Source organism: Paramisgurnus dabryanus, chromosome 1 (assembly GCF_030506205.2).
Source record: "Paramisgurnus dabryanus chromosome 1, PD_genome_1.1, whole genome shotgun sequence".
NCBI lineage: Eukaryota > Metazoa > Chordata > Actinopteri > Cypriniformes > Cobitidae > Paramisgurnus > Paramisgurnus dabryanus.
In genome coordinates, this window is record NC_133337.1 from 37219964 (window position 1) to 37292052 (window position 72089).

A 72089-nucleotide genomic window follows, 5' to 3' on the forward strand; every position below is an offset into this window, starting at 1 on the left:
AGGGGTGTATAAAGACCTTTTTATAATGAACCATTATGTTTTTATTACATTAGAATGAGACGTTTTTATCTACATACACAGAGGGTCCCCTTACGTGGAGGTCGCCATTTTGTGCCACCATGTTTCTACAGAAACCTTTAACAGACAAACTTTTTTTACTAAGTTGTCTCTGACGATGACATGTTTTACCGGTGACGGCTACTGTAGCTTCTCTATGTGTTTCAAAAGCGAGGGGTGAGCAGTGTATTGAGCCGTTAGTTGCAATTTGCAACCTCACCTCTAGATGCTTCTAAAATTTACACACTGCACCTTTAAATGTAGTACACTGAAAAAAATATTAATTGAATTTAATCAATTTATTTAAGCTACATTTAAACAAAAAAAGATTAGTAAAGTAAAATAAAATATAAAACTTTTGTTTTACATGTAGCTTAAATAAATTGATTGCAACCACTTACCTTAAAAAATGATTAAATTCAATTAATAATTTTTTTCAGTGTACTGACACTGTATACTGACACAAAATATCATATAATCACGTATGAATTATGAACAGATTATTGGAAATATCAGTAAAACAACTTCATCTTATATTATGCCGTGTTTGGACTAAAAATTGAATAAATATTACTCCTCTCTTTAGAAATTTGAAGTAAACATATAAACTCAATCAATATTTCTCCAAACATGCACGCCTTTGAACCAAAAGCCCAGAGGGATATTATTTTGTAAAGAGCTTTCATGATGAGCATTCATTACATTTTTCTCAATGAATGCGACTGAGGGTAGAGCCCTGCATTTCAGCCCAAGCCCGACCCGACCTTTTTACACCCCTCAGGTCGGGTTTCGGTCAATTTTAAAGGCGGAGTCCACGATGTTTGAAAAACGCGTTGGAAAAGGAGACGGGCGGACTACCAAAACACACTTATAGCCAATCAAATCAAATGCCGGGTTGCGTATGTGTGGGGCGGGTCTATCAACAGAAGGTCCAGATTCTATTGGGGTAGGGGCGTGTTTGTTTGGGTGATTTCAAATATCAACATTGGCTTTCAAACATCGTGGACTCCGCCTTTAACGTCACAGCTGATACGCGGGCGGACCTCGGGCTTATAGGCTTCTCCATCTTTTTATATTTTTCAATTTAATTAAAATAACCTTTTGACAGACGATGATTGCAAAACAAACGTAGTAAGACTTTTAACCTATAGCACGAGTCCGCTATAAGCACAGCCAGCCACACATTTACAATGCAGCTGTTGCGTATTTAACAGCAGGACCTTCAGCGCACCGGGAAAAAATATTAATGGAGGACTAGATTAAAACCTTGGATACTGCGCATAATCTATGCAAACAGCATCCAAGACATAATCTATAATATGCATAGCGAAGTTGTAAGATAAGGCAGGTTGCATGTTTATTCGGTTTCATGTTTATTTCGTTTCGTTTTGTAGCTATAGCCCTTTTCATTTTTTTATTTCTGCACCCGTTGCAGCTGCGAGCAGCAGAGCAATCTGCCTCCGCTTTTTAAAAATAGTGTGTGTAGATAATAAACGTTTAAACTAACACTGTGATATGCTGAAAATATATATTTTATATAGTTGTTCTTGTAGCCTTATAGACAAGTGAAGTGTTGATTTGAGAGTTAAATTCATCAAACTTACTGTCGGCTGCTATAACCGCTTGTTGGTTATAATAAAAAAACTTTAACAAACAAAATACTCTAAAATGTAAATAAAAAAAGAAATATAACTATTTTGCCATTTAAAACAAATCTGAACTGCTTTAAATGCTGCAAGAGTAGTACAGCTTCGAAGGAATCTGTGTAAGGAGTTATTTTTTGCTATTTCTGCAGATTTCTTTTGCAAAATCTATGCGGAATTTTGCAGAATAATTAAAAATGTTTTAAAACGATCTGAGAGAATGTGCGCTGTGAATATTACAAAACAATAAAATATTTTATAATTACATTTTATTAAAGGATTACCCTGAATTAAACTGGACCAACATGAACCAACAGATAATGGACAATGTGCTGTCACGACCATAGAGTTTTATATAAATTACATATATTACTGTCTACAGTGTAACAGTAAAAAGAAAAAGCTTCTCATAATGAATGTAGTCTATATCAAGATAATTTCATCTGTTTAACAACACAATGTATTTTATCTTGTAAACTGATTTGAAATAATAAATAATTGTCACGTCACTTAGCAGACGATAGAGATTTCATTATCTTCTCCGCGGTAAGTTTTATTTTAAATTCAAGTTTTACATATTAAATATTAAATAGTTTGTGCTTTCTCTCATAAAAACCTCACAGCAAACAGCACAGACTTCTAAACACACGCGATGCAGTGACTATATCTGCGGTCACAGATTCCTAATGGGGAGAATTAGGAATTCTATTTTCCTCTATTTTCCTCTATAAGGCCTATATTTTCTTCTTTTATTTTATTTTCTGAGCACCGGACTTGTGCTGAGTCTGACCGGACATTTTGAGCGTACTGAACTTCAAATCAAATGAATCAAATATTTTCTTTATTTTTTAACAATTATTCCATAGGTTCCAGTTCTGGGCCCCCCTCACCCTGGGCCCGGGACAACAGACCCGTTTGTCCCCCCCTGTCGGCGGGCGTGCTTACCTTAACATTTACTTTTGAACCGAATGCTTGTTTAAGATGATACAGGAAGTACAGGATTATTACTGATCTCATATCAGTAACTGTGACAACACACAGCACAGTTTCACTTGGTTTCAAATCATCAGCAGTTGTTGCAGTACAGAATCTACAGGATCCATGAATGAGACATTTTAACAATCTGCTTTCAGCAGAAATATTACACTGGTTACACCAATTTTCTCATTTCTGGTAAGATAGTCAAAGAACGGTTTTGCACTGTTTAACTTTAACTAGTTGACTTGCTGGATGCTCCCGATGTTGTTATGACATTTGTATTTGTTCAGTATAAATTCAAAGTGATGACTTACATTGTGGGGTTTAATATTTGTTAATTTATTGCATATTTACAGGTGTGTGTTTCTCCAAAGGACTGATCTTATTTTAATGAAGAGATGGATAAACTCATTCTTTTTATTTTTTTGTTACAAGGTTTGTTTCTTTATTTTTTTTACTAACAAAAAAGTGTGACATTTTTATTGTGCTGTGGCAATGACATCAGTGAGACGACCGAGCTATATCTGCAAATTCAAGTGCTAAATCTAGCCTATGTTTGGTGTAAAAAAATACATATTAAATATTACAAATACATAAAAATATTTTAACTATGAAACTTGGATATAATTTAGAATTAACAATTTCACAACAATATTTATTACAGCAGTTTAAATTAAAATTCACAAATGTATTTTATGTGAGGTAGATTTGACTGCAATTGAATGTTCTGTAGTTTTTACAAAATGTATAATGCATTATGTTTGTAACATTTATAAAGAAATGCTTAAATAATAAAAATAGATGTTATGTTATGTTATGTTATGTTATGTTATGTTTGTGTGTTTAAATGCTTTACACTATACAGTATGCTAGTTTGTTCGTCTCATCATGTTTGTATTGTAGGTGTTTGGTGTGGAGATTGGCTCATCAGTCTGCCAGAGAAGATTGAAGCTCTGAGTGGATCCTGTGTGATCATAAACTGCACATTTACTATTGATGAAAACAAACATGCCAAAGATCTCACTGACAGTGCTGCAGGAATGTGGTATAAAGATGGGCATCAAGACAACAAAAATATTGTGTTTAACTCCAGAAAGTCCAATCTCTCTTTTAAAGGGAACATAACTGGAAAATTAAAAGACAAGAACTGTACTACCATCTTTTATGATGTTACTTCAAATCATGCAGGTACATTTTACTTCAGGATTGAGGGTAATGGTGAACTGAAATATACCTATGAACAAAAATCTGCTTTAGGTGTGATCGGTAAGTGACAAATCAAAAAATTATTGTTAATATCAAATTGTAATCTAGTACAGTAAAAAAAATCAGTTTTTGCATATGTAGGCAAACAATGCAGAATGCTTAGATGGGGAAATAACAAGCTGGAGTTAGCTTAAGTTTTTTGTGACCTTTTCTAATATGAAATACACATCTGTACTTTTCAGACTCTCCCCCTAAACCCACAGTGCAGATGTTTAAGGATCAGATGGAGGTTGAGGTTCATGAGGAGGTGTTAGAGGGGAGCTCTATGTGTCTGCGCTGCTCTGCTAAGACTCTCTGCTCCTCTTCTCCACCAACTCTCACATGGAGCTCCACTGACAGACTCCACCTCAATGAGAGCAGCAGACTACAGCTGGATCAACAGAAACAAACTGAGATCATCTCTGATCTGAACTTCACTGCTACTCACCTTCAACATGGAGTCACTTTCATCTGCACTATAACCTACCAGCTACAGCAGAGGATCACAACAGCACAGAACAACATCACATTATGTGTTCAGTGTAAGAGGAAATCAATTTGAACTCGCTGAACAAATTATTGTAAATTACAGGACATAGTGATGCTCTAAATTTGTTTTTCCCTCAGATGCTCCTAAAAACACATCAGTGTCTGTGTTTCCATCTAACTCTGTACTGGAGGGCAGTTCAGTGACTTTGATCTGCAGCAGTGATGGAAATCCAGCAATGTTTAACTACACCTGGTACAGGGAGAATGGAAGACAGCTGGAGGAGCTGCAGACTGGATCTAATCTCACCTTCAATGTGACTGACCGTACACACACAGGATGCTACTACTGTCAAACCAGAAACCAACATGGCACCCATAACACATCAGTGTTGCTGGACATTCAGTGTGAGTATTAACTGTCTATTTTACTTCTATTTCCCAGCATGCACTGTGACATGAATGAATTATGCAGCTGCTTTTTTACTGTTTACATTACTGGTTCTCACCTTGTGTTGCTAATGTCACATAAACCATGGACAATACAACTTGGGTGCAATAAGCAACAGCGTGTGTACAACAGGGGTGAGGCCAGAAATTTTAAACTGAAGGGACCTAGGTGAAATAGGGTGGACCTCAATGCCTACTCTTAAAGGTATAGCGGAAGATTTTCGTTTTCCGGGTGGATCACCACTGTTATTGGTCATCCCAGATGTCAATCATTCTGATTATATGTTGACGTATAACGTCGTACGTGCTCGCCTCTAGGTTCGCTTTCTGCACATGCGCACTTTCACGTGTATGTGTGTTGTGCTACGGTTTCAACCATTCATTGAAGGTCGCGTTCTCACTGTGTTTTTTTCAAAATGTCTGAGGGTCGCAAGAGAAAAAGTGTCTATGAATTGTATGACAAGAAGAGAAAGGACTAAAAAGAAAGAAACAAGACCAGAGTGTTTATGGGAGACTATTTCACACGCTGGCGTGAGCTAAAGGACAGGTTGGGCTTCCCACGTGAAGTTTCTACTGGAAAGGTACATTTTGTCATGCTATTTGGAGAAATCCATTTAAAATCACTGCTAGTAAAAAGTTGATGTAAGCTATGATTAGCGATGCTAGCCCTGGCACAAGTCACGAACCGCACAGACACGGTAAACATGCCGACAGCAACTTGTAAACAGAGCGAAGAGAAGAACTGAGCTCCTGCATGCTCTCTCTCTGTCTCTGTCTCGTGCACGCGTTTAACAGACGTTCCCTCTCGGTAGGAGGGAGAGTGTTGCGTGTGCATTTTTTTAAAAATATCGAGGGGCGGTTCTTTTAAATAATTACATAATTTTACAATATAGTGGTTATACAATATAATAAGTATAAACGGATTACATCATGTTTTTTGAGTCATGGATCAAATAAATTCAAATTCAAAAACAAATCAAGAAGTTAGAACTTGAAAAGAAATAGAAAAGAACAAAGTTACAAATACAGTATAACAGTACAGAAATTGAGTCAAATGAATAATAACACTGTCTTCTTGACATTCTTTTCAATATAATTAATCTTTTCAAAGCTACAGAAGTGATTTTCCTTTTGTTGTTTGATTTTTTTGATTTTGTTTCCTTTTGTTGTTCTATGTAACATAATTAAAACAGTTATGATCAGTCTTGAAGGAAAAAATTAATGACTAACTTTTAAGACTAGTAATAAAGGTTTATGGGTAACACTTTATTTCAATAGTCAACTTTGAACATTTTACTAATTATAAGTAACTTTGCAACTACTTATCCACTACCAATCTTTAGAGAATTAGACTGTCTACTTAATATCTACTAACACTTTATTGTGATGATATCTCAACAGATATTCAGCTAACTACTGTATAAGTATCTTTGCAGGTGCATGTCAACTTATTCCACTAACCCAAACCTTTTCCCTAACCCCAACCCTTACGGTCTACTAATACACTAATGACAGTTAGCTGACGTATAGTTGCAAATTATTGAAAGTTAGTTGGCATGTAGTTGCAAAGTTATTTATAGTTAGTAGAATGTCTAAAGTGGACTATCAAAATAAAGTGTAACCCATTTATGCAACTGGCCACTGATTTCTGAACTGTTTGCGTTCATTTGAAGACATAACTGAATGTTTTTATGAGAAACCTTGCCATACCTTGCTTTTTGAAACACGTGTCTCTGTGCATGCATTCATGAGTCATTTATGAATCTGTGTGCGCAGAGCTAAAAGCTTATTTTAACATCTTCTTGGGCTTAAATTGTTTAAAATAGCTTGAATGTTAATATTTGTAAGGTTTAGAAACACATGTTATACAAATTATAAACTTTCTATATAAATAGTTATTTATTTCTGAAAGATGCGTATTTGAGCGATAATCATTAAAGATATTATTATAATTTATGCGTGATTTCTTTTGCTTTAACTTTGTGTCTCTTCTGACTGGGTGGGCCAGCTGTCAATCTGAGTGGGCCAGTGCCACCTTATAGCCCTTATGTAGCCTCACCACTGGTGTACAGTACTATGTATAATAGTAGGGGAGAGCAGGGCACAATGTAACCTTTTAGGCAGTGCTTTTTGACTTTGGCCCAATCATTAAAAAAATATTTAAGTTAGATTAATTATTGCACGTTTTGCAAGCTTCACATTCGTGCCTCCCCAGAAGAGAAGTCACTGCACACCACTGGTTTAAAGGTACACTCTGAGAAAGGGTGTGTTCATTTTTTCTTCACATTTTTTTGTTATGCTTTTAACACATAATAAATTAAAAGTAACACAAAACGTGTTGTTCCAATAATAACACAGATATGTGTGTATTCTGGGACAACACATTTAGTGTGTTGTCTCAAAACTAACACTGATTGTGTTGTTTTTAACTCATCCGATCTAAGATTTTAACGAATTATTAACCACAGGGTGACTTTAAAACTTTTGTTGCATGGCAAAATATCCATTATTTGGTAAGTAATGATCCTATAAACAAAAAACATTTCTTTAAATTCATATTTGTCTTTCACAGACAAAATATTAGTGAACTGATTTTAAACGATCAACGTTTAAACGTGCTGAGCATATGATTGTTAATGACATAGTGATGCTGCGAAATTGTTTTCCCTCAGATGCTCCTGAAAACACATCAGTGTCTGTGTTTCCTAACTCTGTACTGGAGGGCAGTTCAGTGACTTTGATCTGCAGGAGTGATGGAAATCCAGCAGTGTTCAACTACACCTGGTACAGAGAGAATGGAGGACAGCTGGAGGAGCTGCAGACTGGATATAATCTCACCTTCAATGTGACTGATCGTACACACACAGGTCGTTACTACTGTCAAACTAAAAACCAACATGGTGCCCATAACACATCAGTGTTGCTGGACATTCAATGTGAGTATTAACTGTCTATTTTACGTCTATCTCCCAGCATGCACTGTGACATGAATGAATTATGCAGCTGCATTTTTTACTGTTTACATTACTGGTTCCAGGGGCGGAGTGGGACCCAAAAATCTACCGGGAAATTTTATAGACCACCAACCCTCTGTTCGCGGTAAATAAGCAAATGCTGAAATCTAAAATAACAATAAAATGACTGCAAAACAACATGAAATACCAAGTAATAATTATTATTTATCTTAAAGTCAACAGTTCCCTAGTTTTAGGTAAGCTAAAGGTTACTTTGGTTGCAAAGCAGTTGCTTACAAAATTATTAAGCCTGTTTGGAGAGAGATATTTTATGTGACAAAATGTCAGTCATTGTGTGATAACGAAAATATAACGAGGCTTAAACTAACTTACGTGTTCTGAGCAGGTGTTGTCAGTGAACATGCTGTAAACTGTTGGCTAAGTTACAGACACTCATGAAAAACTGATGATGATTATCTGGGAAACATTCTCTAACAGCAGTCAAGTTGTCATTGTTTGTGTCAAAGTTGTGCATTTGTTGTAACATTAAAACAGGAGATCAGACTTACTCTGTGCTGCTCAAAGTGATGCTCGGAGCTCCATTCCTCTGTGGGTGTGCGAGGCTATGCTTTTTTATTGGTTGTTGCGTTAAATCTTACCCAGATACAACAGTCCTATTTTCTGATTGGCTATTGTGTAGCCTCTTTCTTTATATTTTGATTGGCTGATAGAACTCCAGGGGAGACGGGCTTGATAGAGAGAGCGGTGCAGCCAGATACATTTTGAGCGCTGAAGCATATTAAATATATGATAAATAGGTTTTAGTGTGGCCGGAGTGCATGACTAAAGACTGAAAGCACGGCTATTATCAGACCAGCCCTCGCAGCCTTAAAACACTACTGGCCCACCGGGAAAAGTCCCGACTCTCCCGATTGCCACTCCGCCACTGACTGGTTCCCTTTCAGTTGGTCACTACGACGTCACGTCGTGACCGACAAATTAAAAAAACCGCTCCGAGGCGACCTATCTACTTCGAGAAACTTGGCATGCAGGTATTTGCATAATGCAGGCGCCGCCTCACCAGGTGCGTAGTTACGCCGCAGGTGCACAATACCAAATTAGCTTTTATTGCTTCAAAGCCGGCAGACATCTGCTCACGAGAAGCTGTAAACTGATCTTCGTAGTTCCTGTTCTGTGGGAAAGTCATCACTGCTTGCTGAAGTTGGTTGGACCAAGGCACCTCAGCGGAGGCTCACAGTTTTTTCTCCACCCTTTTCTATCTCTCTCTCTCTCTCTCTCAATTTAGGTTTGAGTTCGAGTGAGTGCATTGCCTTGTTTCCTCAACTTGCACAAAAGAGTGATTTCTCTAAAGAGCAGCACGTTTGAGCTTTGTGTCTTTTTAAAGGCTCACTCGTGTCACGGTCGGGTTTGTCTATTTAAAGATGGAATTCCGTCCGTGCTCCGTTTCTGGTTGCGGTGTATTCATCGCCCCCCGGGATGGCCACGAGCGTTGTCTTTCGTGTCTGGGGCTCCAGCATGCTGAGGCAGCGTTCCATGATAGCTCATGCTCCATCTGTGAGGGCATGTCTATGGCGGATTTGCGGAGACGGGTGTCGTTCCTCCGGCAACAGCCCCCGCCTTCCAAGCCTAGTGCTGCTAAGGGCGCAGCTACTAGACTTACTAAGGATGACCTCTGTATAGCGGTGCTGGGTCGGTCCGCTGGTTCATCCAGTGGCTCCCAGCGCCCTGATCCATTGCCAGCGGAGGTCCCGATGGAGACTAGTGGCCCGTGTTCTACGGCATCCTCGCGCTCTGTCGAGCCTCCACCGAAGACGATGTCCAACATTATGTCGGAAGGGGGGCTGCCAGCTTCGCACGGCAATCCAGACACGCTCCCTCCTTCGGGTAGGGTTGCGGGACCTGCGTTCGCCCCCGAGATGGCAGCCATGCTCGCTCGGGCGGCAGTCGGCTTGGAGTGGACTGAACCTCCCCCACCTGAACCGTTCCGCCTCGATGATTGGTACTTGGGGGGTGTGAGAGCTACTCAGTCCTCGCCCCCGGTGCCCTTCTTCCCGAGGTGCATGAAGAGCTGACGCGGTCGTGGAAAACCCTGTTTTCCGTCTGGAACCGGCCGTATCAGCCATCACCTCTCACCTCTCTTGAGGGTAGAGATGCCAGGGGGTATACTGGTATCCCGTCAGTGGAGCGGCCAGTCGCGATGCAATTGTGTCCGGCCGGTGTCGCTTTCTTCTGGCGGGACCAGCATACTCTACCCTCACGGGCCTGTAAGCAGTGTTCCGTGCTAACCGGTGCTGCTTACAAAGCCTGTGGGGAGGCAGCTTCAGCCCTGCATGCCATTGCATTGCTGCAGGCTCACCAGGCTAAGGCTCTGAGGGACCTGCAGGCGGGAGGTCACGACTCGGCAGAGTTGGCCGAGCTCCGTGCGGCTACTGATCTGTGCTGTCGTTCGTGCGATGTCCATGAACGGCATCTCTGGCTGTGCCTGGCGGACATAAAGGATGCTGATAAGACCGGCTCCTGAATGCTCTGGTTTCCCAGGCCGGCCTGTTTGGCGAAACGGTCGAGGAGTTTGCCCTGCAATTCTCCGCGGCCAAGAAGCAGACTGAGGCCATCGCTCAAATCATGCCGCGTCGGAGGAGGGCCGGTTGGGGAATCCTTGGTTTCATTTTGTTTCTGTTCCGCCAACTTTTCAGTCGGCACCCACTCAGTCACAAAAAGAGCGATTATGCACTATTCGTCTCGGCTATGCGATCCAATTTTCCCGGCGCCCCCCAAATTCTCCGGCATTCGTTTAACTACAGTGAGAGCTGCCGATGCGCACGTCCTCCGTGCGGAGATTGCTGTTCTACTGGAGAAGGACGTGATCGAGCCGGTCTTTCCACCTGAGATGAGGTCAGGGTTTTACAGCCCTTACTTTATTGTACCCAAGAAAAGCGGCGGCTTGCGACCGATCCTGGACCTGCGTTCCCTGAACTGTGCACTTCACAGAATGCTGTTCAAGATGCTGACGCCCAAACCAATATTTCCGTGCATTCGTCCAAACGATTGGTTCGCATCTATCAACCTGAAGGACGCGTACTTTCACGTATCGATTCTCCCCCGGCACAGACCGTTTCTCAGCTTTGCATTCGAGGGGCGAGCATATCAGTACAAAGTCCTCCCATTCGGGCTCTCTCTCTCACCCCACGTATTCACCAAAGTAGTGGAGGGGGGTTTAAAACCCCTGAGAGAGAAAGGTGTGTGCATTCTCGCGTATCTAGACGATTGGCTCATAATAGCTCAAACACGTCAGACGCTTTGTGATCACAGTGACTTAACTCTAAAACACCTCGCTCGTTTGGGTCTTCGGATCAACTGGGAAAAGAGCAAGCTTTGCCTCGTGCAGAGAATCTCTTTTCTCGGTATGGAACTAGACTCGGTCGATTTGACAGCTCGTCTTAACTGAAGCACGTGTACAGTTGATTCTGACTTGCCTGCAGGGACGGACTGGTGCCAAAAAACAGCCCTGGACTTTTTCCCAAATAGGCCCATCATCCGGCCTTTCGCAACTGACACAAGGATGTCCTGATACTGCCAAAATACTGTCAGACTATCAGACAAGGTTATTTAATATTTTGTCAATGTCATATTACACTTTGATGTATAATAAGGCTGTGGAATAATGAAAATTCCTAGGCCCTATTAATTTTGTATGTAAAGCTTTCACAAACAACCACCAGGTCTTTGTCAATTCCACAATACTAAAGACAAAAAAAAAGAAAAGGAAAAACTGCACTCAGACAGAAAGTGCAAGCTAGGATTTTTTGATTAAACTAATATTTGGTCAATTATTTAGCCCCCTGTTTTGTATATTAGCACGTTTAGAGTGGTAGCATCCGTTTAGTCTTCATTGTTGCAGAAAATGTGAGCTCACTACAACCTATCATATACAATAAAGTCAATGAAAGAAATGAAAACCAATGCAATACCATGATGTCCACCCACAGACTGTTTTTAAATGGGGTTGGATGAATATTTTTGCTTTGGTGTGTGTGATTTTGTTTAGATGACAGTTGTAAGTTACAGTTTGACAAGAGTTTACAGTTTGACAAAAGCACAAGGTTTTGTTTTATTGCGACTGCACAGAAATATAAGCAAACACTTTGCAGTTTGAATGATGTCCCATATGAACAAAATGACGGATTATGTATTGATTTTACGTTTCCTCTGTTCAATCGTGCCCGCGCCTCTCCCTCTCTCTCTCTCTCTCTCTCCCTCTCCTCTCTCTCTCTCTCTCTCTCTCTCTCTCTCTCTCTCTCTCTCACACACACACACACACATGCGCGCGAGACACACACACATCACGTCTCTCTCTAACAGTAGTTGCGCATTACATTAATTTTCACGCGAGTTTTATTTATATTGTGTACATTATATTATAAAAATGTCACATGTCCTGCTACTACTGGCACTTAGCTCTTGCTGATGTGAAGTTAACTCGGTCTGTCCCTCATCATGACCAGGCTGTGGATACTCAGGGCAGGCTCGTGAACATATAGACCATATAGACGCTCGCGAATTCTGGGAATCCATGGACCAATCACGGCTAGTAGGCCGACTCTTCTTCCTTGTTTTTTTTTACACGTAGCAGCATATAAGTGATTGTATTAGTGCCTCTGCTGTTGGCTGTTCATATTGCATTGTTAGACTTTTTTGCCGTCGGCCGGGTAACGGCCCTCCGTTGAACGGCCGTTCTGGACTTTTCCAGAACGCACAGATTGCCAATCCGTCCCTGCTTGCCTGAATACGTTCAAGAGCAAGAGCGCGGTCCTGCTGAAACAATTTCAGAAGCTCCTGGGACAATGGCAGCAGCTGCAGCTGTGGCACCGCTTGGCCTGCTCCATATGCGACCACTTCAGCATTGGCTTCACGACCGAGTCCCGAGGAGAGCGTGGCTGCGCGGCGTTCACCGTGTTATCATTACACCTGCATGTCATCGCACTTTCGCCCCGTGGTCAGACTGTGCGTTTCTCCGGGCTGGTGTGCCTCTGAGACAGGTCTCCAGGCATGCAATAGTATGCACAGATGCCTCGGACACGGGATGGGGAGCCACGTACGACGGGCTTGTGGCTTCGGGGGTCTGGTCGACACCCCAGCTGCATTGGCACATAAACTGCCGAGAAATGTGGGCTGTATATCTTGCGCTCGTCCGTCACCTCCTCACCTGGTGTCAGAAGAATCTGAGGTCTCTTCGTGCCATTTATATTCCGGACGCACTCAATATAGAGGTGGATGTGCTCTCTCGAGCTGCGCGCCCCGGCGAATGGCGACTCCACCCCATAGCGGTTCAGCAGATTTGGAGACGTTTCGGCAGAGCACAGATAGATCTGTTTGCTTCCCCAGAGACGGCCCTTTGTCGCCTGTTTTATTCACCAGCCTACGACTTGCTCAGCGTGGATGCATTGGCACACAGCTGGCCGCGAAACATGCGCAAATATGCGTTCCCCCCAGTGAGCCTCATTGCACAGACCCTGTGCAAAATCCGGGAGGACGAGGAGAGCGCGGAGTGCTTTTATTTGCGCCATATTGGACAACCATGAGCTGGTTTCCAGATCTCTCTCTCCTTGCGACAGCCCCTCCCTGGAAGATTTCCCTGAGGAAGGATCTTCTTTCTCAACAAGAGGGCACATTATGGCACCCGCGCCCCGATCTCTGGAGCCTCCATGTGTAGTCTCTGGAAGGGGCGCGGAGGTTTTGAGTGATTTACCGCAAGAGGTATCTAACACCATCGCTGCAGCGCGAGCGCCGTCTATGAGACAGGCTTACGCACTTAAATGGACCTGTTTGTTGACTGGTGTTCTTCCCAATGTGGAAACCCCAGAGAATGTCCGATCAGTGTCGTGCTTTCATATCTCCAGCGCCGTTTGGAGAATAGGCTGTCACCATCCACTATCAAAGTCAATATCGCTGCGATATCAGCTCACCATTCACCCGTAAACGGTAGGACAGTGGGTCAGCACGACCTGGTCATTAGATTTCTCAGAGGCCCATGAAGGCTAAATCCTTCGCGTCCTCCCTCTATTCATCCTTTGGACCTATCCTTGGTGCTGAAGTCACTCCAGAAAGCTCCCTTTGAGCCTCTGCACTCTGTGAGTATTAAATTTCTCACTATGAAAACTCTAACTCTACTGGCTTTGGCATCTGTTAAGATGATAGGGGACATTCATGCATTTTTGGTCGACGATTCATGCCTCCAGTTCGGGCCCACAGCATCCAGCGTAACACTGAGACCTCGGCCCGGCTTCGTGCCCAAAGTTCCCACTACTCCTTTCAGAGATCAGGTGGTGAACCTGCAAGCGCTGCCTTTGGAGGAGGCAGACCCAGCCATGGCTTTGTTGTGCCCTGTCCATGCACTACGTGTGTATATAGACAGAACGCAAAGAACCTCAGACCAGCTCTTTGTCACGGTGGTCAGCAGAAAGGGAAAGCTGTCACCAAGCAGAGGATGTCCCATTGGATTGTGGATACTATAACCCTTGCATACCAAAAGCAAGACGTGCCTTGCCCATTTAATTTACGTGCTCACTCCACTCGTAGTGTGGCATCATCTTGGGCACTGGCTCGCGGTTCCTCACTAATAGACATTTGTAGAGCTGCAGGCTGGGCGACGCCTAATACGTTAATTAGATTCTAGTGTTCGTATCGAACCAATATCCCTTAGGGTTCTCTCTTTAAACCAGTGAAGAACACAGAGGGTCGGCTCATATGTCGGCTTGCAACCTCTATTTTGGTGCTGCACATTTGCACCATTATGGAAGGCCATTAAGACAAAACTGTCACAAAACAGTTTTTGGCCTCCCCCACCGGCCTGATGGCCGATGTTGCGGAGCATTCGCTGTCAGCCTATCACGGATGTATTCTCTGTAAACCTGTGTAGGCCAGGCGTCCACATTGTGTCCCCTACGTGGGGTTCCTATGTGTGTATAGTCCGTGGGGTTAAAATCCTCCACGTTTTCTCTTAGCAGAGCCTGCTCTGCACTTCTCTGTCATACTATGTACTGTTCAGAGACCTCTATTTGGGCATCCAGCCGGTTGTTTCATATTCTATGTCATCCAGTTACCTTCTTAGGGGATGGCTTCCGCAGTGTTCCTAACTCCGCCCAGTTTAGGTCGCTTCCCCAGTTTGCTGGTTCACTATCGTGGGTTATGGAACAGGTAGTGAGCGGCCTTCTGCACTTTGCCTCAGGTTCCGCCCCCTACGTGGAGGGCGGAGGGCTTTTGCAGGCACTGGAAGGGTTCAGCTGCAGTGGCGTTTTGGTAGGGATTCCCAATTCGTCGGTCACGATGTGACGTCGTAGTGACCGACTGAAAGGGAGTGTCTCGGTTACGTATGTAACCCTCGTTCCCTGAAGGAAGGGAACGGAGACGTCACGTCCTGTCGCCACAGTTTGCTGTTCCATTGCTGTTTCTAGGCCGGGCACTGCTGCTCGACTTTCTCAGCAATAATATAGCTAATTTGGTATTGTGCACCTGCGCCTTATATACGCACCTGGCGAGGCGGTGCCTGCATTATGAAAATACCTGCATGCCAAGTTCATTGGCGTTTTTATAGTTTCTCGAAGTAGATAGGTTGCCGCGGAGCGGTTCCGAATTCGTCGGTCACGACGTGACGTCTCCATTCCCTTCCTTCAGGGAACGAGGGTTACATATGTAACCGAGACGTTCTCACCTTGTGTTGCTAATGTCACCTTAACCATGGACAGGAAAACTTGGGTGCCATTAGCAACAGCGTGTGTACAGCAGGGGTGAGGCCAGAAATTTTAAACTGTGTGGACCTTGGTGAAATAGGGTAGACCTCAATGCCTACTCTTACATAAATGGCATACTTTTACAATATAGTGGTTAGACAGATTAAATCATGTTTTTTAAGTAACTTTGTGTCTCTTCTAACTGGGTGGGCCATCCGTCAATCTGAGAGGGCCAGTGCCACCCTAGCCCTTATGTAGCCTCGCACTGGTGTACAGTACTATGTATATAGGGGAGAGCAGGGCACAACCTTTTGGGCAGTGCTTTTTGACTTTAGCTCCATCATGCAAAAAATATTTAAGTTAGATTAATACATTTTTAACACAATCAACTAGAGTTCTCAACGGGCCTGAAAATTACAACCCGACACGACCCGGCCCGTGGCTTTTAAAGCCCGAACCTGATGTAACCCGACACATTAATGTAAATTATCTGTCCGAACCCGACCCGCGGCCCGACCCCGCGGACCCCGTGCCTTTTTTTCTCATACACGTAGGCTATTATCATGACCAGCAGATGGGAATTCAACAGATCCGAACAGATCCGCTCTGAAGCCGGCAGCTCCGGTCTGGATCCGTTGCTGATCCGCGCCGGAGCTTATTGCTATCCCCCGCCCCTCTCTGTGATGCACGCAGCAGCCAGACCAGACTTTCTTTACGGTGAACAGCAGTAACGATTAATAATTTTTTTCACGAAGAGTAAAAGATAAAGCCCGAGGTCCGACCCGACCCGACTCATTTGCTTATATTTTTATATATTGCTCATTTGCTACAATCAACACACAAATCTCTGCTACAAATGAACACTTAAACTTTGTTTGTGGGACCTACCGTTATCGTACAATTACACCGAAAGTGAAAGGAGTGCAAACGTTACAACTTACCCCATAGTTGGGATTAATTGTAACGGAAAGAGGGTTTGTTGTAACACCTGCTGAAAATCAAGGTGGACATTGTTTATATATCTGCCTATAAAAGATAGATATCCACACATTCATCCATCCTTGATCCTTCATCTAACCTTGTATTAAGCATCAATGCATATAAATAGATTTTTTTGAAAGGGCTGCACAATTAAGACAAAAAAAATTATAATTGTGTATTATTTCCCCTGGTATTGTATTAACAGTTATCATTTTGAGAACTGCATTCTCTTCTGTAATCAGAGCCATATTTAACTGGATGGCGTTACTTTAGTTATTTTTATGCATTCTGTATTGTATTGTATTGTATTTTATACTGTCTTACAGTATGTCTTGCACTGTCTTTTTGTACTAGGTTGCATTCATGCACGGTATGTGGCTAGGCTAAATATTTACTTATTTTAGCTCTTAGCTCTGTGTTGTTTTATGTAGTTCAGTGTCTTTGTGTAGCACCATTGTCCTGGAAAAACGTTGTCTCACTTCATTATGTACTGCACTGCTATAATGGTTGAAATGACAATAAAGCTTAGACTGACTCTTTTGACTATAGGAGGAATTTTGAAAAGTGGCGTGTGGTCACCTCTTTTTTGGGCAGAAAGAAATGCAAAATATGTGTTTGTTGCATCATGTGAACTTGTGCATCGCACATCATTATGTGCCTGCTGCAGACCCATCAAAAGGGTTTATAATAAAATAGTGCTTGTGTTCACAAGATACTCGCAAGACACTGGGTTAACACTTAACTCTGATAACAGATGAGATTAAGTGAGTTTCTAGCAAATGCGAGCATCTCTTTTATCATAAATCCTTCAAGCACGTCTGCAGCAGGCACATATTTTGGCATGACGAGCCACACACAACAGGCAAACATACATGTTTTGACGAGCTTCAAATTCGTGCCTCCCCAGAAGAGAAGTAACCGCACACCACTGGTTTTGAGGTACACTCTGAGAAAGGATGTGTTAATTTTAATTGTACATATTTTTTTTGTTATGCTTTTAACACATAATGTGTCATTTTGTGTTGATTTTGTGTTAAAGCTCCCGTTCTTTCTGTGTTTTTAAAGCTTTGATTGTGTTTTACGGTGGCCCTGAAGTGCAAACCACAACAACAAATTACTAAACAACAACAACAAATTAAAAAACACTACAACAAATTAAAAACACAACTACAAATTAAAAAACACTACAACAAAATAAAAAACCATAACAATATAAAAAACACAACAGCAAGTAAAAAAAACACTACAACAAATTAAAAAACAACTACAAAATAAAAAACACTACAACAAATTAAAAACACAACTACAAATAAAAAACACAACTACATTAACCTACCGGAAGAGGTAGGTCCCAGTGGGCAACATGAGACATCGCTGATTGGACGACACTGCAGTTCGGCTTTTGAACCGGAAGTTATTCTTACTGTAGCGCGTGGTTTGGAAAGAAGGAAGGACAGCAAAATGTTTTGCCCAAACTGCGGAAAAGAACTGGTTGAGCTGTCCCCGAACTTTTGCAGCGGCTGTGGCAAAAGGCTTAAAGAAATATCTACCATCGGAGACACCCAACAACCTTCGAGTAAGTTAATAAGAATAGTGTAATGCTTACGTTGCTTGTGGATGTAAAGTTAGCTTACTACTATCTTTAGCGGTTTCCAGACCGTACCCTTAGCCGGCCCCAGCAGCTGCTACATTTGGGTCATCTGTAACATTCATGTTTGACAAAATTCACTACAGGAAGAATAACTTCCGGTTCAAAAGCCGAACTGCAGTGTTGTCCAATCAGCGATGTCTCATGTTGCCCACTGGTATTTACCTCTTCCGGTAGGTTAATGTAGTTGTGTTTTTTATTTGTAGTTGTGTTTTTAATTTGTTGTTGTGTTTTTTTATATGTTGTAGTGTTTTTTATTTTGTAGTTGTTTTTTAATTTGTTGTAGTGTTTTTTTTACTTGCTGTTGTGTTTTTTTATTTTGTTATGGTTTTTTATTTTGTTGTAGTGTTTTTTAATTTGTAGTTGTGCTTTTAATTTGTTGTAGTGTTTTTTTAATTTGTTGTTGTGTTTCTTAATTTGCTGTAGTGTTTTTTATATGTTGTAGTGTTTTTTTAATTTGTAGTTGTACTTTTAATTTGTTGTTGTGTTTTTTTATATGTTGTAGTGTTTTTTAATTTGTAGTTGTGCTTTTAATTTGTTGTAGTGTTTTTTTAATTTGTAGTTGTGTTTCTTAATTTGCTGTAGTGTTTTTTTAACTTGCTGTTGTGTTTTTTATTTTGTATTTGTTTTTATTTTGTTGTAGTGTTTTTTAATTTGCTGTAGTGGTTTTTAATTTGCTGTAGTGTTTTTTTTTATTTGTTGTTGTTTTTTAATTTGTTGCAGTGTTTTTTAATTTGTTGTGGTGTTTTTTAATTTGTTGTTGTGTTTTTTAATTTGCTGTAGTGTTTTTTAATTTGATGTAGTGTTTTTTAATTTGCTGTAGTGTTTTTTAATGTGTTGTGGTGTTTTTTAATTTGTTGTAGTGTTTTTTAAATTTGTTGTTGTTTTTTAATTTGTTGTTGTTGTTTAGTAATTTGTTGTTGTGGTTTGCACTTCAGGGCCACCGTAGTGTTTACAGTGTGAAATATAACATGTGTTTATGTTTCACGTGTAAAAAACACATTATTTTTACAATTTACTTATCTGTATAGCGCTGTTTTCACTGTCCTCAAAATGGTCTGATGTCTTCCTTGTTCTATGAAGTCCCTCCTTCAGAAATGCGTAGCGAGTTCTGATTGTCTGGCTTGTTTAGTGTGTTGTGATTCGATAGCAGCTTAGCTTGCCGTTAGCTGGCGACTGACATATTCCTGTGGGCGGAGTTTAGTCAAAAAACTGTAGTCAAAAGGGCTGCAGTCCAAAGCGGCTGTTCGCTCTAGGCTTTGAAAGGCGAATTATGTTAAAGAAAATATATCGCCTGGCAGTGAGCTTTATCATTTAACAGGTATTATTTATGCTATTATAGCAACATTACACACTAACTAGGGTTTAAAAAATGCGATCAGAAAGAACGTGACCTTTAAAATAAAACACAAGTTGTGTTAAAAATAACAAATTGTTTTGTTCCAATAATAACACTAATTGTGTTGTTTTTACCTCATTCATTCTAGGAGTGTATCGAATTATTAACCACAGGGTGACTTTAAAACTTTTGTTGAATGGCATAATATCAATTATTTGGTAAGACAATAATTCTATAAAGAAAAAAAATTACTTAAATTCACGTTTGTCTTCCACAGACAAAATATTAGTGAACAGATTATAAACGACCAACATTTAAACATGCTGAGCATATGATTGTTAATGACATAGTGATGCTCCAAATTTATTTTTCTTTAGATGCTCCAGAAAATACATCAGTGTCTGTTTCTCCATCTAACTCTGTACTGGAGGGCAGTTCAGTGACTTTGATCTGCAGCAGTGATGGAAATCCAGCAGTGTTCAACTACACCTGGTACAGAGAGAATGAAGGACAGCTGGAGGAGCTGCAGACTGGATATAATCTCACCTTCAATGTGACTGTTCGTACACACACAGGACGCTACTCCTGTCAAACCAAAAACCAACATGGCACCCAAAACACATCAGTGTTGCTGGACATTCAGTGTGAGTATTAACTGTCCTTTTTACCAGCAAGAGCACAAAAACACATAAACAAGTAAATTATTTTATTATTGGTCTTTTTTCCTCACTTTCTCTCAGATGCACCCAAAATCTCTCTCTTCAGTTGTAACAGAACTGATGTAACTGTGTATTTGTGTGAGGCTCATGGGAATCCCTCTCCTAAAGTGGAGTGGTTTCTATCTGGACGTCCTGTCAGTAACTCTACAAACACATTCATCAGTGAGGAGCGATTGAGCAGCACAGACTTGAGGAGCTTCATTTCTCTCCAGTCACTTACACACACAGACACTCTGCAGTGTGTCACCATCAACACTCATGGCAATGCCAGTCAACAGTTTCAACTGTTTTGCAGTCCTCAGGAGACAAGTAAGTCCTCTGTATAAACATGTAGAAATATTAAACTTCTCTAATTATTTATTTTAAAATGTTTCGTAATCTTTCATAATCTAGTCCATCGTAATTTTTTTCTAGTTTAGAGAAATAAAGTTTAAAGGCACACAAATGAAAAATATTAACCCTACCACAAACTTCTCTCTTTAAAGTGTGAGGACATTAGACCTATTTTTGCTTACAGCACGAAACTATGTTCTGCAGTAATAAACACAGAAGTGCTAAGAATGTTTGCGGCCATGTTTGCAACCACTCTGGGCCTTTATCTTAGTCCTATCTTTTTACAGATATCTCTAAAATCACATGCTAAAATTATATTTTTCTCCATTAAAGGGGAGATTTCACTAGCCTGGCTCCGCCCTCCTACGTGCTTCCGCTTATTTTTCATTTCGCTTCAACAGTACGTCTGGGATTTCTCTATAGAGTTTCGTTTTCTCCTGCAAAAATCTGCAGGACCAATCAGCGAACAGATGGGGGTGGCTAAGAACGATGACGTTGAGGTCGTGCGTCAGTTTGAGTTGTAGTTCAGTAATGGCAGCGGAGAAAGACGTGAGAAAAGCTATTCGGTCCGTTGTTGCAAAACTGCCGAATATACAGAAGTTAAAGCCGGAGCAAGAACCAGGTTTGCTAAATTTTGTTTGTCTGATTATTCTGACTTGTTGTTTCCGGACGGTTTCGGTGCATGATATACGTCACGACCACATGTTAGCGATTGGCTTTGGCAGATCCTGAGTGACTCTGGGCATATCCAATAGTTTTAAACTTCAACAATGGACCCTCCTTAACGGAAGTAACGCTTTGCTATGGAGCGTGGCCAGACTCTCTGTACAAATGAAATGAATGTACGAGAGTCTGGTTATACCAGGCTAAGATTTCACAAGACTTTTTTAAGATGTCAAATAAATCTTTGGTGTTCTAACTTAAAATACTCCACAGATAATTTATGTTAAAATTTCCACTTTGTAGTTGTAAGCAAAAATGTGACATTTTGGGTGTGTCATTTTAAATGTAAATAAGTGAACTGAACTAAATGCAGTGCTGTGGTTGGATAATGCAGCTTAAGGGGCGGGATTATCCCCTTCTGACAACACAGGGGAGCCAAATTTCAATTACTTATTTTTTTACATGCTTTCAGAGAATGGTTTACCAAAACTAAGTTACTGGGTTGTTCTGTTTCACATTGTCTAGGTTGATAGAAGCACTGGGGACCAAATTATAGCACTTAAACATAAAAAAGTCGATTTACGTGATATGTCTCCTTTAAAGGGACACTCCATTTTCCAGCTCCCCTACAGTTAAACATTTAATTATTACCGTTTTGAAATTCATTCAGCTGATCTCCGGGTCTGGCGCTACCACTTTTAGCATAGCTTAGCACAATCCATTGAATCTGATTAGACCATTAGCATCACGCTTAAAAAAATAACCAAAGAGTTTCGATATTTTTCCTATTTAAAACTTGACTCTTCTGTAGTAACATCATGTACTAAGACTGACAGAAAATTAAAACGTGTGATTTTCTAGGCAGATATGGCTAGAAACTTTCTGGCGTAATAATCAAGGACTTTGCTGCCATAACATGGCTGCATGAGTTGCAATGATATTACGGCTATTACTATTTTCGGCTGCTGCGTAATATCATTGCGCCTCCTGCAGCCATGTTACGACAGCAAAGTCCTTGATTATTACGCCAGAATGAGAGTATAGTTCCTAGCCATATCTGCCTAGAAAATCGCAACTTTTAATTTTCCGTCAGACTTAGTACACTATGTAAAATATCTAAAATATCGATGCTAATGGTCTAATCAGATTCTATGGATTGTGCTAAGCTATGTTAAAAGTGCTAGCGCCAGACCCAGAGATCAGCTGAATGGATTCCAAAACGGTAATAATTAAATGTTTAACTCTAGCTTGAAAATGAGCATATGTTCAAAAAAAGTGGATTGTCCTTTTAATAGTAGTAAGAGTGCTTAGTCTTGTTATGTCAAAATATTTGGCAGCACCCTTAGCAACATAAACATATGTGACACTTTCTTTCACAAAGAAGTCATAAAGTTGTGCTGATGCATATTTATTTGCTTTAATATTTGTATTGTGTGGTAAAAACATTAAGGTAATAATTGTTTTTATGTTACTCAGCAGGTATCAGTGTTTTCTCTGTGCTGATCGGAGCTGCTATTGGAGTGTCAATAAAGATAATCTTGTGTGTCATCACCTATCTCTGTAAACGGTGAGTGCATGTTTGAGTGCAATACCTTTCACCATCTCTGATGATAAATATTTTAACAATATTGTTTGATCTGGAGCATCACAGAACATAAATTATGCACTTACATTCAGTGATCAGACTTTGGCCAGATTTACTAACAGCTTGCGCCAGTGCAAACCATCATTTTGTTGTTAAATAAAGACTGTCGGGATTTACTAAAGACACGCAGTGGATCATTAGCGCTGAAAAAGTGTGGTCTAGTTATATTATATCTGTATAGCATATATGTTTCTAGGAGTTTCCTTTTCAGATGCAAAATTTATGGGATGAGATTATTTAAATGATACAAGCAATGTCATTTAATAAGGTTTGCGCTTGTTATATAACTGGTATTTGCGACATTATTAAACACCAAAAAAGCATGTCTTAAATCATTTTAAGCTTGAAATCAGCGATTGTTGGCAGATTATTTTTTTACATGTAACAGTTTATTTGGAATGCCAGAGTACCATATTATTAAAAAATATTGTTTGCCAAGCCACATTTTTATTTGCTGGAGAAAAAAGGAGTAACTAGAAGAAGTCACACAATACCAGACGTTTCAAAACTTCTTGTAAACCTAATGTAATTTTTTTCTCTTAGTTCTTTTCATTGTCATATGGCTTTGTTAGCTGGGATTACACACCCCAAAATTTTCTGCTGTACCTGGTGCTGAACTCAAGCACAGATCACCTGCACATCATATTTGCAAGCCTAAACTATTTTGCGGTGCTCTTAGTAAATTGCTTTGGTTATTATGAAAATCAGCTGTTGCGCCTGTGTTATTTAATTTGCACCTTTTAAGTAAAATAACCGGCAGATATTGTCACTCCCATAGGTGCTTTTTTGGAATTGCGCTCTGACGCTAATTTCCCCTGTTTGGTAAATTTGGCCCTTTGTGTTGAGATCATTGAAAATATTTATGATTTTGTCACCAATAACAAAAAACACTTGTTATCTCATTCTATCTTGGTTTTATTTGTTCCAATAGATGTGTTTCACAAACACACTGTTACATGAACAGAAGAAGACTAACACTAAACTTTAATACCCAAGTGCCCAACAGGAAACACTTATCGTCACAATGGTGACTTTTTCACCAGATTTACGTATAGGGCTCTATCATACACCCGGCACAATGCAGCACAATACAGCGCAACGCAAGTGTTTTTACTAGTTTAAGCCTGGCGCAGTTATCGTTTCAAGTTTAGCACCACATTGTTTAAGGGCGTTTTCACATTAGCACTTTTGGGGCGCACCCGGGTTCGATTGACATCAGAGTTCAGTACATTTGGATGATGTGAACGCTGTCTTCCGAACTCGGGTGCGCACCCGCGAAACATACTCGAGTCCGCTTAAAAAGGGTGGTCTGGGGTTCGTTTCATGTGAACTCCAGATCGGTTCGCTGCTAATGTGAGCGCAATCGTACCAAATCGCGGAAGTGAACCGCTGTTAATTACGTATTATATGGAATGTCCCACCAAAACAGACGTGTGTGTTTGTGTGCGTGCACTTACCTTGACAACAAAATGCATAGAATGCTTGCTTGAGTTTTGTTCTTATTTTTTTAAACCTTTGGTTTTGTTTTCAAAGAAATAATACAGAAACGCACTTTCGTCTGTCTGCCGCAAACATACTAAAGTCGTTTCGATGACAACGCGGTCTGTCCGCCGACGTCAATTTTTGCGGAGGCATTCAGAAATCATCTCTCTGCTTGCAGTTAGTCAATCACACTTGTCGTCTTCTCATTTACAGCGGTTGCCAAGCAACATGAGAACGTGCCGGCTGCAGCTTGATGATGCAAGCGTACCGCGGTTCGGATGCAAAAATAATATGTGAACACAGTCCATGGGGGACATGGGGAGGGGGGAGCAATCGAACTCGGGTTCGGACCAGGCAATCGCACCAAATGTGAAACCGTCCTAATAGCAAATGCATTTGTGCACATTTTTGCGCCCATGGGCATTCTGGTCTGAAAACGAGGTGTGTTCAGGTACATTGTTGGCACATTGCTATTTTGAGGCAACTAAAATAGACTACAAGGTGACGTTTGGTTACAAAGATTGCTTAAAATATCTTCCTTCGTGTTAATCAGAACAATGAAATTTAAACATGTTTGTAACAACATGAGAGTGAGAAAATTATGACAGAATTTTCATTTTTGAGTGAACTATCCCGTTAAAGGTACACATTGATACCTTAAAGGGTACAGTACTGGTAGTACCTGAATTATACATACAGTATCTGTAACACAATGGTATATATTAGGACCTTTTTAAAGTACATATTTGGGCCATTTTTGTACCTTTTGTGTAGGATATATATTATTTTAATAATGGGGACATTCAATCTTTTTTTTTTTAGAAAAGAAAACAGAAGATCCTTAAAGACAAGACAAGAAGACATCAATGGACTTAATCTGTCTGACAGGGTGAGTTTCAACAAAAAACGCTTTTAATCTTCAAAGACATAATTGCTCGGAAACAAACTAACACACCTTCTACTACATTAGCTACAGCAGAATAATGTCTGCCTCTGTTGTATATCATTGATTCTACACTGATGTTCCTCCATTATGTTGTTTCAAAGGAGACCGAAGAACCTGTTTATGCCAATAAATCTGCTGAAGAAACTTCACTGAATTACCCACAATCCCTTCATTATTCCTCCATTGACTTCACAAACACACAAACAGAGTCAGACGAGATCAGGGGCGTCTCTTCACTTACTGCTGTCTATGCGGATGTCCGACATTATTCTGGACAAGAGGAAGAAAAGAGATCTGTGGGAAGCATTGAACCTTTGCACAACAGCAACATCTCAACAGTTGAGATAGCAGACAGTGAAACAAGAGATCTAGAATTTACCATCAGTACAGACCCTGAACAAGATCAGGCAAAGAAAACAGATTTGCAGTCTGATGACGTTTCTGATCTTTATGCTCAAGTTAAACGCACACAAAGAATTAAAAATTAGGTAATTTTCAAAAAATTTGACATTTTATGTTATGACAAATTTTAAACGGTTATGTTTTAACAGTCAAGATTTTTAAAGATATTCCTACAGAGAATTAAAATAAAGCAATAAGCCCCAAGAAGCAGTGGGTTACCAGTGCATTTTATAACAACGACGCGAAGCGGAGTGCCTAAAACCCCCTTAGCTGTTATAAAATGCACTGTAACCCCACTGCTTTGCGGGGGTTATTGCTTTTATAAAACGGTTACTTCATATGCATAATGTTAGCAGGATTTTATAAAATAAAACGCAAATAAGCTGTAATTATATTAGTGCAAATATTACTTTTCCGCCAAACAAAGTAGTTCCTCAGAAAGTGTGACTGAAACAGAGCGCAGTTCCCAACCAACACAGACGCAGCAAAGACACAATGAAAATATGATTTAAGACTGTGGTGTTTATTTTGTAAACCAACATTCATCTAATTTATACATTAACATTTATATCTTGCAACTGTTGAAGTGATAATCAAATATGTTTGGAAGCATTCTTAACTCTTTTTTTATTGTTGAGTGAATGCATCAGTGTTTAAGTTGGGTAAGATCGCCACCAGTGGATAGCGGAAATATTTGAGGTAGAAACTCCTCAGGGTGCGTTTCCTGGCGCAGTGATACTTCTGTAATGTGGTCTGAACCGTGGGTTTACTGGGGACCGCATTACAGAAGTATCATTGTGCCACTGTTGCTGCTTACTGATTTATGAAAATAAACACCACAGTCTTTAATCATTTTTTTTATTTGTATACAATTGCACAATTATGGCGATATCCAGATACATGTCAATAAATATTGTTGAGTCATCTAATCAATAAAGAGAAAACGTTCGCTGAGGAGTTTATACCTCAAAATAATATGTCCGCTATCCACTGGGTGGCATGGCTGGACTGGTAATCTGGCATTCCGGGCAAATGCCCGGTGGGCCGACGCACTTGGGGGCCGGTGGATATATGATACATGTCAATAAATATTGTTGAGTCATCTAATCAATAAAGAGAAAACGTTCGCTGAGGAGTTTATACCTCAAAATAATATGTCCGCTATCCACTGGGTGGCATGGCTGGACTGGTAATCTGGCATTCCGGGCAAATGCCCGGTGGGCCGACGCACTTGGGGGCCGGTGGATATATGATTTTTTTTAATTGGCCAACAACCGACCCATAAAGCAAGGACAGCGGCCCATTGGTTCATTTTCCATACTGACACTGGACTGGCCCAATAATCTCTTAACATGCTCCATCCCTCCCAGTGTGGACTGCATCCGACACAAGAAACAGAGGGGGTTTGTCTGACCAGCCCATAACACTCGTACATCGGGCAACGCAGCCCGTTGCTTTCTTTCTTTCTTTGTTTTTGTTTTTACATTATTCATTAATGGCGCTATAAGCCGCGGTGGCAACTGCATTTTCCAAAAAAGTTAGCGTAATTAGATGTTCATTTTTTTTAGACAGACCGGCCCAGGAGACACCTAATCAGCAGCCCATTGGTTCCTTTTTATTTGACATTTGGCTAGCCCAATCACAACTTTTAGGGCATTTTATGAAGCATGCAGCTTCAGTATGCTTCTATTTAAAATAAGTGATGAGAAGCGAGTGAACGTGCGGTAAGCAGAACTGCTTTTAAAACTACTGTCGTTTGATTTGTGGCTACATCAAACTTTTGATCACAGTTTTTATCAAACATATTTTACTAATTCCAAAACAAATTAATCTTAATAACTACCATCAATTTTGAAAAATAAAGCATTTATAAGTAATACATTATTGTTAATGATGGCTGGCTGAAGAAAAAAGCACCTTATATTCAAGTGTGCAGAATTATTTGGCACATTTTCTTTCACATTTAAAATTGGCCAAAAAATGTTTAAAGGAACAGTATGTAGGATTGTGGCCAAAACTGGTATTGCAATCACAAAACTTGTGGCTAAAACTGGTACTGCAATCACACAGCTGGTGGCCAATACACAAAATGACAACATAAACATCAGTTGAGGGCTGCAACTCCACTTTTTAAATGATAATATCCTGATTATACCACTGTTGTCAGTGATATAAATATTTGAAATGAAAATAATTTCTTAATGCCTAGTGACATATCAGGGCCATTTTATGATTAATTGATATAAATTTCTTACATACTGTTCCTTTAACACACACACTGGAAATTCATTATTTGATGTCCATAAGAAAGATGCCATTAATGGAAATTGCAAAATTGAGGTGTGACCATTAGACAAGAAATCCTGATTCGGGCAGCAAGGGCATAAAATAGGATGAAAGGAAAAGATATATACAAAATGAATGATGTTATTAAAATTACTGTAGTTTGACAATCTCGTCTGACGGTAATGAAGTTTGTAAAAGTTGTTCAGAAAAAAAGTGATCAAAATATTCTGCACACAATGTAATGGGACTCATGGCTCTGCCGCGAGACTGCGACTTTATTGTAACATTTATCAGGTCTCAGTGTTATCATAAGGTGGTCAGAATGGTTAGTTAAACATTGTGCACTCACTGGCTAAGACAATTGGCAGATTTTTAAAACCGGCAAAGCCATTTACAGTGCTTGCATTTATTGTAATGTCACGTGTCAGCTCTTATACTTTTTTAATTAATCATTATATGGAGTTAGTAGTCAAGTTTGCACAAAGATGGGTGTTATTTGTGATCCTATGTAGTGGGCCGGTCTGGGCCAAAATGCCAGGGCCGATTTTTTGTCCCAGTCCAGCCCTGCTGGGTGGCGATCTTACCCAACTTAAACACAGACGCATTCACTCAACACTTACACCACCACCGTGTTTTGATCAGGCTCTGAATCTGATCTCTTACAAAAGTTATTCACAAAAATGGAATTATCTCCGCTTATAGCTAAAAAATTTGAGAGGTGATAAGAGAACAAATGAAGGTAGGATGAAATGTTTTTTGTTGTTGTTGTTTGAAAGTGAATCGTCTGTTCTTTCATTTGATATTTTATGTTTATTTAAAGAAGATAATTTTTCTGCAAGGAATTAAACTAAAACTGGGTAGCAACTTAAAAAAAAAAAAACGCTGACGGGGAAAGAGTTCAGCATGCTTCCAAGCATATTTGATCATCACTTCACTTTAACCATAATCTCTAAAACCTAGATTGTTTTGAGTTATTTTATTGTTTTTTATTGTTGTTTTGTGTGCTCTATGATTGTGTGTGTTTTTAATATGCATATAAAAGCATATAAACCTTTAATAACGAAGCTTGACCAGTAGAGGGCAGCTTTATGCATTTAGTGAAAAGTCGTTTGCTTCCTTGATGCACTAAACTAAACAGTCACCCACCGTCATATGGAAAATGTATAATAAATGTTTTCAAAATGAAAATTACCACTAAACTGATCAAATTAATTATTGTGTCATGTTATTCCATATTTATAATGCCGATAACTCACATGCATATAATAAAAAAATTATTGTTTTGGATTTGAATTATCGAAAATCGAGCAGGACCAAAACATTTTACAGCTGATCGCTGTGAAAAACGTTAAGCGACGATGTCAAGTATAACCGCAGCAATGACAGTGTTCTTAATATGACAAAGTAAGTGTTTTGATTAATGACATTAATATGTTTATATTTTTAATTAGTGTGTACAACTAGTCAACTAAATGAATATAACATGGCAAAGATGAATGCACATTTATATAGGCTATTGATTCAATAGATTTATAGCATTTTGAATAAAAACTTGTCATGGATTTATTGCATTTTGTGGAAAAAATAATCCGTCTTTATAATAAATCTTTGAAAATCAAGTTATGGATTAGAATTTTTTATGTTTTTATAACCTAAAGATGCTATGTGAAAGTTTATAACAGAAAATTGTGGTTTTCATCTTGACACTTTCTTGGTATAGAAAACACGTTTTTACCGAAATTTGTCGAAATGGATTTATTGCGTTTTGGAACCAAACTCTTCAAATATATATAAATCAGTTATATTGTAGATCAATTATTATTTAGATTAATTGAAATAATGTCTGTCTTTAAGGGGCTGTCCACACGGAGACGCGTATCACTGTATACGTATAATTTTGTTATCGTATTGGCGTTTCATCCACACGGATCCGGCGTTTTGGGAGACTGAATCCGCTATTTTTTTAAACCGGGTCCTAAAGTGGATAAATCTGAAATCGACACCCTTGCGGTTTCGTCTGTACAGCCAATCCGTATATTTTTTGAAGCAAAAACGTCATCACATCACGTGTCGGAAGCGTCACACGTAACAGCAACAACAATAACGGCGGACTACGTGATTGTGTTCGTGCTACAGAAGCTACTAAAGTCTACTAGCTTTATTACAGCAAAATCTATTGCTTCTATGCAATTGTGGTAACCAACAAGCGATAATGGACAACATCATACGTTGGTTATGCGCATGCTCAAAGTCTTCTTCTCCGTGTATAGTGTATATCTGTGGCAGAATTACAGCGCCCTATACTGGTCCGGCATATATACTACACCGCTTTCAGTCGGTTTCAGTGGTTTCGTGTTTACAGATTATTTTTTTAGAGCAAGGAAAAAAAAATATCGGATAGGGAATGCACCGGCTTCGTGTGGACATAGCATGAGTATAGGCGTTCCTGTTGGATTTAAACCATATACATACATTATATTTTATGTTACACTTGGTGTTTAAATAGCATTATTTTCATTTCACAAGGCCACTTGTGATAAGCATTTCAGCATGTGGCCATCTATTTTTGGTAAGCTGTATGGGCAATTCCATGCAAAAAGTCAAGTGAAAAGTAAAGTTTTTATACAAAGTTTTTAACCAAATTATAACCTCAGATGTATACAAATTTGGTGGATTAAATAACCCTGAAAAGTCTTTATTAAAGTTTTTTTAAGATTTTTTTTGTCACACTTTATTTTATGGCATCACTGTTACAGTGTATTTATACATTTAAGTAAGTAATAATCATTAACTACATGTACTTAGGGTTGGGGTTAGGATAAGGGTTAGTTGCTATAACTAATTAACTGTTACTATAACTGTTACTATAATAATTACATGTAGCATGTGTAACAAAGACACTGTAAAATTAAGTGTTTCACTTTAACATTTTATTTTGTTAGTTACGTAAGTTCAAATTTATTTTCCACCAATATTTTTTGTTGTCATTTATTTGTATTTCAAAATATATTTGGAAAAAAGAAGTATGTTTTAAAGCATTTATATTCACGTTGCATTGAAAGAAAAACACTGTTTTTGTTACAAACCTGTAAACATAAGAGCACTGTAAAATGTCACGTCCAGTCATCTTGCCAAGCGGGAAAAAAACACGTGTTGAGTGCTGTGAGTCAACCTCCTCTAACTTAGCTAGCTACAGCCAGTCAAAAGATAGCATGGCAGATGCAGGAGACACCACGCAAGCTGCTCTTTACATGGGAAACAAAAAAAACAGTAAGCGCCTTCAGTTGAACTCAATCAGAACAGAGCAGGACAGCATCTGTGCCAGGACCAGTCGTTTCTCTGAACTGAGATCTTTCTCAGTTTCACAACAACTTATTTCAGTTGCTTAAAAGTTAAGAAAACAGCATTTAAACATGACTTAATGGGGTATGGTCTCACAATCTCGTCTGACGGTAATGAAAGCACGTTTTTAAGGTGCAAAGTACTGAAATGAATGTTCATCTGACAGTAAGTTTCATTTTATCAGGTATGTGCGTGTACCATATTTTTCCATTGGCAGCACGACTTACATGTCAGGGCATCTCTGGGTTCAAGGTCAGATATTATATTTCATAAAAGTCTAGTCAAAAAAATGCATAGCGCTTTTTTGTGTTTTAAAAAAATTTAATTACCGAGAATTGAATTGAATCATGATATTAGAATAGACAATGTGATCGAATCGAGGATTTGGAGAATCGTGACACCCCTAATTTGCTGCCATAATTGCGTTTGACTGTGTGTGGCACCAAAATCTTTAAAATCTCTAAAATTATTAAACCTTATTTCATTAAGTCACCTCTGAATATAAATTGTGAGTCCTCTCAGATCTATTCCTATCGACAATGAAGGTGAAGACTACAGATCCCTGTAAAGCCAATCTTGAAAAAAATTTCTAAACACATTATAAATGTAATAAATGAACACACCACAAAGACTAAAATATGTAGTACTTAACTGAAGAGTTAGACCATTAAAAAGTTTTTCACCATTTGTAATGGCGCTTTTCCATTGCATAGTACCCCATGGGTTGGGTTGTGTCAGCTCACTTTACTTTGGCTCGGTTAGCTTTTCTATTGAGTTTTATCAGTTTTACTTACAGCCTGTGACTCATGACGTGGTTGGGACCGCCCGATTTCAACAAAATCCAGCTTTAAAGAAACACACAAGCGTAATTTCACTGCTATCCCAGATAAACAAACTATACAAACTTAAGCTTGACAAGTAGGGGATGATAAAAAATATAAATTGAAATTATGAAACAATCTTTTTGCAAAATGCTAAACACAGTTCTCTACATCATCTACATCATTCACTCTTGTGTTTCATTAGAAAAAAACTGACATTTAAAATGCTACACTTATTTACAGACACCAAGTGCTTGCATGTGAAAACACTTCTAGCTTATTTGTTCACTTTACAGTTTTTCTGAATTACTAAAACATTAAACCCTCTGAATCAAATTCCCAGTGGCCTAAACCCATTTGTCAAATCAATCACTCTTTTGGCAAAACCTTAAACAAGTTTAGTTAGACACTATTGCAAAACTCATGGACTTTTTTTGCAAAACTTTCAACACAAAACCACATTTCACAATGTAGGCCACACAAGCTGAATGCAACTACAATAAAGTTTCATAGAGTAAAGAAAACAACTAAAGATTGTTTACACTTTTTAATAATTTTTTTACCAATTGCACACAGTATAAACCAGTTGAAGGTGTACAGGTGTGAAAAAAATCATGGCTGTGTATATTATTTTTTAATAAAGAACTGACATATGTGTTTGTCAGACCATTATCTCTTATAGTATTTTAATATTTTTTGTATTCCAGTTATCGTGATGTCTTTTTGTAAAGTCTTAAGACAGACTGGTTAAACTTTGCATTGCTACATACAGTATGCATTTACAGTATACTGTAGATAGTTAATTTCTTACCTTTTTACTTTTAAACAGAATGTGTGTTCATGATGATACAGGAAGTATTGGATTAGTACATCTGATATATGTCACACAGGCTAAGTATATATTGTATTCGTGATTCTGTTCACATCACACATCATCAGCAGTTCTACAGTTCTACCATGATTGTGACATTTTAACAATCTGTTTTCAGCACAAATATTACACTGGTTACACCCATTTCTGGTAAGATAGTCAAAAATCTTTTTAGCGCTGTTTAACTTTAACTTGTTGACCTGCTGGATGCTTGCAATGTTGTTATGTCATTTGTATTACATTTGTTCATTATAAATTCAAAGTAATGAGTTACATTGTGGGGTTTAACTTTTATTTTCATTAGTTCATTTATTGGATATTTACAGGTGTGTGTTTCTCCAAAGGACTGATCTTATTTTAATGAAGAGATGGATAAACTCATTCTTTTCATTTTTTTGTTACAAGGTTTGTTGTTCTTAATTCTACTTTATCAAAAATTTTATTTTACCAACAAAAGTCTGACATTTGTCTAATGTGATAGCATGACTGAAAGTATAAATTCAAGCGCTAAATGTATTGTTTGGTGTATTTACATAAAAATGTATTGTAACTATAAAACTGGTGACAATTGAATGTTAATAATATACAACATGTATTTTATTCTCATCATGTTTGTATTGTAGGTGTTTTGTGTGAAGAATGGCCCATCAGTCTGCCAGAGAAAATCGAAGCTCTGAGTGGATCCTGTGTGATCATAAACTGCACATTTACTATTAAAAGCGAATATGATAAAGATCTCACTGACAGTGCTGCAGGAGTGTGGTATAAAGATGAGACCAAAGACAACAATATTGTGTTTAACTCCAGCAACTCCAATCTCTCTTTTAAAGGGAAAATAACTGGAAAATTACAAGACAAGAACTGTACTACCATTTTTAATCATGTTACTTCAAATCACGAAGGCAGATTTTTCTTCAGGATTGAGGGTAATGGTGGACTGAAATGGACCTATGCACAAAAATCTGTTTCAATAGATGTGATCGGTGAGTAACTTGACTGAAAATGATTTTGTTAATTACAAACTGCAAACATGTACAGTGCAATAAAATAAAAGTTTTGCCAATGTATGGAAAATAATGCAGAATGCTTATCTTAAATAACAACAAATAAAAATCTAAAAACATAATCATCTGTTATTCTTTATAACCTTCCGTTATATAAATAAAAATATGTGTGTATATTTCAGACACTCTCTCAAAACCCACAGTGCAGATGTTTAAGGATCAGATGGAGGTTGAGGTTCAGGAGGAGGTGTTAGAGGGGAGCTCTATGTGTTTGCGCTGCTCTGCTAAGACTCTCTGCTCCTCTTCTCCACCAACTCTCACATGGAGCTCCACTGACAGACTCCACCTCAATGATAGCAGCAGACTACAGCTGGATCAACAGAATCAAACTGAGATCATCTCTGATCTGAACTTCACTGCTACTCACCTTCAACATGGAGTCACTTTCATCTGCACTATAACCTACCAGCTACAGCAGAGGAAGACAACAGCACAGAACAACGTCTCGGTTACGTATGTAACCCTCGTTCCCTGAAGGAGGGAACGGAGACGTCACGTCGTGACCGACGAATTGGGAACTCGCTTAGAGAGACCAATCTGCTTCGAATACTACTAAAACGCCAATGAACTTGGCATTGAGATATTTGCATAATGCTGGCGCCGCCCCGCCAGGTGCGTATATAAGCCACAGGTGCAAATATGGAAATTAGCTTCATTTCGCTGAGAAAGCCGGAAAGTGTGACCGGCCGATAAACAGCAGGGAGCAGCCCTGTGGCGACGGGACGTGACGTCTCCGTTCCCTCCTTCAGGGAACGAGGGTTACATACGTAACCGAGACGTTCCCTTTCAGTCGGTCACTACGACGTCACGTCGTGACCGACGAATTGGGAATCCCTACCAAAACGCCACTGAGGGCTGACCTCTTCCAGTGTCTGCGTAAAGCCCTCCGGTTCCACTTAAGGATAAGGAGAATTAGGTTTTAAGGCAGAAGGCCGGGCACTAGATGTTCCTTTAACCCCACAGTAGTGCTAGCGACTGGGAAGCGCCCTATCTGAGCGGTATAGGGACGCTGCGGAAGCCACCGCCCCGTTAAGGGCTATTGGTGGGCGAAGTCAACCGTAGTTGAGGTAAAAATGACAGCCGTGGCTGTGTAAGCAAAGCAGTGCTCTGCTGAGGGAAACGTGGGCTAGTAGGATTAACCCCACGGAAAATACTCACAAAGGAACCCGGTGGGACGCAATGTGGATGCCCGAGCCAAACACAGGTTCGCGAGGATGCAGCTAGTGAGAGGCTGGCAGCGGATGCTCCGCAACATCAGGCTGCCAAGGCAGCGGAGGAAGGCAAAACAATTTATTACGCGTTTTTGCCTCGAAGGCCTTCCATACTGAGCTTAGTTTGGAGCAGCAGTCGGAGGCTGCAAGCCGACCTGTGAGCCTGTTCTCTGTGCTTCCCCTAACGAGGAAAGAACACGAGAGGAGACAGGCTCGACACGAACACTGTAAAATCTAATGAACGTATTAGGTGTCGCCCAACCAGCAGCTCTGCAGATGTCTGTTAGCGAGGAACCACAAGCGAATGCCCAAAATGAGGCAACACTTCTAGTAGAGTGAGCTCTCAAATTAAATGGACAAGGAATGCCCTGCAGATTATAAGCAAGGGCGATAGTATCAACTATCCAATGAGACATCCTCTGCTTAGTGACAGCTTTCCCTCTCTGCTGACCACCATAACAAACAAAGAGCTGATCTGAGGTCCTAAGGCTTTGTGTGCGATCCACGTAGATGCGTAACGCTACGGGGCATAATAAAGCCATGGTTGGGTCTGCCCTCCTCCGGGGGGCAGCGCTTGCAAGCACACCACCTTATCTCTGAAGGGAGTGGTGGGAACTTTGGGCACGTAGCCTGGTCTGAGTCTCAGTGAGACAGCAGGACCAAACTGAAGGCACGAATCGTCAACAGAGAATGCATGTAAATTCCTTACTCTCTTCACGGAGACCAATGCTAGCAGGGTCAGAGTTTTCATTGACAAAAACTTCAGACTCGCAGACTGCAAAGGCTCGAACGCGGAACCTGTAGTAGGGCTTCAGCACCATGGACAGGTCTCAGGCGGAGTAGAGGGAGGGCGCGAGGGGTTTAGCCTGCGAGCGCCTCTTAAAATCTAATAACCAAATCATGCTGCCAACTGATCTGCCGTTAATAAGCGAGTGATGAGCAGAAATAGCGGCGATATCAACTTTAATGGTGGAGGGTGACAGCCTACCATCTAACCTATGTTGAGGATATATAAAAGCACAATGTTAAGCATTCTCTGGGGTCCTCGCGTTGCGAAGAGCACAAGGTGACGAAAAGGGTTTCATTTAAGCGCGTAAGCCCGTCTTGTGGACGGTGCTCGTACCGCGTCGATGGTGTTAGATACCGCTTGCGATAAATCACCTAAACCTTGCGCGCACTCAACGACCATACATGGAGATCCCACAGGTCGGGGCGCGGGTGCCATAATGTGCCCCTTCCCAAAGAAAGAAAGTCCTTCCTAGGGGAATTCGCCAGGGAGGGGCTGTCGCGAGGAGCATTAACTCTGAAAACCAATTCCTGGTCGTCCAGTATGGGGCGACTAACGAAAGGCTCTCCTCGTCCTGCCTGACTTTGCACAGTGTCTGTGCGATTAAGCTCACTGGAGTGAATGCGTATTTTCGCGTCCCCCGCGGCCAGCTGTGTGCCAACGCATCCACGCCGAGGCTGCCCTCGGTTAGTGAATAAAAACCGGCGACAGTGGGTATCGTCCGGCGACGCAAACAGATATATCTGCGCACGACCGAACTTCTTCCAAATTAGCTGGACCGTCTGGGGGTGGAGTCGCCATTCACCGGGGCGCGCAGCTCGGGAAGCGCGTCTGCCGCTGTATTAAGCGAACCCGGGATGTAAATGGCACGAAGGGACCTCAGATGCTTCTGACTCCAAAGGAGGAGATGACGAGCGAGATGCGACAGGTGACGAGAGCGCAAAAACCGCCTTAACGGTAAAAAACGCAACAGTCGCAATGTTGGCGGTGTCGGCTAATACATCCTTCCCTCGCATCTCCATAGCGGAGCGTACAAGTCCCAGATATACAGCGCACCGCTCGCGGCAGTTGGGGTGCTATGCACACCCCTGAGACTGCAAGCCCGTCATACGTGGCTGCTCATCCCGTGCTGGGGGCATTGTATGTGCTACAGAATGCCAGGAGACCCGACTCAGGGGCATATCTTGCTATCAGAAATGCTGGGTCTGCCACGGGGTAAAATTGAAATGACACGCAGGTGTAATGGTTACACAGTTTATGCCGTTTCGCCACGCTCTCCTCGAGACTCGATCGTAAAACCAATGCTGAAGCGGTCTCATATGAAGCAGCTCGAGCAGTGTCACAGCCGCAGCATGCTGCCATATGTCCAAGAGCTTCTGAAATTGTTTCAGAGGGACCGCGTACTTCCCTCGAATTAAACCGAGGCAAGTCAGAACTGACTGGTTGCGCGCTCTTGTAAAACACGCCAATAAATCGATCGAGTCTATTTCCATACTGAGAAAAGGATCCTCTGCACGGGGCAAAGTTGCTCTTTTCCCAGCCGACCTGATGACTTAAACGAGCGAGATGCTGAAGCATTAAATCTCTGTGTTCGCGCACGTCTGCCGAGAACGAGCCATTATAGTTGACGTAAATATAAGCAGAATACGAACAACGCTCTCTCTCTCTGAGATTTTAATGCCATGACTAGCACTTTCATGGAGACACGGGGAGAGAGAGACAGCTCGAATGGTGTACGTAGTATTAGTATGTCCACTCCATGAACGCAGAGCGAAAAACGGTCTAAGGCGAGGGGAGATGGACACATAAAGTACACGTCTACAGGTCTATGCTGCAAACCGATCTGAATATTGAAATACGAGCCTCGGCGTATCATCCTAAAGGATCACATTTGTAGAGCCGGTGCGTAAATAAATCGGTCGTAACCCACCGCGTATTTTGGGTACTATGAGATAAAGGCTGGAAAAACCCTATCATCATTCTCGGTAAGAGGGACCGGCTCGAAACGTCCTTCGCCAGCAGGACATCGACTTTTGCACGCAGTACATGTGCATCGGACGCTTTCACTATAGTGAAACGAATGCCCGAGAATTTGGGGGAGTGCCGGTAATTGTATTACGTAACCGAGGCGGATAGTGCGTAAAACCCAACGAGACGGGCTGGGAACTGAAGCGAAGCATCCCGGGACCGTACGAGGAGAATTAATGACACTACCGAAGTACCCGCGGTGGGGCAGCGAAGCGAGACAGGTGATACTGCCGGTGCGTCTGCTGTGACAGCATAAACATCTACAGTATGTGTGTGGTGAGACACTGACCTGAGCCCGCTGAGGGTGACGGTCGTCTGGTCTCCTCTGCGGAGAGCGCAGACTCCGATGAGGGTGCTGGTGGTCCGGTCTGCTCAGTGGAGAGCTCGGACTCCTCAGGACACCCGCTGGCGATAGAGGAGAGGTAGAGTGAGCAGGTGTACGCCCACGGCTCTCTCGATCCTCCGGAGACCTGGAGAGGAAAGAGGAATGCACTCTTATGTGTGGTTAAGTGGGTACCGGCTGGACAGCCGGTGGAACATATGCAAACCAAGGATTTTCCACCCGACCCTCTACCGGGGGAAGGAGCGAATCACTGTCTCCTGAAGAGTGATCCTCTGCCACTCCGGGTCGCCCGTCTCTGGCCACTTAAACTCCCGATTTTCACGGGAAGCGGCTAAGCGGGCGGGGCGAGCTGCTGACGACCGGTTCCCCTGCGCTGCCGAGATGGGGTCCGAGGAGGGGAACGGAGGTGGCCGCCGCAGGACGCGGACGGCGAGAGGCAGACTGAGGAGCCGGCGTTGGTGGACCAGGGCAGCTCTCATCCGCCGGGGCACGACCTAGGAGATCGCCTCAGTCTGCGCAGCGGAGCTGTACGACTCCCCGGGCTCGCCGAAGAGGCCGGTCTGTGAGACAGGAGCATTCATGAAGTTGTTCCGTCATATAAGCCAGACATAGCCAAGGGTGGCGATCTTGAACACTGTGGTGGACATCGCACGACTGAAGGTCGCGGCTTCCCTCGTATATCTCTAAAGCCTCGTTTGGTGAACCTGCAGTACGTTAATGCGTGCAGGGCTGAAGCCGCGTCTCCGCATGCCTGATGGGCAGCGCCCGTAACCGGACGACTGTCTATACAAACACGGGAGGGAAGGGTTGGGTGGTCCCTCCAGGAACGCAGCTGCATCGCAACCCCCCGCTCAACTGAAGGGATCCCCCTTAGCGGCTCCGTTAGTGAGGGAGATGAGGGGTGAAGCTGAACGGCCGAGACGGCCGCAAATCACGTCAGCTCTTCGTGCCGTCGGGAAAGGCAGGCACAGGAGGTGAGGACCGTAGAGGCCCGGACAGCTCCGAAGTACCAATCATGTGGGCGGGACGGTTCGGGCGGAGAGGGATTAACCCCTCCCACTCTACCGTTTCCGCCGCTCGAGCGGGCACGGCCGCCATCTCCGGGAAGACTCCGCCTCGGAGGGAAAAAAATGGGCACCCCTCTGATGCTGTAGAAGTGACGGGACCAGAAGGAGGTCCAGTGGATTCGGCAGAAATCGCAGAACACGACTCTGCAGTCTCCACCGGAGCCTCAACCGGCTGAGGATGAGAAGGCCGGTAGGTGAAGGACGCATCCTCCGTCCTACTCAGCATAGTGATGCGAAGAGCGTCCTGCGAGCGCTTGACAGCCGCACCATGGCGGCGTTCAGCACTGCAAAGGCGCGGACGCCGTTCCCGTAGAAACGACAGTCGTCTCCGCAATCCAAGAGGGTTATGCTCTCACAGAGAGAGCAAGAGCTCTCCACGAACGCAGCCTCGGAGTGCTCGATGCCATAGCACGAAGACAGCGCTCGTGACCGTCACTGGAATCCCTGTACTTCTCGCATCCAAGATCGCACGGAGGAAAAGCTATCCTGAAAAGGACGCTGATCTCCGAATATACGAGAGAGTGGCTGTCTTTAAAAAGACACAGAGCTCTCACGTATCACTCTTTAGGGAAATCACTCTTTAGGTGCTCAGCTGATGATGCGCACAGGGAGAGGCAACGCACACACTAAACTCAAAACAAAAATATGCAGAGCAGTGGAATACTGCGAGCGTCCGCTGTGTCAGTACTGCTTGTCAATCAACTTCAGCAACCGTTCCCAGAAGAGCAGAGAGTAGCTTCTCAGTAGCAGATAATGCCGGCTTTCGAAGCGAAAAAAGCTAATTTCCATATTTGCACCTGTGGCTTATATACGCACCTGGCGGGGCGGCGCCAGCATTATGCAAATATCTCAATGCCAAGTTCATTGGCGTTTTAGTAGTATTCGAAGCAGATTGGTCTCTCTAAGCGAGTTCCCAATTCGTCGGTCACGACGTGACGTCGTAGTGACCGACTGAAAGGGAACATCACATTACGTGTTCAATGTAAGAGTAAATAAATTTAAATTGTATATAAGAGTAGTACATAGTAATGCTCTCATTTGTTTCCCCCCTCAGATGCTCCTAAAAACACATCAGTGTCTGTGTTTCCATCTAACTCTGTACTGGAGGGCAGTTCAGTGACTTTGATCTGCAGCAGTGATGGAAATCCAGCAGTGTTCAACTACACCTGGTACAGAGAGAATGGAGGACAATTTAAGGAGTTGCAGACTGGAACTAATCTCACCTTCAATGTGACTGATCGTACACACACAGGACGCTACTACTGTCAAGCCAAAAACCAACATGGCACACAAAACACATCAGTGTTGCTGGACATTCAGTGTGAGTATTAACTGTCTATTTAGAACACACAGACAAAAGCAACATCACATACATTTGTTTATTATTTATCTTTCTTCTTCACTTTCTCTCAGATGCAGCCCAAATCTCTCTCTTCAGTTGTAACAGAACTAATGTAACTGTGTGTTTGTGTGAGGGTCATGGAAATCCCTCTCCTAAAGTGGAGTGGTTTCTATCTGGACGTCCTGTCACTAACTTTACAAACACATCCATCAATGAGGAGCGATTGAACAGCACAAACTTGAGGAGCTTCATTTCTCTCCATCAGTCACTTACACACACAGACACTCTGCAGTGTATATCTATCAACACTCACGGCAATGCCAGTGAAAAGATTCAAATGGTTTCCAGTCCTCAGAAGACAAGTAAGTCATCTGTATAAACATGTAAAAATATAACACTTTTCGAATGATTTTTTAAAAATTCTTTAGTAATCAAGTAAATTAGAATTTCTTTTTGTAGTTTAGAGAAACAAAAGATCAGAGGCACATAAATGAGCTTAAAATATAAACACTTCTTGTTCCTCACTTTAAACAATTTTTGTGTGTACCACAAACTTCTCTTTTTTATCAGACTTACTTTGCTTACAGCACAAAACTATGTGATAATAACCACAGAAATGGTATGGGAAACTTTTTGTGTACCAAAAACTTCTCTTAAGCATAAGAACATCAGACCTACTTCATCAGACCTACTTTTTCTTATAAACCTATGAAATACCTGCAAAACTATGTTTCACACAAAGCAGAAGTAACAATTTTTGGCAGCAATTTTTTTCAGTCATGTTCTTTTAGTGATTTTCTCTTTATAAACATTGCACTGATATTTATTTGATTTAATATTTGTATTGTGTGGTAAAAGCATTACGGCAATACTTGTTATCATTTACTCAGCAGGTATCAGTGTTTTCTCTGTGCTGATTGGAGCTGCTATTGGAGCTACAATAATGATAATCTTGTTTGTCATTAAACATCTCTGTAAACGGTGAGTGCATGACATATGTGACGTAACAATATCACAGCAAAATCTCAAGTGTTAAAGGGGACATTCCACAAGACGTTTTTAAGATATTAAATAAATCCTTGATGTCCCCAGAGTACATTATGTGAAGTTTTAGCTCAAAATACCATATAGGTAATTTATTGTGGCATGTTAAAATCGGCACTTTATGGGGCTGAGAAATGGTCTGCATTTATATAACGCTTTTAATAGACAAATGGCCATCCAAAGCGCTTTACAATTAGCCTCACATTCACCCATTCACTCACACATTCATATACCGACGGCGGTGTCAGCCATGCAAGGCGCCAGCCAGCTCATCGGGAGCAGCTGGGGTTAGGCAGTGTTTGGAATAACGGCGTTTAAAAGAACGGCGTTACGTAACGACGTTCATTTTTCAGTAACGGGCTAATCTAATTAATTACTTTTCCCGCCGTTATAACGCCGTTAACGTTACCGGACGTTAAATGCGGTGCGTTACTATGCACTGACTTAACCTGTGTGATCCAAACGCAACCCTGGCTCACACAGCTAGTGAGGAGGTAGGTTAATAACGAGATAAGCGATTATGATTGGCTAAGGCAGAGTAATGTGTTTCATGGTAGCCAATCAGAGCCAATGTTGTTTTACACATGCCAGCGCACACGCCTGCGGCGACACACACACAGGGCGAATTCCAATCGAAAGTGATGATCACTATGCCCTATACCCTTCGAAGATCAAATCTCTTGATGTATAAACTCTAGATAAAGTTGCGCAATGTTGTCTGATAGTGTGGCTAATTAAAAAACACTTGGTGATAAAATACAGCGTCTTTTTCTGTTTATTTGGATTTTACATCCCCTTCGCGAAGTGCCCTTCAAGGGCGCACAAACGGCATTTGGAATTTACCCACACACACGCAACAGCTAAACAGAGATTCGCGGCAGCAGAAGAGATGGCGAGTCAGGAGGAGCAATCCGATGAAAAGTTGGCATTTTCAAGGTGGAGATATAAGCACTACTTCAAATTCATTGTGGTCAAAGCAAGAACGTGCATGTAATGTGTACATTATGTCCGGGAGCGAAGACTTTGTCGACATCCATTGTAAGCAACTCTAATTTAATGAATCATAGTGTTAAACTGTTTACTTTTTTAATGAAGAAAACGAAATACAGCAGCCTATGTTTTCCAGACTATTTATCTCAGTTTGATTTATTTAATTTGCTACAGTTATTGCAAACACACTTTATATTATTTAACTGTTTACTTTTGAAGAAAATCCCTGAAGTACAGAATGTCTACCAGACCAGTTGTCTGACATTGGGAGTTTGATTCATTTAATTAAGAATACGACTACAGAGCAAACACACTTTTTGTTGTTTAAAAGTTAACTTTTTGTGAACAAAACACTTGGAAGTACAGGTTGTTTACTTGACCAGTTGTCTCAGGTTGAGAGAGTTTGATTTAATTTAGTTTGCTGAAGTTAAATGCACTTTATATGGTGTAACTTGTTTACTTTTCTTACAAAGATAATACTTGAAGTGTAGGATAAAACTCTTGCTGTCTGTTGACGTGCAATAAATATGGAAAGTTATGTATGAACACCTGTCTGTTCTACTCATTTCAACTGACATGTGAAAACTGCTAAAAAAAATACAAATTTTTTGACATATAGCAACTTTTTTTAACCGTAACGCAAATAGTTACTTTCCCTGGTAACGAGTTACTTTTATTATAGAGTAATTCAGTTACTAACTCAGTTACTTTTTGGAACAAGTAGTGAGTAACTATAACTAATTACTTTTTTTAAGTAACGTTCCCAACACTGGGGTTAGGTGTCTTGCTCAAGGACACCTCGACACTTGGTCCAGTGGAGCCGGGGATTGAACCACCAACCTTCCGGTTTGTAGACAACCTACATGAACCACTAAGCCACTGCCGCGTGTATCCCTTTAAATCCAAATGAGCTGCTTAGGTGGGTGGAGTCTTAAGCGCCATAGACATGAAAGAGCATCAGGGAGATTCTCTCACGAAAGAAGTTAGTAAGTTCAGCATTATATATTTGAACAAGTTTAAAAAGTCAATCAACTGTTTTATGCATAATACATGTTTATCAGCAGATGGGGAACATTGTGGAATAAAAATAAAGACTTTTAGGTATCATAGTGTTTTAAACAGGCACAATGATTTTCAGCATGTTACAATAAAATACACTTCCACAAACACTCAGAAGTTAACTTTTTGACCAAACCACACAAGCACATCTAAATGATCTGTAATAAAACAACACGTTTAATGCTTAAACTTTAGATCAAATGACCTATTTATGCTTATTGTGTATGATAGTGAATACGCGTTGTTCTCTCACTCTGTCTTGTGCAGGGCATTAATCCTCGTGTTCATTCATATAAACTTCAGAGAAACATATTAAACAACATATTTGTGAACTGTGAAAGTGAACTGTCGCGTTGCTCTCTTTCTCTCTCTCTCGTTCGTTTGCTCACTCGCTCTCTCTCACTCACTCACACTCTCTCTCTCTTGCACTAAGGTAACGTTAATCCTTTAGAACGTTAATTCAACCTTTAGAAAGACAATTTAAACTACAAGTTATAAGATTGTAGGCTACTGTTTGTGTTTGAGGGAATACAAACGCGTCATGCTGTCAGTGTTTCTTTCTCTCTGTCTCTCGCACTCGTGAGGCCGCGTCATGGTTGGATAGCGCAGATGAAGGGGGTATCATTATAATAAGATCCCCTAACTACGTCATAGGGGGAGCGAAATCCGAATGACCTATATATTCATATGCTTGCAGAGAGATCCTTACCAAAACAAAGTTACAGGGTTGCTATTTTTCATGTTTTCTGGGTTGGTAGAAGCACTGGGGACCCGATTATAGCACTTAAACATGGAAAAAGTCTGATTTTCATGGAATGTCCCCTTTAAAATGAACACTGCTCAGCGTCTATATGGCTTCACACTACAGAGTGTTAAAAATTAACACTGAAGCAGCGTTGCAATCTGTAACCTTTGATTCTCTATCACCATCTCTGTTTGAAACATAAAACTACAACTTGCTAAAAGGCGCATATTGTTACCTTAAAGTTACACATTGGTACCTTAGAGGTACATGCTGGTACCTGAAATATATATATATATATATATATATATATATATATTATATATATAAATGTTACATACAGTATTAGGACCTTTTTAAAATGTACCATTCTAGTAAAAACTTTTGTACCTTTTGTGTGGGAAAGATAATATTATTTTAATAATGGGGACATAAAAAATTTTTTAGAAGAGAAAACAGCAGATCCTCAAAGACAAGACAAGAAGACATCACTGGACTTAATCTGACTGACAGGGTGAGTTTCAACAAAATTAAAAAAATCTGTGCTGGAAAACAAACTAACAACTTATAAAAGAACACTTTTTCTAACATTAATGGCAAAATAGTGCTGTCTCTGTTATTGTTGTTCATCCATTATGTTTTACAGGAGAATGAAGAACCTGTTTATGCCAATACATCTGTATTGTCACCTGCTGAAGAAACTTCACTGAATTACCCAGAATCCCTTCATTATTCCTCCATTGACTTCACAAACACCCAAATAGAGTCAGAAGAGATCAGGGGCGTCTCTTCACTTACTGCTGTCTATGATGATGTCCGACATTCGGGACAAGATGAAGCAAAGAGCTCTGTGGGAAGCATTGAAACTCTAACCAACAGCAACATCTCAATAGTTAAAATAGCAGACAGTAAGGCAAGAGATCCACAATTTAACATCAGCACAGAGACTGAGCAAACTCAGACAAAGAAAACTTACCCAGAATTGCAGTCAGGCAAAGTTTCTGATCTTTATGCTGAAGTAAAACATTGCAATCCAAAGAATTAAAAATAGTTCACTTTTTAAAATTTCACATTTTATGCCATGACAAATTTTAAACAGTCATTCAAAAGATATTCCTACAGAAACATTTAAATGTAAAATAAGGAATCAGATCCAGTGTTTGTTTTATTTGGTCCTTGATTGCAGTAATTGTGAACAATGTTAAACAAAACAAACATCAACTGTTTATTGTTGTGCCATTAACTTAGAAAGTACAGTATTAATCACAGATTAAAATTAATGTAGAATAATTGTATGTTTTTGCTTTACATGTATTTTTTATGTGTGTGTGTGTTTGTGTGTATAATATTTTTCTTTATTTTTCGTATTTGAATTTGATTATTTTTCTTTAAATCTATGATTGGACCCTCAAGCATGTTAAAACTAAAATAATGTAATCATAAACTGTAAAAATATATCACCATAAATATGCTGATGTGTCTAAGTTTGAATCAATAGATTTAAAACACCCTTAACAACAGGAGCAAGATTCAATGAAACTTTGCAATGTTTATTCATTCACTTTTAAATACTTCTGTATAAATTACAGTATTACTGGCAGCTGTTTGCCAGTAATTTACTGTAGATTAAAATTTATGTTATTTACTGGCAACAGTTTGTTCAAAGTAAAATGAACATTATGTAATAACAGGTCTTTATCTTTACAGAACAAACTAAAATAACAGCTTCATGCAAAGCATTGTGGGAATCAAAATCTGAAGGAAAATAAGGTAACACTTTATTTCGATAGTCCACTTTAGACATTTTACTAACTATAAGTAACTTTGCAACTACTTATCAACTACCAATCTTTAGAGAATTAGTAGAATGTCTGCTTAATATCTACTAACACTTTATTGTGATGAAATCTCAACAGACATTCAACTGTCTATAAGTATCTTTGCAGGTGCATGTCAACTTATTCCACTAACCCAAACCTCTTCCCTAACCCCAACCCTTACAGTCTACTAATACACTAATGACAGTTAGTTGACGTATAGTTGCAAATTATTGAAAGTTAGTTGACATGTAGTTGCAAAGTTATTTATAGTTAGTAGAATGTCTAAAGTGGACTATCAAAATAAAGTGTAACCGAAAATAACAGAAAAAGGTTGATGAGGATTTCTGGTTCCCATGCTTTGCTCGAGGCTGATATTTTAATTTTATCCTATAAGACAGGGGTAGGCAAGTTCGGTCCTAGAGAGCCGCAGTCCTGCATATTTTAGCCTAAGCACTGATAATCTAACCTGATTTCTAAATCCTAAAGACATTGATTAGCTTGTTCAGGTGTGTTTGATTAGGGTTGGAACTAAATTCTGCAGGACTGCGGATCTGTAGGACCGAACTTGCCTACACCCGCTATTAGACAAATACGTGTTAATGTTTAATGTTCATTTCACTTTGAACAAACTGTTCCTAGTAAATAACATAAAAGTAAATCTACAGTAAGTTACTGGCAAACAGCTGCATAACTACAGCAAAAACTTTTTAAAAATATTGTTAACTTTAACCTCAAACACCTTACTTTTTTGAGTTATTTATTATTTTTTAATTGCTATTTTGTGTGCTTATGATTGTGTGTCACTGTAAAATTAAATTGGAAAAGATTTATTCCTATTTATTTTAACTCTATCGTGACTTTATCTTTTGACCAGTAGGGAGCAGCTTTATGCATTCAATGATGAGTCGTTTGCTTCCTTGATGCACTAAACAGTCATGACCGTCAGATGGATACTGTATGACGCAAATTCACTATATGCACCATATAAGTGGACCAAATCTTGAGATCTCAAAGCAATCGCAAACACCAAAAATAAAAAAAATTTAATAACACTACAACTTTAGCCATTATAGCCATTTTATTTAATCATATATTTTATAATTTTTTAATTTTTTTTCATATTCCAGTCACTGTGATGTCTTTTTGTGATGCCACAGACCATTGTTATAATAGGTTAACTTTATCCTCAAATAATTGCAATAATAAACAATAGTGTCAATTACTATATTAATTAAAATTATTAAATGGATACTGCATTACTGTGGAAATAAAGGAACTCTCTACACTGACCCCTGTCCAATAAATATGTCACAGGTCGGAGCGGACCACAAACGGTGTGTGTCTCGCTCCTTCCCAAGTTCCACCTCGAGGAGGTCCCAGAAGCACCCCAATGACCAAACAACGAGAGATAAGTATAAAACAATAAGCTTTATTTAAATTAGTTAAAAAATGATGGAAAGTGGGGATAGGGAATCTAAAAATATCACTTCTCGCCCTCAGGGGGAACACTACGGGGCCAGGGACGTTGGAGGGGAGAAGTCTTATCTGCGAGACCAGGGGATAGCAGGACACCTCCTGCATGGAAAGACTTCCCGTGGCGCGCCTCGTTACTCCTGAGGGCAGAATAAACACAAGGTAAGTTCTATGTGGGACGAAATTCACCAACTCTTTTCTTCTAGGTGCCTGGGTCGTATGGAGTGAGATTGGCAGGGACTCGAAGCAAGGTACGTATCTCTTTCTTACTAGGTCTCTGAAGTGGGTCAGGGGACTTGGACTTCAGTTCACACACAAGTAAGTAATTTCTTCCTCTAAAGGGGTCTATGGTTTCGAGTCGTCACTGCGTAAGTTTGCTCTAGCTCAAGACCAGGTAAGTATCTTCTTCTTTACAGGCTCTCTAGGGTTTCGAGTGGTCACCGCGTAAGTATACTCTAGCGCAGGACCAGGTAAGTATCTTCTTCTTTACAAACCGTCTATGGCTGTGAGTTGTTACTGGGTAAGTTAGCTTTAGTTCGTGATGACGTAAGTATCTTTCTCTGTACAGGCCTTCTAGGGCTATGAGTCGTTTCTGGGTAAGTTAGCTTTAGCTCGTGATGACGTAAGTATCTTTCTCTATACAGGCCTTCTAGGGCTGTGAGTCGTTGCTGGGTAAGATAGCTTTAGCTCGTGCTGTCGTAAGTATCTTTCTCTCTATACAGGCCTTCTATGGCTGTGAGTCGTTGCTGGGTAAGTTAGCTTTAGCTCGTGCTGTCGTAAGTATCGTTCTCTCTATACAGGCCTTCTAGGGCTGTGAGTCGTTGCTAGGTAAGTTAGCTTTAGTTCGTGATGTCAGCAAATACTCAACTAGGCACAGGAGTACAATCGAAACTGAAACCCATACGTCACCGTCACAATCTAATGCAGCAAGAGGCGGGGGGCCTTGTCTGGCACACGACTGGGGCTGACACAATAACGTCCCGTTGAATGTATTCCAAACGGCCAATGACCGCACGTCCTCTTCCCTAAGACAGGCGAAGATCTAGACGAAAAAACAGTATTTGTCACACGTTAGTTTCACACACAACCTACGTGTGGGCACCCAGGTCCCCCCGATCACCCTCGACTCTTCCTCTGCTGCTAGGCGGGCCGATGTAGCTACAGAACTCCTCACAGTACCTTACTTGGCGTTTCCGTCGAGCTCCTGCTGGGCACAGTTACAGGGCGTAATTTGTTTGGTTGGGCACCGTCGTAGCGGTTCCCGATGGTCTCCACAGGGGTTCAATCCCTCCTGAGGTGAGTACAAACAACAAGGACACAGCACAACACTGCAAAAGCTTTGTGTACTCACGTCAAATAGATCACTCACACGTTGCACAGCACACACTCCAGTGAATAGGTTAGGGTCCGTACTCCTCTCCTGGCGGGACTATGCCTGTATAGGGGAGTGGGATTGTACTTCGCTACGTCGTGCAGTGTCTCAACCGGGTTCGAAACCCTCGCTGTCCAGCGTCGGCACAATACACGTCTTTCCGCTCGCCCACCTACCGCACACACCTGGTGGGGCCACTTATAAACAGGTTACACTCTCCTTTAACAATGTAAGTATTCAACATTCACCACTGATTTGCTGTTACTCACGGCTGGAAAGTCTCTAATCGATCTCTCTCTTCTTATTTCCTCCTTTTCCAGGGCATACTCCAATGTAAACAACGTCTTCGATGCGGATCACCCAGTCCTTCATGCAGACACAACAACAACGGTGTCAATGTGTTCGTTCAACTCCAATGCTCACCCTTACTTGGCTTTGAACTGTTCTCTCTCTCTCTCCACAGATCCCAGAATGTGTCAACAGCGGTGTACTTCCAGCGTCCAAACAACTCAACCCAGCAGGCACTCAAGGGGTCCGTCCAACGCAACCGAACTCCTCAACTTCCTACAAACCACCACGCCGTCCTTTCGCCCGAACCAGCCCCGTGCTCTTTCCGCCCGCTTCCTAGCGGTCGCCAGATCAGCGGGGTAGTGATGGGTCGTTCGCGAACGAGCGGCTCTAAGAGCTGATACTTTGTAGCGAACGAGCAGAGCCGAATCTTCAGACGCAGGCAGGGGAGCCGGCTCTTCTAAGGGAGCCGAGCCAGAAGAGCCGAATCTATGAAAAGAGCCGGACTGCCATCACTAAAATGTAGAGCCGGAGCTTGAGCCAAAAGAGCCGAATCAATGGAAAGAGCCGGACTGTCCATCACTACAGCGGGGCCTCACCATCTTGTTCAAATTGCGCAAGTGCAGACCTCCCTGGTGACTTATGTATGAGACTGTCGCTGTGTTGCCCACCCGCACTAGGACATGACAGCTTCTCAGTTGGGGGAGAAAGTATTTCAGGGCCAGAAATACAGCCGTCAGCTCTAGGCAATTGATGTGCCAACTGAGCTGATGACCCTCCCATTCCCCTTGAGCTGGACGACCATATAAGGTCGCATCCCAGTCCGTCAGGGAGGCGTCTGTCATTAGCAGTCCGCGATGACAAGTTGCCCATAGCGTGGGACCCAAGGCAACAAACCAGGGTCTGATCCACATAGTTAGTGTACGAAGCCCGCAGCGGGTCACTTTTATTAGCCTTTGAGGGTTGGCCCTTGGATGAAAACCCTCTGGCTCTGAGTCACAACGGCATCATATGCCTAATATCATCTGATATTGTTTCACAGTGAGATCCTGGCCTAGCCTGACTCTGCTCAGAGTATGCTGAATGGTCGCGATTCGTGCGGGAGACAGATGTTCCTGCATCGTAATCGAATCCCAGACTATCAGTCTGTAACGCCACCGAATGTAGCGAAGTAAACGTACAGTTTTTTCACAAGAAATGTACTTGAGTAAGAGTAAAACCAACATGATCTCACAAAGTTCCGTGAGATAGTCACGGAATTTTTTGCTCATTTTTCCGTGGCATTCTCACGGATCTCCGCATATTTCTGTGGCCCTGCCACGGACTTTCTTTTTCGTGGCATTCTCACGGATTGGTTACTCAACTGCTTTTTCCTATTTTCAAACCATTGTCGCTTCGGTTTAGGGTTAGATTTGGTGTTTGCGTTAGTATGTCACTTTAAGTATTGGTTTATAATATTTTTTCTGATGTATTCTTTTATATTTTCTAAACTTTAATCAATTGTTGCCTGGTGTTGGGGTTAGAGTTGGGTTTGGGTAGGGATGTCATTTTATGTAAATCTAACCCTAAACCGAAGCGACAATGGTAAGAAAATAGGACAAAACAGTTGAGTAACCAATCCGTGAGAATGCCACGGAAAAGAAAGTCCGTGGCAGGGCCACGGAAATATGCGGAGATCCGTGAGAATGCCACGGAAAAATTAGCAAAAAATTCCGTGAAGTAAATGTAACGAAGTAAATGTAATTAGTTTCTACCCACTTCTGGTTACCAGGAAGCATTGGGAGGTTTTCCAAATCCTGCCCCACCCACAGAGCCTCGCTCTTATCATAGTTCACCTTAGTGGAAGAGGCTTTTTCATAAATATCATCATACGTTTAATTTACAAAAACTGTAATGTCATCTGCATAGGCACTTAAAACAATTCTCGTATTGTTAAGAATCCCAGGTACATAAAAACAAGACATTTTTTTCTTGTAAATTTCAAGGCAAGGTAAGGCAAGTTTATTGTCACATTTCATACACAGAGGTAATTCAAAGTGCTTTACAGTACATAGAATTGGGAAAACAATGAGGCATTATTAAATACACATTTAAAATGAAACCAAAAGCAAACTACAGACCGGTCGAGTGAGAATTCCTCCCAAAGGAAATAAAGCTCTACTGGGACAAAGGTCCCCCATTTTTCTACTTGCCTGTTTTTCTTGAAAGCCTGTTGCGTGCAAGAGGTGTGCCACACAATAATAGTCAATTAAAGTGAAAGTGATGTATTTGCCAATGTATGGTAACCCATACTTGGAATATGACCTCTGCATTTAACCCATCCAATGAATACTGAACACACACACTGCAAGTCATGAACACACAAACAACCAGAGCAGTGGGCAGCTATCCCTGCAGCACCCGGGGAGCAATTCGGGTCAAGGTGCCTTGCTTAAAAAGAGGATACTGCATATACTTTCCAAGTCTTTAAAGGTGCAATTTGTAAGATATTTGCAGTAAAATGTCCAAAAACCACTAGGCCAGTGTTATATATTTTGTCCAGCTGATTACTATCAATATCTGTAATGTTTTCAACTACTTGTAAATCATGAGAAAATTTCCATTCAAAACATTGACACGGGGCAGTGCAGTCTCCTGTCAATGACGTTAATATCCATGTGACCCTTTGTCACCGCCTTTACTGACGTAAACCACATGACAACAGTGGTCGAGCTCGAAAAAATAAAATGGCAGCCAAGGAAGCAGCTGGAGCACAAATTTAGTGAAAATAAACGTATATTTTCACTTTTTAAGCATTTTAATTGCATTTCTAGCGAGAAATTAGTATTGTAGTTTTCAAATATGTGATTAGTTATCACAAAGGCGCTCTCTGTTTATATTTCAAACACGCTGCCTTTGAAGTGCGTCGGAAAGCCTTTCTCTGAGCGGCCTTCAGGCCTCCGAAGCCGAAGTCATTTCCTCAAGAGGCAGCGAGGCAACAAGTCCTCACTGCCTTGAGTTTTCGGACGCAGCCAGTGTTGTGGACAAATGCGGAACTATGCGATAGCGCCTGTCGGGCTACGCGCTTGCTTATGAACTTATGGATATCTCTGTACCGTCTGCCGCTGGTTGTGTCAGCTCCTGTAAGCGTACGGGCCAACCAAACGACCCAAGAAGAGTTTGGAACAAAACAAGAGAAAGAATGAGGATCAATGTGTTGTTGCATTATCTGGATGGAGAGAGCTTCACGACAACATTTAACTAGACCGAGATTCTGATCCTGCTTGTGTTTTACGCGATGGGTGAGTTGTTTTGATTCGTAACCCTTCAAAAAACGTATGCTATTATATTGATCACAACATTAGTGTGTAGATTGTAATCAGCGCGTCTTCCCGCGGACGATATGCACATCAAAGGTATTGTACAGAAATATAAATGGTCATTTTAAGACACTTCACAATAAGATTTGTACTGTCAATACATTATGTGAAAAATCATTGTAGATTGTAAGTTGAAAACTTAATTCTGTGCTGTGTTTACCATCGAATTTGGACTAATACTGTAATATCAATATGACTAACAATTTCGTTTTGAACATCACATATAAACTTACATAATGAAATAACCGATGTCATCAAACGCAACATTTATAAGACTTGATTACCTTACGTGATTTCTCGTTCGCGTCTGATTGATGGCCATCAGTGGTTGAATTAAAGACTACAAATCCCATAATTCCACGCTGCTTCAGAGCGTCAGTAAACAACATCATTGTTATTGTTTGATCTGGCGCCATCTAGCGGCGAAAATAATACAAACTGCATCTTTAATAAGAAATTACAGTGCCTTTTTCCTTTCAGTTCAAAAGCATTCAAAACTGGGACTATATATGTCAACAGATAGCGTTGTACATGTTAACACAAGTCAATTACAGAGCCTTTTTTCTATTAGTTCAAAAACATCCCAAACTGGGATTTTAAAAGTTAACAGGTACTGCTCATCCTCTTCCCCGTTTTTCACAGCAGCAGAAACAGTGATTGCAGGGAGGATGTAGTCGTAACCCACTGTCCATTGTTGAAGCACATCTGTGTTTTCTAGAAATGAAATTTTAACTCCAGCCTTCCAACTTACTCCTTTCACAGTATTGCGTAGCAAATGACTCAGCTTTATATCCAACCATATGCAGGTGGTAATAGACTTTGAAGAAAAGGGTTTTTGACCAGGAGCTAAATCTTATTGCTTTATTAATTTATATATATATATATATATATATATATATATATATATATATATATATATATATATATATATATATATATATATATATATATATATATTGATTTAATAGATTTATTGCATTTTGCAGAACAAAAGTTTTTATAATACCGGTAAATCTTTGTAAATCAAATTATGGATTTGAATTTTTTATGTTATTATAACCTAAAGATGCTATGTGAAAGTAACAGAACAGAAAATTGTGGTTTTTATCTTGTCCCTTTCTTGCTATAGAAAACACAGTTTTAAACAAATTAGTCAAAGTGGATTTATTGCGTTTTGGAACCAAACTCTTCAAATCATGCATAATGTTAGCATATCACTTACTAATCATTTATGAATGTATAGTAATGCTTTATAAATTATTAGTTCATTATTAACTAATAACTTATAAATGTTTTAGAACTGAACATTATTTTAAAGTGTTACCTTTTTGGCAGATGCAAAGAATTAAATATATGTATTAATCTGATGCATGTGGCAAACAAAAGAAAGCAACGAAGTACCCTGCACGTAAGTACGCCTTGCTCAAGGCCCCACAGTCACAACCCGCCAGTCGTGAGACTCGAACCGGCATTTCTAGGGGCCTGACTCTCTCACCACTAGGCTACAACTGCCCCCAAATGCTTTGACTCACAGCCTGTAAATTAACTCCTGTCAGCATTGCATTGTGAGCAAATCTTTCAAACATTGTAGGAAGCATCACATTTCCGGCTGATGTCAAAGGTATTTAGGCCAATCACAAAGTACAGTTTAGCTGGCCAATCAGGGACACAGCGCTTTTTAGATTAATGAGTTTTGTACAAAATCAGTGTGTTTGAGGAAAGCAGTATATCTGGAGTTACAAAAAATGTACGGTATGTAGAAAATAATTTATTTTTAATCAAAACCATGCGAACACATTGTATTATACCAAATACACAAAATAACATTGTTTTTAGCAATGAAATAGGTGCACTTTAATAAAGCATTTATAAACACACAGAATTATATTATGTGTCTAAATTAAAAGATGTATTAATGTACATTTAAATAGTTTATTAAACATTTACTTACACTTTCTAAATGATCTCACGAACCACTGGAAACAGCTGGTTTGTAAATAATGTATTATTTATTCATGTAAAGTATGGAAATACAATTATAGAACACATTACTTACAGTATAGCTTACAGTATAAATCAAGAGCAAAGCATTTCTAGCTGTAAATCTACTGCTCAATAATGCCTATTAATGTAGGAACAATGCTTTGTAAATGATGAATTAATTATTTAACTAATGATTTATAGTGTGCATTTATAAATTGTTACAAAGTTTTTCACCTAAAAATATATATTTTTTTAAACAACCTATAAACTGATTCTTAAAAATGCAGTGTGCAGATTATAGTGGCATCTAGTGGTGAGATTGCGAATTGCAACCAGCGGCTCAGTTCACTGCTCACCCCTTCTTTTTGAAACCTATAGAGAAGTTACGGCAGCCCTAGAACAGCTTCTCTGTAAAGCAGTTTGTCCGCTTAGGGCAACTGTAGAAAGATGGCAGTAAAAAATGGTGACATCCATTTAAGGTGTGTATGTTGATAGAAATGCCTCATTCTAAGCAGGGTTTCCTGAAGTACTTTGCAGTTCAGGCGGTCCGCCTAAGCTGGGAAACCCTACCATAAAAGGCCATCAAGTGGATCTCGGAGAATAGCACAGACGCGCTTCACACCGTGAGCGGGCACACGCGCCACACGGCCACACGTTCTACAACATCTGCTTCAGTTTGTGTTTTTTAACCCTTTAGTTTCACTTCATCATGCAGCTATTACCGTTAGAGGTATCTGTTAAAAAATTTAATAAATTAATAATCTTGTATGTGTTCATTTTCTGTCATAGTTTTTTCAAAATTAAGTTTTATTTGAGTGTTTTTCAGAAAAATATTTTCATTTTCATCATGCCGCGCAAACAAACCCCTTTGATTGCCACCCCCTCCCCCTGGAACCGGAAATTTTCTGCGGGACACCCTGCTAAGGTATTAAAAACATTATGTGAGGTCTTTATACACCACTGAAAACATTTCTGTCACAAGCTCCTCCTAAAATTTACACACTGCACCTTTAAAAGACAAGAAAGGCAGAGCAAATAGCCATAAAGCATTCATATTTAAACTAAACACAATGTGAAGATACAATAAACATTATAAAGGACAGAATAAGAAATCCCAGATATCCCAAAAGGCTGATTAGGAATATATTGCGTAGAATCTATTGATGAATCTCCAGTGGTATTCCCCCATCAAATCATTTCTTGCCATTAGATGAAGGTTTGCACATAGAGTCAATATATGAAGATGTTTGGTTTTTTGCTAAGTCCCCTAAAATTGCATACAAACAACAAAATTTAAATAAATATTTTTCCTCTTTTGAGGAATATTACTGTTTCACTATACTGATAGTAACTTACTAGCAATTATACATGCTCCTGGTTTGGCTGAATATCGAGAACAAAAAAAAGAGGTGGACATAATTTCAAATAAGCATAAAAATGACACATTTTGTAGTAATGTATATTGCTCAGGACTTTAATGAATTTATATGATTTCCAAAAAAATTGTTGATTATATAGTTTACCAGGAGCATACGGTGTTATTCCTGAGGCAGCAACACAGGCAACTTAGGGAAAAGTACATATAAAAAGATTATACATTTCATGCAATTACTAAACCTTACAAATTCAGATTTCATAAAGGTCACATAACACGCACTGTTTCTGCTGATCTCATGTTAATCTTAAGTACCTATAGGGGCTATTTACACTTGGTATTAAGATGTGTTTTCATCGATCGGATCACAAGTGGACGAGAGAGACACATTGCGTTTACACCTGGTATTTAAATCCGTCTCTTTTGTCCACTTTCGACCGCATCTGTCCTGAATACTGTGAGGGGGTGGTCTGTGAGACGGTGGGCGAGTCTCTCTGCTGTCATTCAAACGCGAGCGGGAGTAATTATGAGTTTATATGGACGCAAACTTATATTATGTCAGGGCCAGCTGCTTGTTTAGCAAGTATACATGCTGCACAGTGTTTTGTACGTTTATTTGTTGGAGCTTTCTCTGAATTTTCAGCGCAATTGATGAAATAGGTTCCCTTTCAATACGGTTCACTTCGCATTGCGTCAGTTAGCTGACGCTATGGGGGAAACTCCTGTTTACTCCGTGACTGAAGCCTATTGGTTAACGTCTGTACAAAGTACAGACCAATGACGTTTGAACCCGCGCGCGGGAGGAACGCGTCCTTATATAAGCGCGGTTCAATCGTCAGGAGCTCATTATTTTCTCCTTCAGCGCGAACCTCTCGCTGCTCCGAAGAAAAAGAAGAAGCCTTACCTCGCCGTTGACAAAAGCCCTGCAGCGGAGTCCAGGCCTAGCGTCTTCCCCTGCCGTTTTCCGGCTGAGAACCGAAGATAGCAGAGTCCAGGTCTAGCGTCTTCCCCTGCCGCTTTCCGGCCGAGAACCGAAGATAGCTTTCGCTTGCCGTGGTTCGAGCCCTGTGCAGCGGACACACGCCTGACGAGGTCTCCCCTGCGGCCGCCCGGTAAGATCAATATTTTTAATATAAAGCTATAAGCTAAAAGAGCAGGCGCTGTTGTAATAGCGTCCAGCACAGCGGCTCGGTGAGCCTCTCTGCTATGAATTTCCTCCGAGCGCGTTACCGGTCTGGCACCTCCCACGCCGGGACCGCGCTTATGCTTTGGTTGTCTTATCCATGTTTCGTGCTCCCCCTGCTGTTCCTCTCTCGCCGGGATGAACACACGGCGAGCCATGAGACTAGATGGATGCATAGACAAGCACACACGGACTAACCCCCCCTGTGTTCTGTCACACCGCAACCGTTCATGCTTACAGAGTCCCTTCGCTCCTCTTACATTCAGTGGCGAGATCTCTGGCACATATATTAATCCCCCGAGTGCATCGGGTGATACCGTCACGACGCATGGCTGTTCTGTCTGTGTTGCTGCTCCCCTCTGCCGTTCCTCTCTTGTTGAGATGAACAAGCGGGGAACCGTAGACCTGGATAGATGCATACGACAAGCAAACACGGGCGGTCTGCCCCTGTCTCTGTCATAGCACAGCCACTCGTGCTCCACGCTCGCGGAGTCCCTCGCTCCTTTCCCCACAGTGGTGAGGTCTCTTAACGGCTTAGCTAGCACGCGGTATTACGGCTCGCTGCCTCTAAATGCAGCTGTCCAGTGTTCAACGATTACAGAGCTTCATGCCCCTCCCCTCCTGGAGCGGCGCGATCTCATTCGTCTGCTCGATATGGCCGATTCGCCGCTATTGGAGCACCAAGAACACTCAGTATAAGAGAGCTTCATGCCCCTCCCCTCCTGGAGCGGCACGATCTCATTCGTCTGCTCGATAAGGCGGACACGCCTCTATTGGAGCGCTAAAACACTTATTATAGAGCTTTACTGGCCTGAGCCGATCTCACTTCAGATAGCTCATTTTTCGTCTGCCTGGTAATTTCTCTCTGGTTTAGACGGAATCAGAGGCAGAACGAATTTGTTTATAATATACTGAGGCCCGAATACCTCCCTTTATTCAGTCCCGTCCTATATCAGTGCGCTGAATATTGGTACATTCTTATATATATATACCCGGTTTTTCTGCCCTTTTATTAAACGGCAAAACCGCGGGCCTCGCGGCAGACTTCCTCTCTGCGATGGGTTCAGTCTGACATTAAACTACCTAGACATACTACCCTGCTCCGTGAGCCGTTCGGTCACCGTCACTACTGAGGCTTGTGCACCTGAACGGCTGAGCTCTGGTCTCCGCAGCATAGCTGCATCAACAGAGAACGAAACTGTCTGGGAAAAAGGGGTTATGTCGCGCCTCGGCTGGACTGCCCTGAAATGTTTTCTGTGTGCTGTTTATCCAAACATACTGTGTAATACTGTCGGCTATGCGACCTCACTATAGTGGCGAACGGTATTTAATTCCTCTAAAAAGAGTAATTTCCGTGCTTACTATACTGTGTATTGACACCCACGGTTGTACGGTGTCTCTAAACACTTTATCGCCTTACTGACAAGCAATCAGTAATACGCACACACGGCCCGCTGTCCATAATTCTATCGACGCTAGCCGAAAAAACCCCGGTTTGGCCATATACTGTGTATTGACACCCCACGACTGTACAGTGGGTCTAACACCTTTCTGCCAAATTCGCTCGCAGCCCACCTCAGTTTCTCCGCTACGATGCTGATGGCGCAAACGAGCACGGTCTTACGGCTGTTATTCTCTCTTCCTAGAGGAAGGACAGCCTCAGACTTTTGCATGGCTCCAAGCGTTTGAATCGCGCCCTCTCCGGACGGCCACTCAAAGGCTTACAGCCAAGCGGTTTATGACATTTTTCGGCCATATAGCTGATTTATATTAGCAGATCCGAAGACGCTCACACCTCCGCTCCAATACTCGGAGATATTAAGGGTAATATCAACCTCAAGTGAGCTTGCTACCCGCCACAATAAGTTTCAAAGCTTAAAGCGCGCGCACAGTCAGACGCGCGCGGCATCTCGTTTAAGACGGGCGCCCGTACCCCTCTAACGAGCCTCAGAAAGCTGAATATCGTGGCATTGTTCATAAGTCCACTTCAGTTTGACTAAGCAAAGGTCCCGCCCCGAGCTGACGGCCGGGAAGCTTGCTTAAGTTACACACTGCTGCATGAAGTGCTGTCATTACGAGCTAGCCCAGCATTTGCTGTGGGTTGAACACGCTTTACGACGGCAATCAGCCTTCGGCGCGTGGAACGCCGTTTGTCTCATATAAATCACCTTGTACTGTGAATACGGTACATTAAGAGGATGATTTAGCACTGCAGCACTCTCGACCGTGTTATTGTGATAATGCGGTCGGGCAATCTACGGTGGTTTCATTATTTACCGAACCAGACTGAGATCTCGCCCCCTGAACAAGCTGACGAGTCATCTCCTTTATAAACTCATTGCATCGCTTTATAAGCTATGTTCAATCAGAGTGATACGCATCTCATGCTTAAACTACCAATATTAACCCATTACGATGGGCGTGCGGAGATGGCATCCGTGGGACACGACCTACATTACGTGCCTTATGACACATTGACACAAGCTGCTAGGACCCCTTTCACGAGGCGTCCTTATGCAAAGTCTGATCCATTCTGTCTAGTGACATTTGAAAGTCAATACCCCCCGCGAATCGTGGGTGGAACACTTTTCTCCTCACTACAGAGGCACGGCGGCTCTCTCCCCTACCTATATCTATGTGGCCGTGATAACAGCGAACCACGCTTTTACGACCGACCATTCATTTAATTCACAAGCCTGTCATCTCTCAGATGCGGACGGCGGCGGTAACAGCTAACCATGCTTTTACGGCTGGCCATTCACTTTATTCATAAGCCTGTCATTTCTCAGATGCGGACGGTGCCCGAGGCACAGCGCTCTGGAACTGTCCAAGGTCCTGGATGACACCTACGTCTGACGTACATCAGACGATCAGCTGTTCATCTGCGTCACAGATCACTCACTAGAGCACCTGTCAATACAGGCTATTTATGGATCGTTGACGTTATCACCTCCCGTGACAATTATGCTCACTTGTCTTAGAGCATGGGCATGGTCTTAGAGGTTTCTCATTTGACAATTGTGACACGGCCGGCTGGTCCCCGCCGTCCACGTTGTCAGTTTACAGCTTCGACATCCCTGCTTCGCACTACTGAGGTTTGTTGCATTAAAGGTGCGCCCATTAGCTCACCTGTATGCACGATATGGTTTTTAATTATATGCGTCCACCGTGCGCTTAGAGAAGCTCACATGTACACGCTATAACATTTTGGTATACAATAAGATGCGCTTGGGAAAGCTCACCTGTATACCCAGCTGTGTTATGATTTGTGACACATACATTGTTGTTCATCTTTCTACGTTCACGGTGCGTTGGGTGCCCACCGTTACGTTCATCAATCATATTTGTACACATTCACGGCGCGTTCTGTGCACTGATTTATCTATACGCATTCACGGTGCACTGAAGAGTTCACCCGTGTGGGCACAATTTATTATCAGAACACATGACGGCGCGCTCGAGAATCTTGCCGGCCTGTGCATTATAACACTCTGATTCATCTATATGCATTCACGATGTATTCAAGTGTTCACCTGTGCCCGTGCAATTTATAGTCAATACACATTTACGGCGCGCTTGGAAAGCTCACCGATCTGTGCACTATAATACTACCTATATGCATCCCGATGCGCTCGAGGGTGCACCTGGGTTCACACTATTGTGGTATCTGTATAATCCCACGCTACGAACCGTTCTGCCGCATATTATAGTCAGATCGGCCGTTCGTGAGCTTCGCAGATCACTCACTACGTATGTCTGTTGCTAACAGTGGTTATTTAGATGGATCGTTGAAACCATCGCACTGGCTCACGCCCCTCTATGAGCTATGTCCTATATAGAGCCCACTCTCTGCGAGTTTGGCTTCTTCATGAACTTGGTCTACAGGGGTATCTATATATTTGATATCTGCTACGCGGCCGGCTGGTCTTCGCCGTCTACGTTGTCAGATTTTACAGCTTAGACGTCCCTGCCCTACGAGCGCAGGTTCTCTCGGCTCAATCATGCACGCTCATGCGTTTTATGTGTACACCACGGTGCGCTCAGCGAGCCCACCAACGTTACTCTGAATTTACTTATCTCGCACAGCCGCGGCGCGCTCGGTACCTCGCCGTCTTGTGCTATGTTATGTGCCCCCGGTGCGTTTAAAACCCCACCGTGTGCGCGTCAACAATTTATATGGTGCTTACACATTTGCTTTTTAAGCTGTGAATATGCCGGGTATAGGGCCACACGCAGTGTCTCTCCGGTAAGGCACTTCAGTACGTTGTGTATGCACGGCGTGATGGGATTACGTTCCCCCATAGCGTCAGCTAACTGACGCAATGCGAAGTGAACCGTATTGAAAGGGAACGCTTAGGTTACTCACGTAACCCCGGTTCCCTGAAATAACGGGAACGAAGCATTGCGTCTCTTGCCGTGCTACAAACGTCTACGCAGCGAGTGTTATTCGGCTGCGCGCTTCAGTCGAATATAATGAGCTCCTGACGATTGAACCGCGCTTATATAAGGACGCGTTCCTCCCGCGCGCGGGTTCAAACGTCATTGGTCTGTACTTTGTACAGACGTTAACCAATAGGCTTCAGTCACGGAGTAAACAGGAGTTTCCCCCATAGCGTCAGCTAACTGACGCAATGCTTCGTTCCCGTTATTTCAGGGAACCGGGGTTACGTGAGTAACCTAAGCGATCGCGCAACTTTCACGCTTTCAAAACGAAACTACGGAGAACACCCCGCAGTAGTTTTATCAATGAAAGGCTAAAAATAGCGCTGTTCACCGTATGTTCACGGCAGAAGTAAAAAAAGACGTAAAATTAGTGTTTAATACCTCAGATTAGATAAATGGGCGGAGAGAAGGCGGTCGCATGTGGCTGTTCGAACGCATTCAACCACATTGCGTTCCGCAACTCCAAAGCGATCCGATCGAAAGTGGTTTCGACTACCTCTGAATGTGGTTGAAAGTGGTCGAAAGTGGACGCGTTCAAAACGTTTTGAACACCGTTTACACCTGGCATTAACGTCGTCCACTTGTGATCCGATCGACGAAAACGCATGTTAATGCCAAGTGTAAACAGCCTCTTAGAGTAGTATTGCATCCGTCAATTCAGGGCTGGATTATGCATAGACCAGATTGGGCTAGTGCCCTGGGGCACCAGGCAATAGGGGGGCACCAGGGGCTCCAGACTGTGACCAAAATGTTTTTTTTTTTACAAATACTCATGCATGTGCGGGCACTTGTGACAAAAATACGGAATGCACTAACAGGTTTTAATCGCTCTATTGCATGACGCGTCAATCGTTTAATGTCACCAAGTGCTCAGTTGAATCTACCGATGGGTCTACGCAACCTGGGTATAGTCAACACATCTCAGTCAGAACCGCGAGAAGACATACACGCACAGGTTTAAAATAAGACTAAGAGATGAGAGACAAAAAGAACAGAAGAACTTTTAGCCTACATTAACACCAAAAACATAGATGAGAATAAAGGTTTTAGACATCAGTGCCCAGTTAAGGTAAACTGGATAAAAGATGAGAAACATGTAAAGGATACAAGTACGTATATTGCCATGCCACTCATCTCATTACAATATGCTATCTAACTTGTATATGTATGTATCTTATGCCTAGAATTGGTTAAGGGGATTGTATAATTCTTTGGTTCATTACTTCCTATTCTGAAAGTTTCATCAATTGTGCATAATGACAGCAACTGCACAGAGTTAAGTCTATTTAGTATTTTTCAGTAATGCAGTTAATTTGGGAAAATGTGAATAATTGCATTGCAGGCTAATTCAAGGTGTGCCCTAAATTTTCTGTCGGTGCTCCTAAAATTTTCAGCTAGGGGCGACAGTACTCCTTATAACAAAAAAGTTAGTCTGGAGCTAGAGTTTTAATATATATCTCCAAAGAGTCTTTGGTTTTATCAGATTCATAAAAGACAGATCAGCTGTATTGTTACTTTCAGGAAAAGCAGAGTTCCTGTAGGAGGGGCGAGTCACGAGCATGCAACACACATAAAACATTATCCCAATATCTTTGGATAACTTGTAAATTAAAAATCATACCGCAACACATATCCATGAACCTAATCATCACAGAAAACCATCTGTACATTTACATTTAAAAAAAAAAATGAACAATATATTTTTAAAATGTCCCCAAAAGGTAGGGAATGTCAGGTCCGCACACACATAATTTTTATAACTCTGAGATGCAAGTTGGCTATGAGACAAAATTAAGTTATTTTAGAGAAAAGCCTCTTCCTACCTCCTCCAACAGCAGTTGAGACTGTTCCAGAATTTCTGCATACTAAAATAAAAGAAAATTAGTGTGTAACAGCACTGACGTCAAATAAACTTATTAAGAAAATAATAGAAACCTACTAAAGGAATTTGCATCGGTGTTCCCCTGTGTTTCCTTTTTGCCAGAAATACTGAAAGACATGCTTGCAAACTTCAGCTTGTTAGGATGAAACTAAGTGAAAGAGGCTTTATTAAATACACATTTAAAATGAAACCAAAAGCAAACTACAGACCGGTCGAGTGAGAATTCCTCCCAGAGGTGTAGCTAGAAATAAAGCTCTACTGGGACAAAGGTCCCCCATTTTTCTATGACTTGCCTGTTTTTCTTGAAAGCCTGTTGTGTGCAAGAGGTGTGCCACACAATAATAGTCAGTTAAAGTGAAAGTGGCGTATTTGCCAATGTATGGTAACCCATACTTGGAATATGACCTCTGCATTTAACCCATCCAATGAATACTGAACACACACACTGCAAGTCATGAACACACAAGCACCCGGGGAGCAATTGGGGTCAATGTGCCTTGCTTTTAAAGAGGATACTGCATATACTTTCCAAGTCTTTAATAAGAAATTGTGCCTTTTTCCTTTCAGTTCAAAAGCATTCAAAACTGGGACTATATATGTCAACAGATAGCGTTGTACACGTTCACACAAGTCAATTACAGTGCCTTTTTTCTATTAGTTCAAAAACATCCAAAACTGGGATTTTAAAAGTTAACAGGTACTGCTCATCCTCTTCCCAGTTTTTCACAGCAGCAGAAAGAGTGATTGCAGGGAGGATGTAGTCGTACCCCACTGTCCATTGTTGAAGCACATCTGTATTTTTTAGAAATGCTTTAAAATATGTGGTGGTTTGAGACTACAGTGTAAAGCTGCTTTATCACTCTCACAGATTTAACTCTAGCCTTCCAACTTACTCCTTTCACACTACTGCTTAGCACATGACTCAGCTTTATATCCAACCATATGCAGATGGTAATAGACTTTGAAGAAATGAGTTTTTGAGCAACAGTTCTTCCAACAACCAAAGACCAGGAGCTAAATCTGGCCATCTAGATAATGCAAACACTTTCCAAGCCTTGAATAAGGATTTGTAGAAAGGAGTGAGATCTGCTATGTGAGGGGTGAGATCTGTTGTGCCTCTTGTAGGTTTATGAGGAATAGAAGTTTATCTAAATCCAGTCTGCCTACCATCTGCAGGAGGACTGTAGCAACATTGGTCTAAGCAAGATCGCTATTGTATATCAGTTGCCTTGATGTCCACAAAGCCTTGTCCAAGCAATCCAAAAACATTTAGTCTCTTAGACAACACTCTGTGCATTCTGCAGCACTGTATATATCCAAAAGAAGAAGAGGGACAAGACCTGCTGGTGTTTGTAGCACACTAAATCTATGCCAAAGTATAGATGCCACCAGATTATTTATAACCAAGACTTTTCCCCTGTAGGATATCTTGGGTAGCAAACAATTCCACTTAGACAATTAGGTGCACACTTTCTCCTCTAAGCCCTCCCAATTTAGTTTTTGAAAATCCCTAGTATCAAAACAGATATCTAAAATTTTAGACCCTCTGAACCCCAGATTAGGTTACTAGCAGAGGTGAGTAGAGTACCCAAAATCTGTACTCAAGTAAAACTACAAGTTCTTATACAAAAAATTTACTCAATTAAAAGTAACAATCTAATTATTTACTTGAGTAAGAGTAAAAAAGTATTAGATGAAAAAACTACTCGCGTACTCAGTTATTCGTTACTTCCGATCTGATGGAAAAGAAGCGTAAAAACACTGAATTTCAGACTACTTGGAGGGCTTTCACAAACCTCTCCTTAAAAGTCTCATTGTTCTGCTTATATGCTGCTAAACCTAGGTTAAAGTAAAGCAGCCTGCAACATCACATAACGTGTCATTAAAAAAAAAAATCGTAAACACACACTGACTGGTGAACAAAACAGGGTAGATTTTTGTGTTACACTTGTTTTTACTAAATATACATGACTATGACCTCATTAATATGTAACTGCAAACATATTTTGTAATTTATCTTTGTAAAAAATAATGAAATTACTAGGGCTGTCAAAAGATTAATCGCGATTAATCGCATCCAACATAAAAGTTTGTGTTTACATAATATGTGTGTGTACTGTGTATAAATATTATGTATATATAAATACACACACATTCATGTATATATTTAAGAAATATTTGCATTTAAATACTGTATATACATTTCTATAATTTATATTATATATAAATATAAATATTTTATATATAAATATAAATATTTTTTCTTAAATATATACATGATTGGGTGTGTTTTTATATATAAATAATAATTATACACAGTACACACACATATGTTATGTAAACACAAACTTTTATTTTGGATGCGATTAATCGCGATTAATCTTTTGACAGCCCTAGAAATTACATTTTCATTTAAAAATTCAGTTTTATCAAAAGTTTCAAAAGCAACCAACAGTGCAAACTTAAATTTAACAGTTTGAAGACTTTGAAAATGAAATAAAATAAGAATAATATAAATGGGAAAAAAGTAAGTGTTACTTTCGTCCCGACAGGATCTCCTCACATTTATACCCCATTTACTTTTATTTTGAAAAACTCTGAGAGGTCAAACTTCAGGATGTGTTAGAGTACTAAATAACCTGAAGATTCATGAAACGAGAAACACAACGCGAAATATAAGAAAACAATGAACGCTTTAGAAATTTACTTATGATTGAAAACACCTTTCTGGATCTACACGGAAAACTGTGAGTAAATAACGCGATATTTGTCAGCTCTGTCATGGGTTGTAAAGATGCTGTCTAGTTTGGGATGCAAATGTTATCAGTCCTCCGGGAGAGAATGAGATATTTAAAAAACTTAATTCACCAAATTGCATTTTTTTCCGTGTTTTCATTAAACTAATAAATACACTCTATAAAATGCTGGGTTGTTTTTAATCCAGGGCTGGGTAACTATTGGATAGGAACACATTACTGGGTTAAAATGACCTAACTATTGGGTTGTTTTAACCCAACTGCTTGGTTATTGTCAATCAACCATGTTGAAACAACACAATATTTTTTAGAGTCTACATATTATTAATAGAACGGAGTCCAGTATTTTATAACTTCTGGATTTCATTATTATTTAAATGTATTATTTTATTTGATAATTATTTGATAGTTTATAGTAATAGTTATTAGGGTGCACGTAATATATAAATCTATTTTACCACCTGTGTCATACCACATGTATGTTATTAAGCACAAAGCAGATTTATATAAGACAGAATTTTAATTAAATACACAGTTAAGAATTGTGATTTTTCCAAAAGTGTCATAAAAATACAGTTAAGAATTGCCACCAAACTTTTTTTTAATTTACATGTTTCCTGTATTTCTACGAAGGTTTTCTGGCAACCACACCTTTCATTTTTATCATAGAAAACAGTTTTCTTTGCAGTGCAGGAATGTTTTGAAATTGTAATTTTTAACTACTTCAAATGTATTTTAATTGAATATTGAAGGGTTTCTTAATTACAGGGTTTATCCAGTAAACAATTACCGTCTTTCAACGTTGAAATATTGGTCCGCCTTGGACTGGTTTACGAACTGATGTCAACTAAGTAGTTTTGGCTGGACTGTTTGACTACGTGTTTTCAACTGACCATGTTTTCAACTCTAGACAGCTAGATAATCTGTTATACATGCTAAAACAAAGGAGAAAACAAATTACCAAACCATGTTTATTATTATCTCAAATAAATGTAAAGAGTTTTACATATCCCGTCAAAGTTATAAAAAATATGAAACTGCGATTGAGGTGCAACGAGGATTCATGCTATAATTACCCCACAACACCAGGTGGCGGTAATGCACAAATAAAAAGAGTTGCCATCCGCCATAAAACCGAAAGAAGAAGAAGCGAAGAGGCGTGTGAATGTGGCGCGAATCTTCCACCCATCATCACAGAGAGAAGCCCAACCAACCGCCAGATTACAGAAAGCTCTGGACTGCTCATAGCAGGGGTTTTCAAAGCTGTCCTGGAGGACCACTAGTACTGCACATTTTGCATGTTTCCCTTTTGTGACACACCTCATTCAGTTACCTTACACACCCAGTTCAAGTCTTGGGCTGAATCCGAAACCGCATACTGCCATACTATATAGTAGGCAAAAAGCAGTAGGCGAACGAATAGTATGTCCAAAACCTCAGTATACGTAAAAGGGTAGGCGAGAATTAGCGGGATTTTTGACTATTCCTCGCGAGATTCAGAGGCACGTGTACTTAAGTATTGTCCGAAACCGCCTACTTACTGAAAATGTAGTAGGGGAAACAGCACGTGAACAGAGTAGTACGTCCGAATCAGAGGCGATTCTAGGGTTAGAGCTTTAGGGGTGCTGAGCACCCAATGAGCTCCGCTGCCACCACCCACTCTTTTTTCCTACAGAAACCAATAATATGTCTATTGTAAAATAACTATCATTTTAACATTGGTTCAACTAACTCCAAAATCCAGATTTTTTTGGAGACCTTTCAGGCATGAAAACGGGTCAGGGGTAGAAAAAGATGTGAAGAAAATTACCCCTCTAGGGTCTGGGAGCATGCTCCCCCTTAGAATTTTTTTAAATTACATATTTTAAAGCATCAATCTGATGAGTTTTGAGATGCATTTTTTTGCCAACCTTTTTATTACTAATTAGTGGGGAGCTAGCACTTTTTTGCCATTAATGCCATATTAAAATATCAGGACAAAAGGTGGGCTACAGCCACTGATCTATATAAATGACTGGATTGCGCATAGAACGCTTGACGTAACTGCGTGAGGTGAAGCCAGCGCAGAGTTCGAGCCGCCATCTTGGTATACCCAACAGGCAGAGAGCATCATTGACTTCCATTCAAAATCATGATCAAAATTTACCCCCTTTACAGCGTATCAGTTACACAAGGTTAATTTTTAGGATATGTGTACGTTAATTATTTGTTAATTCTGGTGTTATTTGCAATGTTTATGTTTTAATCGGGCAGGATAATGGATTCATAAAAAACCGTTAAGGTGAGTGTGTCTGCTGCATTTGTTAATGACACGGGTATAAATAAAGTTTTTTTTGACATTCAGCTACACTGTGACGGTCAGCGTTATATCTCTAAATAAGTTTAGGTAACTTGTAAGTTAAGATAACATAATTACAAAACTAGCAAATTATTGCATGCACATACTGTACAAAGCATGATTATATTTTTAGATTTCAGAATGAGCACGTTTATTGTCATTAATACTAAATATGCTGCGGTCTGTCTGCTGATCTGATACTGTAATAAAGATGAATGTATAATAACTGTTTAAAACGCAAAATGTACAACTTTCAGTAAATAACTATTTACATGCTTTGGACGTTTGTGTTGTTATAATGTACAGGGTAACTTCAGATATAAAAACGAAGACGAGTAAAGTGATGTTTTATCATTAAAATCTGATAACGTCCATTGATTAAATAGAACGTTTGGGTATACCAACATGGCGGCGCGGTGGCTTCACAAGTGTGACGTCATGCGCAATCCAGTCATTTATATAGATCAGTGGCTACAGCAGCAGTGTTGGTATGGTTTTATGTGGATATACAGTGTGTCGTTTTAAGCCTTTGTCAAAATGACAAATCTACTAATTTATAACTTTTATGCCTACAACATATGGTATGTTAATTTATAGTTTAATTTGCAGCTTTTCTTTTAACAGTTCTTTAATTGAACTATTACCTTTACTATATGTCTAAAACAAAACACTTGTGACTCCTGCACTAAGGGTTAAAAACGTTATCCCCTTCATATTAATCTACATGTGACAAACTAAAAAAATAGTTATTGTCTAGTTTGATAGTCAGACAGTTAGTGATTTCACACATAACTTACCGGTACTGGTGGTATAGTGATATGTAGTTTGTTTTCACTCTGTTCCAAACGCCATGTTTTCATGACGACTGACCAGAAAAGACGCACGTGATGTCATGTTTACATGACTCCCGATTGTTAAAATAAGTCTCAAATTAACGATAAATCATACAATAAACTTTAACAACGGAGACACACGTACTGTATGCAACTACCCACTGAGACGCACAAAACTGCATGCGTCTTGCGGAAGAACATTGTAACCGGCACTACTTCTCTCCGTTTAAGTCTGTGGACGAGTCACCCAGGTACTGTACTACTCCGCAGCGCGCGGGTACCCGCCGGACTAAAATAATCCGAAAATAAACAATTATTACGTGTACCATGGTGATTCAGTATAAGACAAAAACACGGCTTGAAAGATTGATTCGTGATGTACTCGCTCATTATAAACATAACGTAAATATTTTGTAAGATTTGAACAAAAAAGTTGCATAACAACACTTTTAACTGATTCTCTCTCTGCGTGTGTTTCGCGCTCGGGCTAAGCGATGGTACAGAGAAGTAAAAGAAGAGGATGACACCATTTGCTAAGCGGGGAGTTTTTCATTTTCTACCTTAACATATACATTTTAAACCACAAACTACGGAGTATGTTTTGGACATTATTTAACCTTGTCAAAGACGAACGAACATTTTAGAATAAATAAATTTCTTGCTCCAAGTTTTAGGGGTGCTGAGCTCCTTTTTAGGGGTGCTGAAGCACCCCTAAAAAGGGGCTAGCCTCGCCCATGGTCCGAATCCTCAGTATCCATAAAATCAGTAGGCGAGAAATCCCCGGATGCCCTACTGAGTCCGCCCCGATTCTGAAGCGTGCATCGGATGGACACTTCTATCCCAGCTTTCCCATGATGCCACGGGAAAGCAAAGCAATCGACCGGAGACCAACCAATCGGGTGATTTTGATACGTTACACAGGACTGTTCCTCAGCACCCTGACTTCACGCACAGACCCTGAATATACCACAAAGTGCTCAGCTGATTCATGAAAATAAAGCTGTAGAATTGTCACAGCTGTGTTGAGCTGACAGTAAATATGTGATGGTTTGTTAGAAAAATACATTTGAATAAAGTTTTGTTTCATATGGGATTCACTTCAATACGTTTTCATTTTTTGTGATGGTTTTATTCATTCATTTTTTATTCATGTTTCCTGTTGTTTTACAAGTAAATACAAGAGATTGCTTCACTAAAATGTATATAATCACATTGCCTGCATTGTCTAGTTTGTATTCAAGCACAGCTGTCATCTGACAATAGATATTAAATTACAATCTGCTTGTTTTACTTATTTTGTCCCCTACAAAATAATGTGTAATATATCTGTAACACTGTTACAGATCAAGTTACTGATGCAATCAGGTGTTAGTGCACCTGTCCCTCATACACACGCATACGTTTTCATGTCTGTTATTAGGTTTGTTCAAGTTTATGCACCGCTGTAAAAACCAACAGCTGGATGACATCAAAGTACAGTGAGAGCGATTCCAGAAATCATACGGAGAAGTCTGATTTCGAGTTGCTCTCGTGATATTGTGATGTCAATCTCCTGTCGGTTCTTGTGGTTCCGCATGAACTCGAACAAGTCTACTACGTCATATGTCACATGATAACGTCAACATGGCGAATGCTGTACATACTTAACGCGAACGTACATATTGCCTTAGCGCACGTTAGGTACCCAATGAAATTCAGTACCTACACAGTAAGTATGCGATTTCGGATTCAGCCTTGCAGTCTCTACTAATGAGCTGAAAATGTAAACCAGGTGTGTCTAATGAGGGGGACATGCAAATTGTGTAGTACTAGTGGTCCTCCAGGACAGCTTTGAAAACCCCTGGCTCATAGAACTGACCTATGTTTACTGCACTCTGAAATCTGTGTTGGTATATGTTTATTGCACTCTGTGTTGGTTACTGGACCGATTTGTTTATTGCAGACTGTGAAATCTGTTGGTTACTTGACTGTTTAAAATGTGCTGTTTTATTTAAGTTATTATAACCCTTTAAAGCTTTGTTTCATTTTATAAAATGTTATTTGGTATGTTAATGTGGACCTGTTTTCAATGTTGAAAAGTTGGACAAATTTGACGGCTTTTCAATTTTCATTTTCAACTTTCAGTGGACCAAAATTAGACGTTGAAGATTTACGTCTATTCAACATCTAATAGACAACTTTTTGCTTGTGGGTATTCTTAAACAGTTACTTAAAGACTTAACTTCTCTCTTTGAACAGAATGTGTGATGATGTTGATACAGGAAGTGC

The 72089-nt window shown here is 40.8% G+C and overlaps 2 protein-coding genes across 2 annotated transcripts; both read left to right on the forward strand.

Moving 5' to 3' along the window:
• Nucleotides 1–3076: 3076 nt before the first annotated feature.
• On the forward strand, nt 3077–25805 carry LOC135749838 (Schwann cell myelin protein-like). The gene is made up of 8 exons (XM_065268518.1): nt 3077–3113; nt 3582–3944; nt 4127–4465; nt 19907–20173; nt 20270–20557; nt 22721–22811; nt 25194–25260; nt 25419–25805. The coding sequence occupies exons 1-8, from the start codon at nt 3077–3079 to the stop codon at nt 25803–25805; spliced, it is 1839 nt and encodes a 612-aa protein (XP_065124590.1).
• Nucleotides 25806–32894: 7089 nt separating this feature from the next.
• Nucleotides 32895–41345, forward strand: LOC135749839 (sialic acid-binding Ig-like lectin 14). The gene is made up of 8 exons (XM_065268520.2): nt 32895–33189; nt 33366–33444; nt 33663–34022; nt 34226–34556; nt 40210–40217; nt 40594–40860; nt 40953–41243; nt 41341–41345. Exons 2-8 carry the CDS (start codon nt 33408–33410, stop codon nt 41343–41345), a joined length of 1299 nt encoding a protein of 432 aa, XP_065124592.2. The 5' UTR covers nt 32895–33189; nt 33366–33407.
• Nucleotides 41346–72089: the final 30744 nt, after the last annotated feature.

Excerpts from the sequence above, each read along its gene's own strand:
- LOC135749838 (XM_065268518.1), top strand. The coding sequence starts at position 3,077 with ATGGATAAACTCATTCTTTTTATTTTTTTGTTACAAG. Across the intron at positions 3,114-3,581 it reads TTTTATTTTTTTGTTACAAG|GTGTTTGGTGTGGAGATTGG; the intron begins GTTTGTTTCTTT and ends TTTGTATTGTAG. Across the intron at positions 22,812-25,193 it reads ATCACCTATCTCTGTAAACG|AAAAGAAAACAGAAGATCCT; the intron begins GTGAGTGCATGT and ends TTTTTTTTTTAG.
- LOC135749839 (XM_065268520.2), top strand. The coding sequence starts at position 33,408 with ATGGATAAACTCATTCTTTTCATTTTTTTGTTACAAG. Across the intron at positions 33,445-33,662 it reads TTTCATTTTTTTGTTACAAG|GTGTTTTGTGTGAAGAATGG; the intron begins GTTTGTTGTTCT and ends TTTGTATTGTAG. Across the intron at positions 34,023-34,225 it reads TGTTTCAATAGATGTGATCG|ACACTCTCTCAAAACCCACA; the intron begins GTGAGTAACTTG and ends TGTATATTTCAG.